The 57,490-nt window shown below is 30.4% G+C and overlaps 7 protein-coding genes across 9 annotated transcripts; 4 read left to right on the top strand and 3 right to left on the bottom strand.

Moving 5' to 3' along the window:
- The first annotated feature begins 4,730 nt into the window (after positions 1 to 4,730).
- Positions 4,731 to 13,678, top strand: LOC106777710 (respiratory burst oxidase homolog protein A). The gene is made up of 14 exons (XM_014665422.2): positions 4,731 to 5,808; positions 5,923 to 6,082; positions 6,516 to 6,564; positions 8,288 to 8,401; positions 9,726 to 10,148; positions 10,468 to 10,854; positions 10,956 to 11,051; positions 11,284 to 11,399; positions 11,649 to 11,816; positions 11,924 to 12,083; positions 12,218 to 12,415; positions 12,546 to 12,674; positions 12,812 to 12,890; positions 12,966 to 13,678. The coding sequence occupies exons 1-14, from the start codon at positions 5,214 to 5,216 to the stop codon at positions 13,073 to 13,075; spliced, it is 2,784 nt and encodes a 927-aa protein (XP_014520908.1). The 5' UTR covers positions 4,731 to 5,213; the 3' UTR covers positions 13,076 to 13,678.
- Positions 13,679 to 15,780: 2,102 nt separating this feature from the next.
- On the top strand, positions 15,781 to 16,344 carry LOC106776594. Its single transcript, XM_014664076.1, has one exon. The coding sequence runs from the start codon at positions 15,781 to 15,783 to the stop codon at positions 16,342 to 16,344; it is 564 nt and encodes a 187-aa protein (XP_014519562.1).
- An 8,702-nt stretch (positions 16,345 to 25,046) lies between these two features.
- LOC106776593 (late embryogenesis abundant protein At1g64065) lies at positions 25,047 to 25,925 on the top strand. The gene has a single exon (XM_014664075.2). It carries the CDS (start codon positions 25,277 to 25,279, stop codon positions 25,895 to 25,897), a length of 621 nt encoding a protein of 206 aa, XP_014519561.1. The 5' UTR covers positions 25,047 to 25,276; the 3' UTR covers positions 25,898 to 25,925.
- Positions 25,926 to 31,317: 5,392 nt separating this feature from the next.
- Positions 31,318 to 33,840, bottom strand: LOC106777208 (probable membrane-associated kinase regulator 2). Of its 2 annotated transcripts, none has more exons than XM_014664760.2 (2): positions 32,382 to 33,840; positions 31,318 to 32,295 (listed from the first exon to the last, which is right to left on the bottom strand). In XM_014664760.2, exons 1-2 carry the CDS (start codon positions 33,493 to 33,495, stop codon positions 32,237 to 32,239), a joined length of 1,173 nt encoding a protein of 390 aa, XP_014520246.1. In that variant the 5' UTR covers positions 33,496 to 33,840; the 3' UTR covers positions 31,318 to 32,236. The 2 variants fall into 2 exon arrangements, with proteins under 2 accessions (XP_014520246.1, XP_014520245.1); XM_014664759.2 differs by having other exon boundaries at positions 31,318 to 32,269; positions 32,382 to 33,837.
- Positions 33,841 to 39,446: 5,606 nt separating this feature from the next.
- Positions 39,447 to 45,371, bottom strand: LOC106776591 (ribosome biogenesis ATPase RIX7). The gene is made up of 16 exons (XM_022775607.1): positions 44,918 to 45,371; positions 44,707 to 44,828; positions 44,517 to 44,605; positions 44,400 to 44,435; positions 44,175 to 44,268; positions 43,695 to 43,737; positions 43,493 to 43,593; positions 42,847 to 42,917; positions 42,063 to 42,559; positions 41,906 to 41,993; positions 41,673 to 41,804; positions 40,803 to 41,371; positions 40,528 to 40,666; positions 40,328 to 40,396; positions 40,105 to 40,242; positions 39,447 to 39,940 (listed from the first exon to the last, which is right to left on the bottom strand). Exons 1-16 carry the CDS (start codon positions 45,136 to 45,138, stop codon positions 39,827 to 39,829), a joined length of 2,523 nt encoding a protein of 840 aa, XP_022631328.1. The 5' UTR covers positions 45,139 to 45,371; the 3' UTR covers positions 39,447 to 39,826.
- Positions 45,372 to 46,973: 1,602 nt separating this feature from the next.
- LOC106777871 (calcium-dependent protein kinase 3) lies at positions 46,974 to 53,681 on the bottom strand. 2 transcript variants are annotated; one of them, XM_022775708.1, is made up of 8 exons: positions 52,904 to 53,681; positions 52,683 to 52,826; positions 52,236 to 52,388; positions 50,221 to 50,288; positions 49,836 to 50,003; positions 47,779 to 47,906; positions 47,394 to 47,493; positions 46,974 to 47,300 (listed from the first exon to the last, which is right to left on the bottom strand). In XM_022775708.1, the coding sequence occupies exons 1-8, from the start codon at positions 53,529 to 53,531 to the stop codon at positions 47,220 to 47,222; spliced, it is 1,470 nt and encodes a 489-aa protein (XP_022631429.1). In that variant the 5' UTR covers positions 53,532 to 53,681; the 3' UTR covers positions 46,974 to 47,219. The 2 variants fall into 2 exon arrangements, with proteins under 2 accessions (XP_022631429.1, XP_014521168.1); XM_014665682.2 differs by having other exon boundaries at positions 50,221 to 50,333; positions 52,904 to 53,680.
- Positions 53,682 to 54,912: 1,231 nt separating this feature from the next.
- On the top strand, positions 54,913 to 55,353 carry LOC106776590. Its single transcript, XM_014664073.1, has one exon. It carries the CDS (start codon positions 54,913 to 54,915, stop codon positions 55,351 to 55,353), a length of 441 nt encoding a protein of 146 aa, XP_014519559.1.
- The last annotated feature ends 2,137 nt before the right edge of the window (positions 55,354 to 57,490 follow it).

The raw sequence follows: 57,490 nt of genomic DNA, 5'->3' as shown, positions 1-57,490 counted from the left end.
TTCAGAATTTACGGAACAAAATTTCTGAAACAAAAATTTCAAATCATAATTTTCATGATAAAATTTCCGAAACATATAAAATGTGTTCCAGAATAAATGTTAATTTTTCTGAATGAAATTTTTGAAAATTTTCTGAAACTGATAAAATATTTTCCGAAATTAGTTTTTTAGAATACTCATATATGAAATGTGTTCCGAGAAAAGCTCTTGAGAATATATGGAATATGTTTCGAAAAAATATTTTCAAAATGATTTTTTTTTTTCTGTGTTTTCTCTCATCTTCTTGGGAAGCATTCTTCCTTTCTTCTTCCTTTGTGGCAGCAGTGGTGTGATCTAATGATGAAGGGCGTTTAAGTCTTTTGCGAGTATTGTAGGAGTGTAGAAAGCAATAGTCTGATTCCTATTAAAGAAACAAACTTTTGGGTCTGCCGTCGCTTTTGCCTTTTTAATGTAGTTTTTGGTGACAATAAAAATTGATAATTAAATTTTGAGTTCTAAAAAATATTTAGCCTATGTTTCTCGTAAATATTTCCTATTGTAAGTTCGTATCATTTCTAAAAATAAATAATTAGAAACATTTCATAACTTATACTAATAAAGTTATTTAGAATATTTCGAAAATATGTTTAAAGCCAGAATTTTTTTATTGGTAAATATATTATTTAAATGTAAGTTTTATAATATAAATTTATTAAAATTGAAAATATTTTCGTGTAAATAACTTTTTTAATCTACATTTTTAAATTTTGTTAAAATAATATTTCAGAAGAAACTCTGAAAACATTGTTTGTCAAAAACGTGAATTGAATGAATCGTGTAAAGTACTTTTCAAATAAGTTGAAGCAAGGATGGAAGCAATAAAAATTTGTAATTATGAAACCAAAATGGAGAATTTTAAATTACAGGGAAATTAAAAATATATTAAAGCTTAAGAAATTAAACCTAAAATAAATTTCAAAAAGGTTTATTATTATTATTATTATCATTATTATTATTATTATCATCATCATCATCATCATCATCATCATTATTATTATTATTATTATTATATTTAAAATCTGAAAACGATATTTAGAAAATAATATTACTTAAGAATAAAAAGAAATAATAATATAGGTTGGTGTTGATTCAGACTTACGTTTACATATGCTAAGTAACTACCTAACCAAGATTTTATGAACTTTCAATTATCCAAGAAAATTCAACAACAATGAACATTTAAATATAATTATTTTACCGATATGGTTGTTTTACGTATGAGTTATTTTGTTTTCAACAATGCTAATTGAGTAATAATAGAACGATACATTTTTATATTTACTTTTACATATTATATAAGGACAAAATTATTATAAAAACTAAAATTTTTTATTTTTTTAAGGAAAAAAAAATATTATTAAATAAATATAAAAAATTGTGTGTGTAAAATATCATTTCTTATATTAATAAAATTTAATCACAAATATGATGTTTATGTGTATATGCAAGTTTGTTATCCAATATAGACATAATAATTTAAAAAAAAAACTTTTTTAACAATTTTTTTTGATAATTTTCTTATAAGTGATAGTTTATAATTAATTTGTTTCAAATATTTTTTAAAAATAAATTTAAGTAAATCAATGAAATAGTGATATATAATTAATCATTAAAAATTTGATAAAAATTTTGTTAAAATATATCGATAATCATTATATTGCATACTTATATTATACAGCGTGACACAGAATTTTTCTACCATACTCAATCATTTAAATTTATTTCAAAATATTCTCACCCAGATAACTCTTACAATGAAATTTTCTTCCAACTCCAACACAACAAATAAAATTATATTATTTGCTTTTCTTCGTTTTAAATCACTCTGGTTTAATTATTCCATGGTTCATTATAATTAAGATGATAACGATTCAGATTTGGAATACAAATAATATTAACTGATTAAAAAAATTAACTCATTGTATAAATAATAATTTAAAAAATATCTGTAAATATTTTAAAATCTATGCCACAAATACTAACAAATATTTAAAAAAAAATATATTTTATAAATTTTTAAGTTAAAATTTAAATAAAATTATAAAAATATATAAAGTATAATGTAAATAAAATTAACTGTAAATTAATTTTTTATTAATACAATCCTATAATATTTGTATTTGACCTCTTTATAACTCATTACCCACAAATAATAAAATATTCATAAATACTATCTATCTGAACTGAGTTTTATCGCAAACACTGATATTCTTACCATATCTAATTATGATGTATCTTAATTCGTTTTAAATTGTGATATAAAAGTTCACATTTACTTAAACAAATTTAAAAAATAGTAAAACTAACATTCATCCCTGTTGCATCTTTTTATTTATTTCTTATCCAATCAATCGAATTACAAATCTTTTAAAACATATTTTTTTTACTTCTTACATATTTCCATTCTACTAAACAATTAAATATCTTTCTTCTTGACTTACTCTTTCTATTATTTTTATTTCTTAAAATCAAAGAATGAATTGGTGTGATTGGCAACAACTGGCCACACTAATTATCATCAGCGATTTTCAATACCTAATAAAAAATGATTAACTACGTTTTTGTTCTGTGGATTTCAGTCGGTTTTAATATTCTTGTGCAAGACGTTTCTGAATACTAAATAAGAATAATCTTTACGAAGATGTGAATCACAAAAATTAAGAATGTTTAAGTATATAAAATAGTTTTTTTTTTTTTAATGCCTATAAGCAATTGTTGTTGAGGATAGGAGTTGGTGAGCAATTGACTTGAAACTTGGAAGTTAGCGATGGCTTCCTCATATCTTCCGCTAATATACGTAATGTTCTTCTAGAACAATCTCACCTTCTCTCTTTTCCATTTTCTTTTTCTTTTTCATAATTAAGAACTAACTCAAAATAATTAACATTATCTCAAACATTAAACATGTCTGATAAATGTGGAAGACATTTAGAAATATAAATATCAACAATGTAAGCAACTCTGTTATTCAATTTTTAGACTCAACGCATGAGAAGAGAAAATTCTAGAAGAAACCATAATTAGGTCAAATTTCATAAAGAATTATAAATAAAAATTAAAAGTATAATCATTCAATCATATTATATAATTGATCGAATGTGAATTAACTTTTTCATAATACTTTTAACATCTATTTATCTTCTCATGCTTAGTTAATAATTTATTCATAATAAAAAATAAGATTAAATATGTTTTTAGTCTTTTAAGTATTATTTTATTTTGGTTTTAGTCTTTATTCGAAATATCGATGATTTTTAATCTTTATTGTTTTAAAACTCATTTTTTTTTCCTTAAAATTGAAGGGCATCATCTTTTAAAACATGTAACAAACATGATGTTTGGTTCAATATGAGTTTTTTTTCTTCAATGTCTGTCACATTGGCTCTTTAAGTTTTAAAATTAGATTAATGTTAAGTGTAGATTTATCTTTTATAAATGATATAATCAATTTTTTCCAATTTTTTTAATTTTAAAAAAATTAAAAATTCACGTCAGACTCAACTATAAGTATTTAACAATTTGTTACGTAATTTAAAACAACACTGTTAATTTGTCTAATGCTGGTAGGATGTAATTAAAACAATTTTAATAAAATAAAGACATAATTGAAAAAAAAATAAAAAAATCTATTTAAGATTCAATCCAAAGACAGACCTCGCGAATGATTAAATAAAAAATAATAAAGGCATTTAGACATCTAAAAATCGCTGTGTTTAATTTAAAAATAAAAATAAATGTCTTTGTTTTCAGTATGAATGAAAAATAACTACTTCAGTCAAACACAAAGACAGAGATACTTTGAAAAGGTTTTTGTTTGGTTTTAATTCTACGGTCATAGCCATTTGTAGTTAGAATTAGGAAACTACGAATACTGCCAATTCGAAAGTGAGACTCACAATTAACCTCTATTTTAGTATTTTACTTGCTAAAAGAACAAAGAAAGAATCCTATCAAGTTTTCTACCTCTCCTTATCTTCTGCAATTCCTTATTTATCATACAATTTACTATTCTATGGAAAGTTCGCATTTTGTAGGTCTACGCGGCGTAATTAATTATTGAAAAACAGTAAAATATATGATTGTTTTGAAATTTATTTGAGACAATACTAAAATTACAATTAACATCTGAACTGAAAAACATTAAATGATGTATTAAAAAAAAACAGTTGTTTTTTTGTGTGTCACGTGATGTTTTAATCATTCTCACTTCTTTAAAAACAAACTATTTTCTTTAGAAGAAAAAAACAAGAGAGAAGGAAAATGAATAAAAACAAAAGGATTGATGGCGAAAACCTTGAGTGGAGTTTACACGGCCATCCGTCCCGTCGTCGACTTGGGAGACTCTGGTATGCTGGGTCCCACTACCATTAAAGTATTAAGCTTCGCTTTCCTTTCCCTGCCCCACCACTTTCTCTGTCCCTCTGTTTCCTCCACTTCCCCCGTTACCCCAGTTTTATGGAAAGAAGATGACATTTTAATACATTTTTTATACTGTACACGTGTCAAAATGTGATTAAACAATTTTAAATTAAAAAAGTTATGACAGGATATATTTGAAATAGAAAAATTAAAATTTGTTTTTTAATTTAAAATTGTCCAACCACATTTTAACACATATACAGTGTCAAAATGGTGTCATAATATCATTTTCCTTGTGCAAAATATACTAGAACAAGAAAACATCATCGTCTTTGGTTTTCGTGCTTTCATTCTTCGTTTCTTGTTGTCACTGATTATTCACCTGCACAATTACACTATAACACATTTCTGTATTTTCCTAAACCACGACCCCGTTTTATTGATATTATAGATTGCAACTATCACTATTCCACGTAATCTCTGTTCTTCCCAAGCCTGACTAGTGTAACAACAGTGCCTGCCTTCTTTTGGTTTATCCTGCAAAAGCAAAGCCATTGTCCTTTTCTTCGGTCAAACTAATTTGTTTCCTTCTCACAAGAGCTCTGTACACGTTATTGTCTTTTTCTTGCCAGATTCTCATTCTACTGCCTCTTTCCTAAACTCTACTCTCTTCTCTCCTTAACCAAACTCCTCCCAATAGCTTCCCCCGCACTTTATCCCATTATATAACAAACTAATACCACGTTAAATTAAAATATCTGTATATTAGAAAATTAGAACCTATACCTGTATACACTGTTCCGTCTTCAGTCATCATGAACGGTGCTCCAAAGCACGAACGCCGCTGGGCGTCTGATACGGTGCCGGATGTTGCATTCGTCAGCGGAGGGACGTCGCCGGGAACCGAGTCATACTCCGTCGCCGACGAGTACGTCGAGGTCACGCTCGACGTTCAAGACGATCACACCATCGTTCTCCGCGGCGTTGAGTCGGTGACTGTCGTTAACGTCGACGAAGGCTGTGCTGCAAGCGGAAACGAAACTCCGGTGTCTTCTGCCTGGTCGCCGTCGATCAGGAGGAGCTCTCCCAGCCGATGGCGGCAGTTCTCGCAGGAGCTTAAGAACGAGGCGGTTGCGAAGGCGAGGCAGTTCTCGCAGGAGCTCAAGGCGGAGCTGCGGCGGTTTTCGTGGAGCCAGGGAGGATCTGAAACGGCGTTTTTGCCGCGAGATCTTAGGAAGCAGCGCGCTCAGCTTGAGCGCAACAGCTCCGGTACGAAGAAAGCGCTCCGTGGACTGAAATTCATTAGCAGTAAATCCAACGGCGCTGATGCCTGGAATGAGGTGCAAAGCAATTTCGATAGTCTTGCTAAAGACGGCTTTCTCTACCGCACCGATTTTGCGCAATGCATAGGTTCGATTTATTTTCAAATTTCAGTTCAGATTATTCCGTTACACGTGTTCGCATTTTCACTCCTTTGTTTACGCTTTTGCTTCAAGAGTTTTTTTTTTTTTCTATTTGTTGAAGGAATGAAGGACTCTAAGGAGTTCGCACTGGAACTGTTCGATGCTCTGGGTCGTAGACGAAGAATCAGGGTTGAAAAGATCAGCAGAGACGAACTTACCGAATTCTGGTCGCAAATTACCGATCAAAGCTTTGATTCACGGCTCCAGATCTTCTTTGATATGTAAGCTTTGATTGACTAAATAATATTTTATGAAAAATAATAAAGTTAGTTAAAAGTAATTTCTCATTAATATTTTTCCTATCCTTTTATTTTAATAAACCCCCTCTTCTTAAATATTTTCGTTATTTTCTTTAGTAATTAAGGATTTCTCAATTTTATGAAAAGAACGGTGACATGAAAAAGTAGCGTTTTAGTCGTTTTTTTTTTCTTTTTAAGAAATTAAACGTAGAATTTTATACTAAAGCGAAAAGTTTGAGTTTTAAATAATTTAAACTTAAAGTGATATAAGTTTATGAAGATTTTATTTGCGATAGAGATAAATCTATATTTAAGTTTTTTTATTTTACGTATTTGTATCCGATAGAAATAGAAAAAGGCCTGCAAAACTTTATTTTTTCTCACTGCCTAATTAGAATCCTAATCACCTTCCTAGGGTGGACAAGAACGAAGATGGTAGAATAACCGAAGAAGAAGTGAAAGAGGTACATTATTATTTTTTTATCTTAGCCTTCTTTTCTGCTCTTCTTTTGCTAATAATTTCCTCAAGAGCAAAACACGTCCATTTTCTGCTTTCATTATAATGAAAATATTTAATTAACTAATTTATTTTTATTTAAAGGGCACTTGTACTATGTTTGTTCTATAGCCAATACACATGTAGTCAAGTTGAGTTTTAATAATTAACCATAACAATAACCAAAATCAGTTGAAGTTGAAGCAGGTTATCTACAAGCAGTAAAATTACATGTAATATCACGCATTACGACACCAAATAAAAATATATTGTAGATGAAGATTATATTTCTTAAATAAATTAAATAAAAAATTTAGTATATTGTTATCGTGTAAATATGTGTTTTGATAAATTGATCTTTATTCATCTGTCCATTTCGGATATTTTCTACTGTTCCAAAGCAATAAGCATACTGTTAGGTGCTATTCAATGAAAGTTAAGTCATATTTCGTATAATAATTAATAATTATATATATTATCATTTATATGTCACTTTTTCCCTTCTATCCTTTTCTAATGATTGTAAAAATGTGTAATTTAATTATACACAAATAATTTCCTTTTTTAGGGCCAATGAATTTCTGGCTTTTGCTTACAAAGATGCTACTCCCACTTTCTTGATTAAACAAATTTATTAGAATTTATAAAGTTGACGCTTTCAGTGCGGTTGGTGGGGGCATGATGGACATTTAGCTTAATTTTTTTTAGGTGGTCCAAACATGCCTGTCATGGAAATACTACCCTCCGTCAAACATTCAAATAGTTGTTTTCATCCCAATGATTCCGTGCTTGTTTTGTAAATTAAACCGATTGACTGTAATATTTTTTAATCTCACCAGTTTATAGGCTTCAGCACATACAACTTACTAGTTTAGTTAAATATCTGTAAATTTTAATAACTTAAATTAACATTCTCAAATTGGGTATCAAGAATATAATTTTACGTTAAATGTTAAACAAAATTTATCGCCCGTAGTTGTTTGATCCGATTTCAGTCAAAGTGATCAGTGTTGGTAAAATAATGGTAGAACTTTATTCTTTTGCCAAAATAAATCGTAGGTTATTTTGAAACTGAACCTACATGATGAATTGAGAAAGGATGAACTCAATGAGAAAATTGTTTGATTTATAAAAATAGGACCGAAACAATCACTAACACAGAAATTATATTCAGTGACTGTTTATTTATTACTGATGACACAATAAGCTAGACAGTGATAAAATAATAAATCATGTAGGATTTATTGTGTGATTTTTAATAATAAAAAATTACTGTTTATTTTATTTTTCTTCTTAAACATAATAAAATCAATTTTCTTGTAATTTGGAATCGAGGAACCTAACATTTTTATATTATAAATTAGTTATTTTATCCTTGCAAAATTTAACATGATCATCAGATCTTAAGGACAATACATTTAAAATAAGAATGATATATATATATATATATATATATATATATATATATATATATATATATATATATATATATATATATATATATATATATATATAACCTTTTTTTCAAGCAAAGAATCAAATCTTTGTTCCATTTTACTACTAAACCTCATGAATTTGCTACTCACAATAATTTATAATTTTTTGAAAAATGTATATCTTGAGAAATTAAATGATGCCTCTCTGTAAAGTTAAAATTTGCATTAAACAAATGGTTATACTTCATTTCTCAGATCATTATGCTAAGCGCTTCAGCAAATAAGTTATCCAGATTGAAAGAGCAAGCCGAAGAATACGCAGCTCTGATCATGGAAGAGTTAGACCCTGAAAGACTTGGCTACATTGAGGTTCGAGTTCTCTACAAACCATAACATCTGAATTTATCAAGAAAACATGCATATGTTTAATTCCAGGATATATTGAGTATGTCAAAGAAAATATTGGTACGTGGTTGAGATTTAGTCCATGGTTAATTTGGTTTCATTGTTAATTTTTAATTTATTTTTTTTGTTATATAGAAGTTATTATCTACTCTTTCACGTATTTTAATGAAAGCACTTCAGAATGTGTTCTATGCTGGTAATATTTTATGTCATAATTTATAGAGAAAACGACAACTCAAGTTGTTTCGTTTATTAATTAGGTTTATTCATAGTTGTTAATCAAGTCAATGCATGACCAGCTCTGCTCCTTTATATATAGTCCGAAGTTGGGTGAAATTTTTTAGCAAATTACACGCTATAATTAATTATAGGTGTCCTAGAGGACACGATTACATAAGGAATTGAATTGAAGTAACGATTCAATCTCTGTACGTGCATAATGGCGAATGCATCCTAGTTGACTCAATTACATATGTATATATTATGTACTTATTTAATACGCTTTTCGACTATTTTCGATAAACTATCATTTATTTGTTATAAAATAGGACCGATGATAGTATATAAAAACTGTAAATTTATATTTTTTTAGATTAGTCTTTATCCAAAGTTATAGAGATGAAATACGTAATTTTGTATTAAATTAAATATCTTAAAATGTCATCGTATTACTTAACGCTAGCGAGAGTTAAAATGAAATAAATAAAAAATTTATGCAGTCTAAAACAATTTTATATGGACATCCAATAAAAAAACATTTATTAAACGTTGGTTGAGTTTTATAATAACCAATTTAAAAGTCATAATAACGATACCTTCTATCAATTATTAATAAAAAAATTATTTTACTCGTAAATCAATTTAGAATTTAGAATGAAAATGCTTTTAAAACGTTTTTAAGAATTGTGTTGTGTGATGTTTATGTTTCTAATGTTCATGTATATTTTATCATAACTGATTTGCAAAATATGTTTTTGACATCAAATGCATTATTTCACAGTCTAGTTTTAGGAGTAACTTATTTAAAAAGTAAATTTTGTTTTTATAAAGAAAAAAAAGAAGATTGCTACAATAACACAGTGAATATAAAGTGGATGTAAAAATTTGTTGTCAGAAAAAGTAATATAATCTCATTGATTTGGCAAGAGCATATATATACCTTAAACTCTTTCGCGTGCAGCTTTTTCGTTGTATAGTAGGAAATAATGGAACATTTAATAATGAAGGTCGACAATTTGAAAAAGTGTTTGCTAGTTTTGCGAGATTTTAATGGTGGGTGTGTGTGCAGCTATGGCAATTGGAGACGCTTCTGTTACAAAAGGATACGTATCTGAACTACAGCCAAGCTCTAAGCTACACCAGTCAAGCTTTGAGTCAGAACCTACAAGGAATAAGGGGAAGAAGCCCGATACGTAGGATGAGCCGCAGGATGATCTACTATTTGCAAGAAAATTGGAAGAGGCTTTGGGTTTTAGCATTGTGGGTTTCAGTGATGATTGGGCTGTTTACGTGGAAGTTCATCGAGTACAAGCGAAAAAATGCTTATCATGTCATGGGTTACTGTCTCCTCGCGGCCAAAGGTGCTGCTGAAACACTCAAGTTCAACATGGCACTTATACTCTTTCCCGTCTGCAGAAATACCATAACGTGGCTCAGGTCCACCAAGTTGGCTTATATTGCACCTTTCGATGATAACATTAACTTTCATAAGGTACGCCCCACACAGCACTACCAGAAAACAAGTTCAATATATTAAAGTTAGTGGACGCTGTCCATGACAATCTTTTCAAACTGCTGTTTCTCTTATCCCTCATATATCGTAAGATTTTATTGTTATTAGTAAGGCTTTCTTATCTTATCATTAGAGATTTGACTTATATTGCATTATTTAATTTTTTATATGGATATACATATTTTAAAATCTTCAGAATTAGTTGTTTTATTGCATTTATTAGCAAAGCTCGTCTTATTATTAGCGTGATAAAATAAATTGTATTTAATTAATTACTGATAAAAATTCTAACGTGCAGACAATTGCTGCTGCAGTAGTGATTGGAGTGATACTTCATGCCGGGAATCACCTTGCTTGTGATTTTCCGAGACTTGTAAATTCGTCTGAAAAAATGTATGAGAAGTATTTGTACGGCGTATTTGGTGATCACAAACCCAGTTACGGAGACCTCATTAAGGGGGTTGAGGGCATGACTGGAATTCTCATGGTGATTTTGATGGCAATAGCGTTTACTCTTGCAACAAAATGGTTCAGAAGAAATCTTATTAAGCTTCCTAAACCGCTTAATAGGCTCACTGGTTTCAATGCATTCTGGTATTCACACCATCTATTTGTCATTGTCTATGTCCTGCTCATCATTCATGGTGTAAATCTTTACCTCGAGCGCAAATGGCACCTCCAGACGGTATGCAACTTTTAGTATAAAATTTCAGTTGTTTGGAAGCATCCTTAAAGCTTTTTTTCCATGCCTGCTTGGTTACTTAACGCATTGATCTCTCTTTTCAGACATGGATGTATCTTGCAGTTCCAATCGTCCTTTATGTGGGAGAAAGAACGCTAAGATACTTCCGTTCTGGTTTCTATACAGTCCGTCTTATAAAGGTGAGCAGATAAAAACAATAGTTAGGCGTTTTCTAAAAGAATAATCAAATTTGTTATGATCTTGGCTTTTTAGTTTTCTTTTTTTGCTTACAATCGCTCTTGGCTAATCTAGCACAGCAGTAATAAACAATGTTAAAAAATAAAACTTTAGCCACCTGAAACCATCACTGCTTTCAATAAGCTAAACAAAACGATGCAACTCGAACTTATTTTGTGAAAAACATCATTGTAGGTTGCCATTTATACTGGAAATGTTCTGACATTGCAAATGTCGAAGCCGCCTCAATTTCGTTACAAGAGTGGACAATACATGTTTGTACAATGTCCTGCTGTTTCTCCATTTGAGTGGTAGGCTGCTATTTTCTTTTTTCTACATTACTTTGCAGTAGCTGAATTTCTCATGCTTTATGTAAATTCTAACCACAAAATGGAGTAAACTGATTTAGTACTATAACGGGTTAACCCCTCTAGGATGTCGAAAAAGAAAATAATTGAAATGAGATCACCTTTTACATCTTACTGTTTCTATTTCACTTTTTTACGAATCTTTTTCTTGTTAAGTTGGTTGATATCTAACAATACACTTACGTACGACAGGCATCCGTTTTCTATTACCTCTGCTCCTGGCGATGACTACCTGAGTGTTCACATACGGCAACTGGGAGATTGGACACAGGAGCTCAAAAGGGTATTTTCTGCGGCCTGTGAGCCTCCCGTAGCTGGGAAGAGCGGCCTTCTCAGGGCTGATGAAACCACCAAGAAATGGTACGTGATGGACCTGCCATATTTGTTTGCCTTGTAACTTCGCCCTTAGAAAAGAATTCTTTATGCTCAGATTCCTGTCATCTTCTTGGTATCGATAATTGACACAGCTTACCAAAGCTAAGGATAGATGGACCTTACGGTGCGCCAGCGCAAGACTACAGAAACTATGATGTTCTACTACTTGTCGGTCTCGGGATTGGAGCAACACCTTTTATTAGCATTCTAAAAGATCTTCTCAACAATATTGTCAAAATGGAGGAGCTGGCGGTGAGTTTTAGTGCATTCATTAACAAAATATTTATTGGTGTTCTTCACATAAAAACGTGCAAATAAAAAATATGACCAATCTCCGAAGGTTTATATGTACTATAAAAGTAACGTCATGGTCGCTTACTATCCAGGACTCGGTCTCTGATTCCAGTAGAGGTTCAGACCTTAGCACTGCGACTGCAGATTCGCTGTCTTCTAATAAGATTTCTCCGAAACGGAAGAAGACACTTAAGACTACCAATTCTTATTTCTACTGGGTAACAAGGGAACAAGGTTCTTTCGATTGGTTTAAAGGGGTCATGAATGAAGTTGCTGAACTTGATCAAAGGGTATTAACTGCTATATGTATTTACATTTTTAGACTTTCTCTTGAAGAGTTCTATGTATTCATTTCCTCTGCTGCCAGCTGAGTAAGTTATATATGTATTTAGCTTATGTTCAATACCTTATGGACTTCAGGGTGTTATTGAGATGCACAACTACTTAACTAGCGTATACGAGGAAGGCGATGCCAGGTCCGCCCTCATTACTATGGTGCAAGCCCTCAACCATGCAAAAAATGGAGTTGATATTGTTTCTGGGACTAGGGTAAGCCTTTCATTTTTTCCGTTTATTATAACTTCATACGTTTTAGTTTAGGAAAAATAAAAGAATTTAGACTTTGTTTTTCAGTCTTGACTAAGTTGATTTTAAACCTTGATTTGCTTCTATAAATGTACTACCAGGTGAGAACTCATTTTGCTAGGCCAAACTGGAAGAAGGTTTTCTCTAAAATATGTTCCAAGCACTGCAATGGACGAATAGGTCAGGCAATCCTCATCAAGCATAAATTTACAGACATTGTTTTCATCTTGTACTGACATCCTCAATTCGCAACAGGGGTATTCTATTGTGGCGCACCAGTTTTGGCCAAAGAATTAAGCAGGCTTTGCTTCGAGTTCAACGAAAAAGGTCAAACGAAATTTGAGTTCCATAAGGAGCATTTCTGATGGAAATTGGACGTATCTTCGTAACTGTAACCAGTCAACACAAGTGCATTGCAACTTAAACCTTCATTTTAGCAACTTGTCATCGCCAGATTATAATTATTCAATAAGCTAAAAACTTAAGCACAGAATATGATGAGGCATTGTATATACCGGCCAGCAAGATGGCTGGGCATTTCATCATACATGTGGTGGTGGCTGCGCAAAGGAGATATTGCACGTACAAGACCTCAGCAACACTTAAGTTCTGACAGATCCCCTCATTCATTCTGGCCTATCGCTTAGACTATTGCATATACCGCATAGAAAAATATACAACAGTTTTGAAAGTGATAAAAGGAATAAGGTAGTTTTCCGGTTAAGGAGCAAGACACAGGTCCAACAGGGTGTCTGGATAATTTATTTTTGACAAAATCATAATCGTTTTGTAATATTTTTAAAAATTATATTTTGAAAACGATTATTTATCAAAAATTAAATGACCACATACATATACAAAATTTTCATTTTCTTCAAGTGAATTCAATTATCTTTATAGAATATGGAGGTTAAAGCAATGTTTCAAGCCTGCTGCTTCTGCTTGGATTTCTTATTCAGAAGAAATATTTATACACTGTACATGAAACTGTTAATAGTATCCTATTCTTTATCCAGTGAATAGTAGATGAAATTGTGATTAAGATTTTGGAATAAATACTATAATCAACAAAATATTTTAACATTTTTTAAACAAAAGAACAAAATTTGTGTGGTATAAATTTAGCTAAATTTATACCATTTGACTTCGGCTGATGGGTCAAAATAATAACTCGTGGTGCGAATAGTAGGGCCAGTACAGATGGAGTGACCTTACATCTAGGAAAAGTGGTGTAGAAAAAGTCATTCATTCCTTGATTTTGTAATTCAAAAATATTCTTTCACTGAATTTTTTATATTTATTTGACACTATCTTTATTTATTTTTTATTCTCTTTTTTTTTTTTTAAATTACAAAACTTTATATTTTTGAACCATTTTACCTTTGTATTTTCTATTAAATGAGTGTAAAAGTGTGTCATGGTATTATTACTCTAATTTATAAATTGAAATATACGTTATACATTAATTATGAGGCTTCCACGGATAAAAAAACATTATATTTGTATAACATTATAAATTTATGGGTTAAATATGTTTTTAGTCCCTGTACTTTGGGACGATTTTGGTTTTAATCCATTTTCAAACTAAGGTACAATTTAGTACTTCAACTTTAGAAAACTCTGGTTTTAATCTTTTTTACCAAATTTTTTTAACTTTACTTGTTGTTTCAAGCACTTTTCTCAGTTAACATTGAAGCAAAAATGTGTCAAACAGTGTAAACAATCAAACAGTGTAAACAATCAAAATGCTATAATGAAAAGTGCTTGAAACAACAAATAAAGTTAAAAAAATTTGGTAAAAAAGATTAAAACCAGAGTTTTCTAAAGTTTGAAGTACTAAATTGTACCTTAGTTTGAAAATGGACTAAAACCAAAATCGTTCCAAAATATAGGGACTAAAAACATATTTAACCCATAATTTATAATCTTATATTTCAACAACTTTTTAACGACTATCCATTAAAAGACTATAAAAGGATTTAAGGAACAAGTGTAGAAAAAGTCATACACTACTTGATTTTGTAATTGAAAAAAGTATTTTTAACGACTATTATTTTATAATTTTTTGACAATGTACACGTGGTAGTTTGTGATTGATACGTTTCAAATATCTTTTTAGAATAAATTCAAACAAATCAATAAAATAATAAGACGTATTAAGTTGTTAAAAAAGTTGTTAAAATAATATTATCGTTTTGTAATATGAACTTTTACCAGATTTTGTTAAGGTGAGATATACCTTGTACATTAATTATAAGGCTTCCACTGATAAAAAAAACATTATATTTGTATAACATTATAAATTTATAATATTATATTTCAAATAATTGTATATAAGTATTTTTAACTAGATTCTATTAAAATGTTTGTTATAATATGTATGAAAACTTTTTATATTTTGAATTAATGTGGTTTAGTTTTTTTTTTTTTTAATTGAGTGAAATAATTTTATTTACTTAAATTTATGAAAAGTTATATGATTAATATAAAATTGATATTGTACTCAATAAATGACCTCTAAATTTTATTGTTATTACGTTGAATTATCAAGAATTAATTTTAATACTATTAGTATCAAATAAAATATATATAATGATATATAATTAAAAATATATATGATAAAAGAATATAATAAAAACTCCAACCTTTAATATATATATATATATATATATATTTCTTCTTCTTCATGACTTTGAAAGCTTTCTGTCGCCGGCAAGGAACAGTTGGATTGGATAATCCTTACATTGCCATCACCACAAATGGCGTTTTCAGATCTCAAATCAAACTTAGCAAAAGCTCATTAATTAATAATTGACACTGCCTAATAACTTATACAACACAGATCAATCATTCAATACCAATCCTAAGGTAAAAGATTTAGAAATAAGATATCGAAGCCTTCCAAGATTTTTCCTTAAGAGTTGTTCTCTGTTACATCAAAAACAATAAATTCCTCACCTTCATTTCACATATAACTGAGAACTGAAACACCAATTTTCTATACCTAGCTATTCAGACAAACATTCTTATTCAACACATCAAACAATAGGCGGAGACATAATCGATAAGCATGTACGATAACAAGTCCCTGCACAAGCAACAACGAGGTAGCGCTAGATGTTTCGTATGCGTTCTTGCTTCCTTCGTCATCTTATGTGCACTTCTACTGGTTTTGGCATCTATAACACGTGTGAGGGAGCCACGTGTCAAAATAAGATCAGCTACTTCCAACCACATCACTCACCACACTTCACCATCATCTTCTTCCTTCAACGCTACCGTCTTCATCTCCATAAGCATCTACAACCCCAATTTCGATGTCTTCGCTTACAAGAATAGCAGTGTGAGCGTGCTTTATGCGGATGTGAAGATTGGCGAAAGACCAATCAGCAGTGACAAAGTGAGTATCAGGAGGATGAAAGAAATTAATGTTACCGTTGATTTGAGGTCACCCGATACTGCAAATCTTTCCGGTGACATAAATTCAGGGAGGTTGAATCTCACCAGCTACGCCAAATTTAGTGGCATAGTTCGTTTTCTCAAAATTATGAACGTCAAACAGACCATTCAAATGGCTTGCGCTATGAAGCTCAACTTCACCTCTCATGTACTTCAGGATATTCAATGCCAATAGTAACATTTTTTTTCCTTGTTTCTCACAGTTTGCACTTTTTTTTTTTTTTTTTTTTTCTATGCCTTCCTTTTCGTTTCATTGTCTTAATTAAGTGCATTTATTATCACTTCCTTTTAATATATTAATTGTATAAAGTATTTTAACATTTTTTCTTTGTAATATATTAGAAGTAGAGTAATTGTTTAAATTTATATTTTCTTGTGCAAAATCAATTAGCTTTAGGTCAAGTATTAGAATGATATTTTATGATATCTTAATTTAGTTTCCGTTATTTTTTTCATCTTTCTGAAATTTTTTTTACTCTTACTTTTTATATAAACAAATTGTAAGACTGACACCCTAATTAGTATTTTATTTTATTTTAAATATTTTTAATATATATATATATATATGGTTATTGAGGTTGATAGTTAGTTAACAATATTATTAAAATTATTCAGATAGTTTTTGATAGTATAATAATTATTTAAAATAAGTGAATATATTATGATTTCATTACATTAAATTATATATATGATTCAGTTTATTATGATTTAATATTATCAGGTGTGAAATCATTTGATATATTGAATGAGACTATTATGTGATTTAGTATAAAAAATATAGTAAGAAATGGAAAGATATTATCTTAGGGTTGTAGCTTTAGAAGAAAATTATCTGAAAATTTTTTTGCAAATTATACATTAATATTTTTTATTCTGTACTTTAGTTATTATTAGCAAATTTATCTTAAAAAATTATTTTTTTGACCTTAAATTTATTTTTTATATATTGATTTTGCTGTGAAAAAATATAATTTATTTTATTTAAATAATTTATTGATTGTATTTTATTATTGGCCCGGATGTAAATTATTGATAATATTAATACAAATTATTAGGCTATGCAATAGAAATGTTTTTTTCTTATATAAAAAAGAGTTATCCTATTCATTTCTATATTTTTTATATATTGGTCATGATATATATATATATATATATAATAATTATGATCATCCATTTCACACTATGTATTATTTCTGTCATGTCAATTGCCATTGAATTAATAAATCCGGAAATATTAAGATTCCACCATATATTTCTTTTAAAATATTAAGGTTCTACCAGCTATATTTCTTTTATAATAATCATCCTTAATTATATCAAAAATGTGCAATTCTTTCTAAAGTTATCTCAAAATATAAATAGTTTTAAATTGGATAAATTTTAAGTTTTGAATTAATAAAAAAAACAAATTCTACAGATAGACAAAAATAATTTATACAAATACTAGTACAAAAATCATATTTTATAACGTACAAAAACTAACTATGACGTATATAGTTTTATACGTTATAATAGGTCTACATATTTTATGACGTATATTTTATGACGTAATAACATGAATATATTTTCTAAATTTTGAATGTGACTAATCCTTGAAAATTATAGACAGTTTTAACAATGTGTCAATTTCAAGAAACATAAAGCTATTGACCCAAATTTAAGTTTTTAAGAGAGGACAAAGTCCCCTTAATGAAGTGACTTGATATATTTTAAAATATTTTAATCTTGTTTCTTCGTCACAATATATTTTAAACCTTCAGTCATTACATATTATATATATATATATATATATATATATATATATATATATATATATATATATATATATATATAATATCAAGCTTTAGAGCATCAGCAGTTATCGCATCCATTTTTCACACATCCTTTACTAATGGATCAGGAGGGCACAAGCGCAGGAGCAGGCTCTAGGAAAGGGGTAGGTAAAGTTTTTTTTGGACAATTTTTTGATTTTGATTCTGATGTAAAAGTTTTTGAAGTTCTTTTTTGAGTATAGGCAATTTATTCTTGGTAGGAATATTGGTAAATGTAACAATGTCTTCAAAGAATTTGATTCTTGAATCTTGTTTTCTTTAATATGCATCTTTTCAATTAAGTTATTATGTAACTTATAAAAAATATTTTATTATAATTTAGAAAAAAAAATTAAAATATATTTAAACTTAAATATTAATTTTTTTCATAAATTTTTAAAAGTATTTTTGAATTTTAAAGTAATAGATATTTTAATTGTTATGAAATTTTATTTATGTGTAATATTTTATATAATTTTTTTATTTTCATGCCTAATTATTATCTAATATTATAAAATTTATATATTATATTTCTTTTTAAATATTAAATATTAAAGATTTAATAATATTATATATATATATATATATATATTTAGAATTAATTAATTAATTTTTTAGAACATAGATAGTTTTATTTCATATCAATTTGAAACCGTTTTCTTCAATATTCATATAAAAATGGACTGATTTTAGAAACCGTGTCATAATATGTTCAGATAACGTAAATTTTTGTTACTTCATAAAATTTGTAAACCTATTTTAACGTATGATGGGTGTCGCCGCCCAATCAAATTTGATTGCAATTTAGAAATGCAGTATAATGCTAGGGAATGACCCCTAAGTCGTCTCTTAAGGACCAACTGCGGTTCAGAATCAGGTCTAACACATAGTAGGGGGATTTTGAAGGTGTTTTTGCAAGGTGAATTAAACTAAATTAAAAATAGAAATTAAACCGAACATAATTAAAAGCGTTAAAGTAAACAATACACTGAAAAAGACAAACAACATGAGGACAGTAAATTGAATATTCCTAAAACAAGACATGTAAACTAATTAAAATGCAGATGGATAATAAAGAAACACATTAACTAAAAATTAAATTCACATTGCGGCTTAAAAAAATATGCATCCTATAACTAATAAATAAAATACTATGACTAGAAAATATGTAAAAAAAAATATGTAAAAGCTAATTAAATGGAGGCATTGTGGTGACCCTCCCAATGAAAATATCACTTGCTTTAAAAATAAATGCCCAATGTGCATCACTTTTAGAAGAAAAGAAATCACCAGCATTCTTTCAAAGCCAAATGAATTCTAGTGGGCACCACTTAACCAAAATAAATCACCTGAATAGCTTCCAAAATGAGTGCTATATTTTAAAATAAAATCACACTTGGCAGCTTTGACCTTTGTTCAATGTTTTAACCATAACCTTTTTTACATAGCTCTAAATGAGATGAGGTTTTTTTTTCTGGAAAGTGGACTCAATTATCTTTCATTTGATATATAAAACGTAGCATTTGGACCTCTGGTGTGGTTGCAGTAATTTTTTTAAAATCGAGTCCAGAGAGTGAAAATGCTAAACCAAATACTAGACTAAACAAATATCTAAACACAGTTAAATTAAATTAAATGCAAAANTAAATTAAAGAAATTAAAAACAACTAATCCTACAATGCAAACTAATTTAAAGCTAAAGAAAATAAGCATCATATTTTTTTTAATTCAAATAACACATACATCTACTAAATAAAAATCAAATTGAAAATGACATAAAAGTTATTCCTGCTCGTTCCTGGGTTCCTTGAATTTCAGTTTGGAATGTGAAAGCATCTGTAGTGTATGTTGTCATCTAATAGGTTTCAGTAAGTGCCACAGACTACAACATAGATCAAAATATTTTCAACATAGATTATACATAGGCTTTCGTTTTCATTTCATTGTCTTAATTAAGTGCATTTATCTCTTCCTTTTAATTATCTTATTTGCAATATTCTCTTATAGACTTTTATTCTATCAATGTAGTTTATTTTTTATAACAGCGTATAAATTTGCCCTGCATTAAAAGTTTCAATTAAAATTCTCAATTTTTATAAGTCCTATACTGAGTTTGATAATTTTATGAATATAATATATTTAACAAATTTTACAATTAGATTTCACAAGAAAATCTAAGTTAAAAGTCATGAATTTTTTTTATAAGAAAAAGTTAATATATTATTAAAGACGCTAAGTAGTAATAATGAATACTGAAATTAAAGAAATAAATACAAGAAGACTTATAACCGTTCATATACATAATATTCATAATAAGCTTTATAATGTATAGAATACAATAAAAAATCATTTACTAAGAAAAAAAATATTTTCTCATGATTTATCGCAAGGTTTATCCTCGTTTATATAATAAATTATGATGTTGACATTGATTAATATAATATATTAATTGTATAAAGTATTTTAATACTTTTTCTTTGTAATCATCACTGTATACTAGAAGTAGAGTAATTGTTTAAATTTATATTTTCTTGAATCAATTAGCTTTAGGTCATGTATTAGAATGTTATTTTATGATATCTTAATTTAGTTTCCGTTATTTTATGATAGCTTTAGGTCTCGACTGACACTCTAATTAGTATTTTATTTTATTTTAAATATATATATATATATATATATATATATATATATATATATATATATATATATATATATATATATATATATATATATAGTTATTGAGGTTGATAGTTTGTTAACAATATTATTAAAATTATTCAGGTGGTTTTTGACGGTATAATAATTATTTAAAATAAGTGAATATATATATTATGATTTCATTACATTAAATTATATATATGATTCAGTTTATTATGATTTAATATTTTATGAAATAATTTGATATATTACACTGAATGAGACTATTATATGATTTAATATAAAACGTATAGTAAGAAATGGAAAGAAATTATCTTAGGGATGTAGATTTAGAAGAAAATCATCTGAAAAAAAATATTTGCAAATTATACATTAATATTTTTTATTCTGTACTTTAGTTATTATTAGCAAATTTATTTTAAGAAATTAATTTTGTTGACCTTAAATTTATTTTTTTTATATATTGATTTTGCTGTAATTTTTGCTCAAGCAAATACATGTCTTGTGAAAAATATAATTTATTTTATTTAAATAATTTATTGATTTTATTTCATTACTGGCCCTAAATTATTGATAATATTAATACAAATTATTAGACTATGCAATAGAAATGTTTTTTTCTTATATAAAAAAGAGTTATCCTATTCATTTATATATATATATATATATATATAATAATTATGATATATATCACAATATATATTATTTGTGTCATGTGAATTTCCATTTAATTAATAAATCCCGGAATATTAAGATTCCACAAGATATTTCTTTTAAAATATTAAGGTTCCACATGTTATATTTCTTTTATAATAATCATCTTTAATTATATCAAGAATGTGCAGTTCTTTATAAAGTTATCTCAAAATATAAATAGTTTTAAATTGGATAATTTTTAAGTTTTGAATTAATAAAGAAAACAAATTGTACAAATACACAAAAATAATTTATACAGAGAATTAACAAGTAAAAATAAATCTTTAAACATAAATAGAAAAAACTAAAAATAAAAAGCAAGACATTCTAGACTATTTAATACATTCTATGGAAGTTATAAACAACTTTGGAGGCAAAAACAAATATTAAATACTGTGTCTAAGTCACTCAGGAATTACCTATGAAAAATCAAGTAGTAGCTGATAAACTAAATAAAATAAACATATAAAAGATGTGCATATTCAAAAGAAAATATTTTTCTTTTCAAAAGCAATTTCTCTAATTTTAATTTTTAGTCACTACTTTTAAGTTTGGAATAAAAAGAAAATACATATAAAGCCAACGATTTTTATTTTTTCAAATATATTGATTTAGAAATGAGTCTGAACAGAATCACTTAAAAAGGGAAAAACAATGAGAAAATTTTATTCTAAAATAGGGTATTGAATTTAAAGTTCTTAAACAGTCTGCTCTAAGCTTACAAGTTAAAGAAACAATTTATATTATACAATCGAAAAATTATGGTGACCGAAAATTATAATGATAATTGTGAAATCAGAATTTACAAATGGACATAATTTATTCAATACTCCAACAAATAATACAGTAATTAGAAAAGAAAAAGAATAAATAATAAGAAATCATGAGTGTGTAAGAAAGGAAATTAAGAATTTAAATTTTGAAGACATCAGTGTGAAAAGTCTCTCCCTCTCTCTATATATAATTGGACATAGATTATTCAGAAAACAAAACCAGTTTATATTTCAGATTTTTCAGACATTGGCCATAACATAGAAATATAAAGTTGAAGATTGTGAAAAAGGAAAATGTCAGAAAGCATGGAAAGTTCTTCCACAAATTCAACATGCAGATATGCAAGCAGCACAACAGAGGAGCCATGTACATATGCAAGCAGCAAAACAGAGGAGTCGAGCACATATGCAAGCAGCGAAACAGAGGAGTCGTGCACATATGCAAGCAGCAAAACAGAGGAGTCGTGCACATATGCAAGCAGCACAACAGAGGAGTCATGCAGATATGCAAGCAGCACAACAGAGGAGCCATGCAGATATTCAAGCAGCACAACAGAGGAGCCATGCAGATATTCAAGCAGCACAACAGAGGAGCCATGCAGATTTTCAAGCAGCAACATCTCACCAGACAGCAACATCTCCCCAGAAGAACTAATCTTAGAGTTTCCAACACAAGAAGTAGAAGATAAAAAAGACAGCAATGCAATGTTCATGTTGCGTCTGGTCATTATTTTTATTTTTTTGGTCCTGATAATTGGCTTTGGTGGTGCATTTTTATATTGTTCAAAGTAAATTAATTTCTTAATAATTTTGATGCTAAATACAATTTTTCTTGTTTATTTTTGTTAATGGGAGATTATTTTTATATTATTTCAAAATTCATAAATAGATCATTGCATACACATGCACAAGGTTAACAGAAAATTAATTTATTGGGAAAAAATTTAAACTGCAAACTTTTAATGAGGACAGTGTATTATGAAAAAAAAATCAAATTATTAGTAAATAGATTGTAAAATTGTTTTCTTGAATACATGTTTGTTTTCATCCTCAATTATTAAATTTATAATTAATTTAACTGAAATATAAGCAAGCAAATACTTTAATACTAAAGTCATTTGCCATTGCTAGTTCATAACAACTTTTTATCGACTTTCCATTAAAAGACCATATAGAAGTTGAAGAAAATGTTAAAAGTTGTTTTTCAGCAAATCCCATGTGAAAGGAATTTTGTTTGTTTTTTTGCAGTATTATTTTTTCTTTATTTTTTATTCATGATTTTAGTTTTTCTATTTGATTTTCTAAACTTAGTTGTAAATTTGAAATAATTTCTTATTTTAAATTTTGATATATTTTTATATAATTATTCTAATATTATGAAATTAATTTATTTCAATTATTAAATGATATTTCAATTTAGGATGTAAATTTAACTTTTTTAAATGAAACAATTTTAAAATGGTAGTTTAAAATATTATTTAATTTTTAAAAAGAGTTAAATTTGTTGAATTAAAAAATATATAAAAATGAATTTTCATTTTATGTCTGAATTTAAAAATTAAAAACATACTTAATTTAAAATTTTTAAATTTTTAAATAAGCTAATTTTTAAGTTTTGAATAGTAAAAAAAAAAAAGCAAATTGCGTAAAAAGATAAAAATAACGTACATCAGATAAATCTTTTAAACATAAATAAAGAATTAAAAATAAAATGCAAGACATTTTAACCTCCATAGTTGGATACCATTTAATACATTTTATGAGTGGGCAAGTTATAAACAACTTTGGAAGCAAAAATAATAAATTCGTATAAAATGTTAAAATTAGTGGGTCATCTTTACTCTCCTCTGTGTAAATGACAATAAAGCAACCCATGTATTTGAATGAGCAAATATGGATCTTACACTTTTTGTGTCACCATGCATATAATATAAAAAGCTTCTCACTGCACTATATATAGTAGAAAGAGGAAAATCAAAAGATAAAGTGTAAAATATAAGTTACATTTAAAAAAATCAAAAGATATTTTTGCCAGCTTAATAACAATTTAGAGTTTTATCAAAATTGTAATTAATTTTCTAATTAGTAAGAGAATTGATGCTAAATACATAGTCACCTAGAACAATTATTATCAAGGTGTGTTGCTTTCACAAATAATCACTATTAATGATTGATTGGCTAAAAAATATATGCACTAATTTCGTTAAGCACGGGTTTAGATTCGGACTTGTGTATATAAAAAGAAACAGTGAGAGCTACTTTTAATATAATTTCCATTCTAATTTTTATTCTATACCCGAACAATCTTTTGAAAATGCAACTTTCCTAATTTTAAATTTCAACTGTCTTTAAGTTTAAAAAAATGTAAATAATGCTAACGGTTTTATTTTTTACAAATACATTCATTTAGAAATGACAGTCCTAAACAGAATCACTTAAAAATGGAAAAAATATTAAATAAAAATAGAGTATGGAAATTGAACTTCCTACACGTTATAAAAACAAGCTTAAATCCTTAATTGGTCCCGAGGAAATTTTCAGTTTAATAGCCACTTTTAAAAGTGTATACATTGAGTTTCAATGTTTTGCAATTTGTGTCAATTTAGTCCTTTTAAACCATCAATTTGGCTTGAAAATTGCAAGTGCACAAGTCATTTTGAGTTGCAGCATGTTTATTAAGTGTTTGAACGTTTAGACATCTTCTAATTGTATACACTTTTAAAAAAAGGTACTGAAAATTCCCTCCTAACATGGAGATCAATTAAAGATTTAAGCCTAAAAACAATTTATATTATAATATCGAAAAATTATAATAATACAACAGAATAACTGAATATCTCAAAGAGTAATAATTATAACAGTAAAAAGGGAAAAACACAATAGCGTGTGTGATTGCTCTTGTGAGGCATCCTTAATCATGTATTAATGCCATGTGAAACTAAATTTACAAATGAAAGGAATTTATTCTATAATCTATCCAATAATATTACATTTATTAGAGGGAGAAAGATAAGAAAAAAAAAAGAAAATGAAGATTTAAATTTAAAAAAGAAAAAAAGAGGCATAAGTGGGAAAAGTCTCTCCCTCTCTCTATATATAATTGGACAAAACAAAAGGAGTTTATATTTGAAGTTTCTCCACAGTTGGAGATTGTGAAAGAAGAAAGGAAATGTCAGAAGCACGCAGATATGTAAGAAATATCTCAACAGAAGAACTGATTGCAGAGTTTCCATCCCGAAAAAGAGAAAGAAAAATCAGCAAATGTTTCGTGTACAGTCTGGTAATCTTTGTGATGATAATGCTGATTTGCCTTATTCTTGCACTTTTGATGTCGCACGTGGGAGATCCCAAAATTGAATTCAAATCAGCAAGGTTGATGAACAATACTAATAATCATCGTAAAGTTTCTTCGACTTCTCCCTTCAATTTCACCATTGTTGTTCGTGTCAGCCTCAGCAGCCCTAAATTTGTCTCCTTCGATTACGAGGCGAGCACGGCGAGTGTGACGTATGAGAATTCCAGTGAACGTGTTGGTGTTTCCAAATTGAAAGCTGCCACAATGGAGGCCAATGAAACCAGAGATATGGACTTAACGGTTCACGTGAATTTAGGGAAGAAAGCAAATCTAACTGATCATTCCAACCCAGGCATGCTCAAACTCAGAAGCTACGCAAAATTAAGTGGTACACTGCACACATTCAAGCTGCTACAGAAGAGAAAGACCATTCGAGTGTCTTGCACCATCAATCTCGACTTCACCTCATTTTCCACTCAAAACTTCCAATGTTAAGGTTCTTATCATTCTTTCTTTTAACTCTGTTTTTTCTGCAGAATCGTTAGATCATTGTAGAATAAATACACTTTAACCATGCTATTGTTCACAAACTTTTTCCTTTTTTTTTTCATTTTTCTCTATGACATTATCTTAATAGGTATTGAATTATAAAATATACTATTATATGTGTATGTATATTACTAAAATTATGCTATTTTTTCGCACGTATTCCTTTCAAGATTTTCTACAATTAATTGTATGAACATTTTCTTACACATGGTAAACTTACCTACAAATTGTAAGTTTTTGGATTTTATGGATTAGGAGATTTCAAAATTATCTACGTAAAAAATTACCAGGTGCACTGCCAATGGATTAAATCTCCCTTCAAAGTCAGTAGATAAATTTTTATTGTTTATTTTAAAAGATTTTATAATGTAAAGTAAGTGGATTTGGTGATGAATTATTTGATTAATCTGATAGATAAAAAATTATTAAATTAAAAAGTGAAATTATTATTTTTTTCTCATAATTAAAATTGATATATTATTATTATTATTATTATTATTTTTATTTTAATACTAATTAAAGTTGATATATTTTTGTTTTCACCATTAATTATTAAATTTGCAATTAATTCAACCGAAATATAAGCAACCAATACCCCAATACTAAAAGTCATTTACGATTTCTTGGCTCACATGAAATTTGTAGGGTATGTCCAATAAACGATCATGAAAGAATTCAAGGAACAAGGTTGTCATCTTTTAATGGAGTACAAAAGTTGAAGAAAAAGGAGAGTCTTTAAGTGTTAAGTTATTTTTAAGCAAACCGCATATCAAAGGGAATTTCTCATTTTTTTTTCATTTCTGTTAGATTTGCAGTATTATTTTTTCTTAATTTCTTATTCATGATTTTAGTCTTTTTTTAAACTATATTTAATATATTTAAAATGTTTACAACTTACATTTATTTTTTTTGTACTTTTTTTTCTTAATTTTGATCCGATTGAATATGATAATTGAAATGATTAAAAATATATATTTGTTTAGTTTAATGCGTATTTCACTGTACCTAAATTAAAACAGAGGAATGAAATTTCACTTAATAGTGAAAAATTACAAAATAAAGATATTTAATATTTAATAAACTAAAACATAATTTTCACTAAATATAATAGATTAATACATTTATTCAAAGGTAGTATAACTATAAAAACACATTATATATACACACAAAAACTACAAAAGTCTATAGTTTTTTCCAAAATAAAAGAATACAAAGGATATAAGTTATTGTGTAAAATCAAACCACTCTTATAAATCTAGAGAGGGATCCACACATGCATTATCCTTTCCTTCTTACAATTCCTTCCTACAAGATGATTATTGATAAAAAAAAAAAAAAAAAAAAAAAAAAAAAAAAAAAAAAAAAAAAAAAAGCTACTTAAAAAAGAATTATAAATAACACAACATGATAAATTTATTTAATTTGCACACTAGATAGAAATTAAATCATAAAATAAGTTCACAAANCTACATAATAATTTTTTATCTAATCTTCTCGATTACTTTTTTTTAAGTTTCAATATTTTAATTTGATTTTTCAATAAATTAAATATTGTTTATGATATATATATATATATATATATATATATATATATTATTTATAATTAATTAAATCATTTATAATTGACTAATAAAATATAATAGTTTAACATATTTAATAATTTGTTATATATAAATAGTTGATTTTTATGATATTTGAGGTTTTGGGTTGATTTATATGATAAAACTTTTGTTTAATGAGTTATTGGGCGAAAGTATGTAGAGGAAAGATGAAAGTTGAGCCAAAGGTTGATTGCTTCTTAGATAAAAATATACACTTCCTTTTGTGTGTATACGCTGTTAAAAGCCTGAAAATTTTCTTGTGTATTAGTTTAGCTTATCCTTGAATTATTTTCTTTTATGTTTGTTTTGTTTTCATCTTATGCAATAATAGTATTGAAAGGTTTGATATTTATTAGGTTTAGTGGATGTTCAATTTAGTCCTGCTTTTAAAAATGTAAACTTTTGGTTTTTAAGTTATAAAAAATGTATCAAATGAGTCTTTTTTTTATGTTCATGGTCAAAGTACAAAGAACAATATAAAGTGCTGTTATTATTAAAAAACAAATCAGAACAATCTAAAGATGTAGTAGTTCTTAAGAAACAATCAAAAACAGTATTTCAAGTCAAAAAAGGACTCATTTGATATATTTTTTATAACTTAGAGACTAAAAATTTACATTTTTAAAATCGAAAACTAAACTGAACATTTACTTATAACTTAGGAAGAGGTTAAACTAAACTGGTTCATCCAACCGATGCACCTTAAATGCTTATTAAATTTCATCACAGCATGCTACATTTATTATTCCAAGATACCAACATTGAATTGTGTTACTTTTTATCTTTCCAATGCGTTATCTTTTTAATGATTTTTATTTTTATTTAATTGTCCTTTTTAAAATTTAAGATATAACATTAATAATTTTTAAAAATACTCAATGAATTGTCAAATATTGCAACATCTAAAGAATAAAACATCTTCAGTTAAACTTTAATTGCAACATTTTCTTTCATTTGTTTTTATAAAAAAAATATATCTCGTTAACAAATAATTATGTCATGTAAAAAAATTCATTACAAGTGCAATAATTAATGAGACTTAATATCAAAGCTAGTGTGCAATTAGAAAAAATTATAAAAATATATAAATATGTTGATCAATATAATTGAAAAGCTAAACAAAAATAAAAATCTAATGTAAAAATTGAACTGCTCGTTCTTAAAAAATATCAACATAATAAAGAGGAAGGTCTCCGCAGATGATGTGTTTCAGCCTGGGTGATACTCCCTCCACCTCCACCAATGCTTCCTCTACCCCCTCAAATTTCTTCAATTTTTTTTAATTACAAAAATATCCATTTTACTTTAATTATATTTATTTATTTTTTTTTCTGAAATCTACCTCCCCCCCCCAAATCCCCACACTTTCACTTTTCCAAATCCGTTCACCCCAACTCTTACTTCCAGATTTTTTCTTCATCTTCCAACTCTCACTTTCTATCCTTCTCCGTATCAGTTTCCACTTCTTCTTCCTTTTGGTTTTGGTTCGTGGCGCGGTGGTGTGACTGTTTGTGATGCGGTGGTACGGTAGTGTGTGCGGTGGTCATTCGGCAGCGGTGCGGCGGTCATGTGGTGCTTCGTTTCTGTGTTTCTGCATTTCTGCGTTTACTGTGCATCCACTCATCACAAAAGTTAAACCAGGTTTATTTGAATATATGTTCGTGATTTATGTAGTGGTAGTAGTATCTGGTTTTGGAAGGAAGAACGAGACATATGAAGAGGAAGCATTTAAGAGTAGAAATGGGTACAGGGAGTGGGTAGTTTATAATGATAATATGAAATTGGAATTCCAGTTAATGTTTAATGGAATTGTGTATTTTTGTTGAACATGAAAATAGCATTACAGTGTTTGATATGTGGAAGATGAGAAAGAAAGATGGATGGATTTTGGATTCTCCCTCGGTGCACGGATCTTGATACATAAGGTGGATTGTAAAAAATGTATTAATGTCTCCTTTCATTAGTCAAATCCATTAGCTTTGGAAAAATCAAAAAGTAAAAACCACCAGCAGGAAAACATCCACTTTTTTAAATTTGAATTTTTTAAACAAAATAACGATTTTCTTAAACGGATTTTAATAAGCGTGGACGGATGACCACATTTGCTTTTAAATATTAATAGAGGGTAAAAAAGATATGGAGAGGTAGAGGAAGCACTTGTAGAGGTGCAGGGAGTAACACCCCTATTATTTAATCATTGGATATCACATTTCAGCTGTCCAAGGAAGAAATACCATTTTCATTGTCTTTCAAAAACTAAATGGCTGATGTTATGTGCAAAAGACAAAAAAGAAATGGTATTCATAATGATAACATAGAATCTCGCCACATTTAAATTTATATTCCATTTGAGGTTTTGAAAAAAAAATCCATAATAAAATTATGTTAAAATGTAATTTTCTAATAGATTTCTTAAAAAACTTTTTATGATCAATATTTTATAATATATATGTCTTTTAAATTATAATATTTGAAATAATTTTACAGATTTTGAGAAACTTAGAAGACTTGAAACATTTTGTTTTAAAAAAAAAAAATTATAAGTTCTTTATACTTTTACATTTATACAGTGAAATACATTTTAAACTACATTATTTTATTTTGTAAAATAAAATGTGATGTAATTAGTGCTGATATTACTGTAAAACATTTCAGATTTTTTATTAATCACCATTTATCATTAAAAAATAAGTATTTTATTAAAAATAAAAAATGAATAAATAAATTGTTATTGTTTTAATCATTTATTTATTTTTTATTTTTAATAAAATATTTTAAAAAATTGTTCCAGTAAAAAAAAAATACCTACAAATACGATTTGAAAATTAGCGCTTAGTATTGTTATTATTATTATCATTTTAAAAATTAAGTTAATAAAGAAAATCTTCATTGGAGTAGATTATTTTTAAATGTTAATACAGGTAATTTCTTTGAAATAAGCTAAAGAAAAATAATAATAATAAATAAAAGTTGCCAAACATAGAAGAAATAGTTGTATTAAAGATCTATAGGTTAAATGTTTACCAAAACTGTGAAGTCGTGGAGTGTAAAAGACCTATTATGATTGTTATACACAAAAGAAATTACGAGGAATTTAGTTGATGAGAAAAATAGGTTAATTCAATGCAGAAATAGTGTATTTGATTATTTGGGTATCCATTATTTGATTAAGAATTAATGGACGAATATGACGAATCCCATGATTGATTGAATTTGTATGGAACTGGAAAACATCTTTGGTGACAATAAGGAAACATTTTATGGGAAGATTGAGGAAAATACAAGAGTTGTTAAATCAGGAGAAGTTATGGATCCTAGAAACGGGAGACAGAAGCAATTTAACTGTCAAACCCAAATTATACTTGCATACCTCTCATTTTCAAACTCCCAAGTACTCACTCATGGATTATATTATTAACTTGTCCCCTTCTAAAACCAAAATGACGACAAAGTTTAACATCATGACATATGCAAGCGGTGGGTTTTCGAGTGGGTCCAAATCACGGGCCCATGAGACCACCATCATGAAGCTGAGTAGGGCCCATTGGGCTCAAATGGTGGAGGGGGCTTCCCATCTAACTTTTAGGATGACGTGGCGGGAGCCCTTGGGAGGGGTATCTTGGGCTCCAAATGTGACACAAAGAGACAAATTGAATATACGACACCATATCCCGACACACACGAATCGGTGCACCAAATTTAATAAAATACACACAGTTTCATCAATTTCGATACCTGCTAACTGAGCCTCAGACACGTGATTGATTGCAGAGCCAAAGACCCAAACCAGTTTTATTTATTTTTATACAAACAAATGCAGCACAGAACGTGCCTCTTTCTCGCATTCACGCCCTTATTATGCTGTGTTAAATTCCATTTCCACCCTCCTCACTCTCTTTTCTCGTTCAAACACTCTTTTCCTATCTTCCCCAAAAGAAAATCGAACTTTCACTGCTCATGTCGCTCTCTTTCCCACTTCTCTGACCGCATTTTCCCTCTTCTCGAGTAACTATCATGCTTCATATTATTAAAAGTTTCAAACTTTATGAAATCAACAGCAATAATTATTAGCCGAACCATTCTTTCTACCCCCACCTTGACCACTACACCAGGTTTAAAAAATACCCAATTGTGTCCACACAGACATTAGATTCACGAATCACCTTTTAAAGTATCGATTATTCAGCCCCCAGTAAAAAGAAAGGAAAATAAGGAAGGAAGTCAATGGTACCCAGAAAGTAAAGGAAAACAATTTGTACAGGAGGAGTAGATTTAGGGTGGTATTTGATGTGGCCTGGCTAGAGCTACATTACATAGATACATAGAGATACGTCCAAGAGAAACATACACGGAAAAGCTCTGTTTCTTCTTTCGCTTTATCGGAAAGAGCTTTACAGTTTACACTACCAAGGAAGAAAAAAGAGAGCCACTACGCTAATGGGTGACGAGCTTCATTCATCTGAACAAATCATGCAGCCCCACCACTCTCCTTTTACCTTTTCTTTTCTTTTCTTTTTTTTCACTTCCTTGTAGTGTAAAATCTAATCTAATCTAAGTAATAACATTCTCCTTTTTACACTGACACCGCCGGTGGTGACACTCGAAAGGAACCAACATTTCTTTTATCATGTCGAAAGGCGCTTCTCATTGCCTTCATTCATGGATATCTCGTGCGATGGATGGCTCACCGAACGCGGAAGCTGAGAAGACTCGCACTCTGTTTCCACAAAGTACAAACAGACACTGCTTATAATTAATTATTTAACTATATTCCTTAAATGTCGCAAAAAAAAAACATAGAAAATGAATTACTGTTACTAATGTATTACCAGCTCTGGAGGCATTGAAGGATCTCTTGCAGTGTAAAATGGCACCCTGAATTCCATCCTGTTGCTGCAACAGCGAATCATCGCGCCGCTTCGAAGACACAAATGGCGGCGGAGCCGCCGCCACAGCCGAAGACGCCGAGCGGCTTTTCCCTAATTGTTTACACACGACGCTAAGCCCTGCAGATAGTTTTTGTGTTTGAGTTGTCTTGAGGTGAGTTTCGGCGGCGGCGGCGGCGACAACAGGTTCGGGTTCGGGCGTGGGCGTTGGAAGAGGTGATTTAGCGGCGGAGTTTAAGGTGAGCTTGTCGGCGTAGCGGCGGGAGACTCTGACGTAGAGAGGCTTAACCATTTTGAAATATTTTTGCACGACTTCTTTGGTGAAACGCTTCTCTTCGGACGGTGGTGGTTGTTCGTTGGAAGTGTGTTTTTGGGTTTTGTTGTTTCCTTTGGAGGTGAAGAGAGAGACGATGGGGACCTCTTCCACTTTGAATTTGACGGTGAAGTGCTTCTTGTCTTTGTGGGCCTCTGGATTTGCGGAATCGGAAACGTTGTTGTTGGTGGTGGCGTTGGAGTCCTTGTCTTTGTCAGTGGGCTTGGGCTTCTTGAGGCCCAACATGAAGACGCGGAATTTGGTGGCGGATTTTAGCAGGGAGGCGGTGAACTGAGGCTTGGAGTTAGGTTCGGAGGAGAAAGAGGAAGGGTCCACGTGCAGCAGCTTTCCCTTGAAAAACAGATCCTCCGACGGAGACAGCGAAAGGTTGGGATCACTACGGTCGTTGCTCGAAGGGGACAGAGTAAACTTAAACTCTCTCTCGCCGTCTGATTCTTCGATGTTAATATCTTCTTCTTCGTCTTCGTCTTCGTCTTCGCCGTCTTCTCGGGTGTTGTTGCCGTTTGTATTTTCGTTAGCTTCTTCGTCGGGAACGGTGAACTCTAAGTCGAAGAAGGGTCCGTCGTCGTCGTTGTCTTCGTCGCTTTCGGTTGCATTTTCGTTTTCGACGGCGGCGAGGATAGTGGTGGTGGGGGCGGCGCGTGAAGAGGGAGTGTCGGAGGAAGGCGGGATTCCGAGAGCGCCACCGCCTCTCCAGTATTTGAGCAAGGTGAAAGCTTCCATGGTCGGGAGAGCCAGTATACAGAGAGAGAGAGAGAAAGAAGGGTAGAGAAAAGAAAAGAGTGATTTTTTTTTCTTAATGGAGTTTACAATAGTGGAATAGTGAGGGAGAGAGTAAACAGAGAGAGAAACAGAGAGAAACAGAGAGAGAGGTTTGATTTATTTATTAAATATTTGAGATTCCTTTGGTTGGTGCATGGTGCAGGGTTTGTCATGTGAAATGAGTCAGATAAAAAATAAGGGTTGAATTGAAGTAAGAGTAAATCTGTGAGTGGGGCTGCTTTCTATAGCATTGAATTCATTATCCATTATTTAATTTTGCAGTGTACAAGTATCTTACCTAGCCTATGCTATCATCATACCAAAATGCTTCTGCAGTTAAGTATCACTCTTTATTACTCCAAACCATTAAATTAATTACATAATCAATTCAGACTAACCATTTATTTTATAATTATTTTGTTGAGGATGGTGGTGAATGCTGACCCATGAACATGCCTCACAATGAGGGTCCGGATTCGACTCCGATTGTACTGTACGATTCTGCCTTTTCCCCCAAAACATTGTCTTTCTGTGCTTTTCACCCCTGCTATTTTTCTTTAACCTTTTCAACACAAAATGTCAAATACTTATCTTCTGCCTTCCCAAAATTTTAAAAATAAATTATTTCTATAAAGCTTATTATCAATAATCATAAAAATAAAATTAACTTGTCCTGAGATAACGAACAAAAGTCAATCAAAACCGTTGCATGTGAGAAACCTATTTTTCTTATTCAAGTTATTTTAAAGAAAAAAAAAATATTGAAAGTCGCTTTGAATATCATTTAGGTTTAATTGCTTCTTTTGTCCCCAGTTTGGTTGAAATGTGTCAAATTCGTCCTCTTTTTAAAAAATTATCAATTTCGTTCTCATATAGAAAAAATTTGTGTCAATCAAGTCATCTCCGTTAAAAATTTGTGTCAATATCAGAGATCAGACCCATGAAGTGGTTATTATTCAAAACTCACTTTAAATTTTTAACATCATTAGTTTGTATTTAATGAAGATAACTTGATTAACACAATTTTTTCTATATAGAGACGAAATTGACATTTTACTAAAAGGGGACGAATTTGACTTTAACCAAACTGAAAAAAAAAAAAAACAATTAAACCTATCATTTATTGGGTGTTGAATGAAGAAACTGAAATTTAAAATTGGATTAAAGGTGGGCCTCCCATAATATGAAAAACAGATTCGTATCTCACGTGACTCGCTCACTCATGGGTGTGAGGAACCAAAGCCCAACTCCTTTGTTTTTTTTTTTTTTTAATTATCAGTTTGTGATAGAAGGACCTTGTTTTCTTTTTTATCTTTTCTTTTTTGTTTTGCATGAGTCTAGTTTGACATCTAGCCATGTAAAATATCACAGGGAGTTAGTCTTTTTATAAACTTTAGTGACATTCTAATAAATAACTGCTATCTAACACTTATATTATGTTTTTTGAATCTTACTTATTTAAAAAGATGTGGTATTTTTATTCTTTTTAATTTAATCTTAAATAGTTAAGTGTTTTAAATTTGAAAATAATATAACACAATTGAAAACTTGACAAAAATGTTTTTTATAACCTTATATTGTATTATAATACTTTTTATTAGTTATTAATTTCTTGTTATAATAATAATAATAATAAATTGTTAAAAAATAAACCATATTTTATATTGTCTTGATGTGTCCGCATTTTTATTATATTTTATTAAAATATTATATATGTGTATATACTTTTTTATTTTAAATATTTGTTTGTCACACGAAAATAAAATAGTTAAATATATTATTGTTGTATATTGTATTAACTTTATATTGTAAAAAATTATTTATATAAAATCAAATTTATCTGTATTTAAAATATGACCAGTTTTCTACTTATTTAAGCGGAATCATTTTATCACTATATTTTATTTTTTATGTTAGTCTTTTGTGTTATAATTTAAAAAATATTATTAAAAGTAAAATAAGAAAAAAATTATTAGAATAAAATGTCTTAAAAGAACATATCAGATAACTTTTTCGTGTCTGAAAAAGATTTTTGTATCCCAGAAAACTTTGTTCGCATAACTGTCCAACCAAATAATTCTCTATCTTCCAAATGTAGACTAAAGAGTAAGTTAGAACATGTTTATGGAAAATAACAAAATAAAAATGTTGTCAATGTTTGCAGATAATGATATGTTATTATCCAATCTAGTATTTCTATTTTTCATATTTTCTGCATCTTGAATCTTTTTATGCTATAGATTAAATCAGGCCGAAGAGTTATTAACATTTAATAATAGGATAATACACGTTTACATATTATAAAAATCATAAAAAGTAATTTTTTTATTTTAAATAAAAAAATATAATGTTAAATGAATATAATTTTTTGTGTGTGAAAAGTATCATTTTTATATAGTATATAATTCATATCTCAATCATATTCTTTATAATATAATTATTATTAATTACTTTTTAAGAATAAATTTTATTTTGAACTTTATTAAATAAAATTATCCTTTTTTTTATTATATTTATAAATTTATATTTAATTTTATTGACAAATAAAATTTCATTTTATATATTATTTTAATAATTTATAAATATCAATAATTTATATTATAATATAAATACTCAAAAAGCTGGGACACCATAAATAAATCTGTGTTTGACATTTGATTGTAGTTGAATGTAAAAAGAGTGGAAAGAAGTCCAAAATGCAAAGGAAAGAAAGGATTGATTGGATGGTTCTGGTTTTGGAGGAACCACTCAAAGCAAATCATCAAACGGGCTCCCCCAACAACATTTCATATGAATTTAGTTTTCATTAATTACCATCTATAATTTTTTTTTTCAGGATGGAAGAAAAAATTGCTACCTGCAAATATTATTATCTAAAATCTACAATAAATATTGTAGAATATTTTTGATGAAAATATGTGGGCAGTGATTATTGTATTTAATTGATGAATGATATAGATATCATGTATCTAATAAAATTTACGAATACTTCAGAATAAAATTATTAGTAACCGATTCCTCAACTACATAAACAATTACGGAAAGAAAGTAATTGATTCCAGAACGTGTATGATCGATTCCATAATGAAATCGATTCCCTGTAGCACGGAACCCATTCCATCAAGCTTAAAATGGTGTTTTTAGGACACTTGAAGGGTACTCTGCATTGTATAAGTCTATTATGAAGTTTTCGTCAATATCAATGTACAGGTGGGAGATGTCTGCAACCAAAGGTTGTTGTCAAAATTGAAAGTGAAAGAAGATATGCTTGCTTTGCACTCCATTGTTAATAAGTCCACACTTTTTCCAATGAAATGAACCACATGAAGTAGTTTGGCCATTACATGAAAAATTTGAAATGAAAATATAAGGCGATTTGGAATCGATTTTGGTTGAAGAAGGAACCGATTCTACAACCCATTCTTTTATTTCATACGCTGAATATATGTTTTTTTTTTTTCCGAGTTAAATTGGAAGTTTGTAGTTATTTTGAAACATTTCCATTTGTAATTAAACGTTTTTTTTTTAATTTCATCAACAACTTTTAAAAATTAATTTAAACTAATCCAAAAGTCATTTTTATTAATAATAGTATTATTACATATATAATAATAATAAATAATAATATTAATATTTGATAATTTTTATTTTTTAATCTATTATTTTTTTTTAATTTATCACATTTCTCACCAATTTTTACCAACTTATAAATTATTTTTCAATCATTTCAAAAAAATTTGAAAGGAAAAACACAGATATTTTATTTTCAAATACCTTCAAATTTATTTATTTATACTATCTCAAATCCTTTTTTTTATTCAAATGAACATAATCTTAAAGTTAATTTTTTATTTTAAATAATTTTGTTTAAAATAATTTATAAAAATATTCATGATATAAAATAAATTTATCGATATTTTCAATAAGATAAGTTGTTTTAAACCGAACAAATAGTAAATAAGCAAATTCTTTAAATAAAGAGAGATAAACAAATCCTAGTTCCTATTTATTACATACATTATTTTTGTTGTTTGTCTCTTGATGGCATGCTAATGATATCAATGAGAGAAAGTGGTATAATAGCAAAACTAAGAAAAGGGGGAATGCAACCTGAGCTTTGCTCCAATAATTAGCAATTATTAATTGGAGTAATTTGCATGGGGATCTGTTTCATTCTCGGGATTGCATTAATCTTTTTGTATTAGTAAGTTGACTTTGACCAAACATCGCTGTTCCCTGCTACCATCGCCGTTTTTATTTCCGGCGAGACTCCTGGAATCGCGACGAACTTCACCGGTGCAATGCTCTGTTTTGATTTTGGGGTTGAATCAATGTGATTCACACCGGCAAAGTGGCACCAGTTCTAGGGTTTGTGAGAAGAAGAATGAAGAAAGAGGGCAAAGCAGCGGAGAAGATGGTGGAGGGTCTGGAGCGATGATGGAGTTCAAATGTGAGTGCTGAATACACACTCTCTGTTCTGAGGCTGCTACAAACTCTGCCTTTCTTTATGACTCAAATGTTGGAACTTGGAAACGGTTTGACTCGGCGACAATCATCACCAAAAAGGTGTTTTTTTCAAAGGGGGATTGTATTTTGTAACCCCTGCACCGTTTTCTGTGGTGATATTTGATTGGGCAGTGCTAAGTTTGCCTGATCTTATGTGCAAGAAGTGTGTCTGTGTTACCATAACTATCACCATGTTTATTGCTTCTGGCATGAAGGGATGATCTGCATTTGCTGCCACACTTGGCCAGAGATCTTTTATTACTTGGTTTCAAGGAGAACTTGGCATTAATGGGACATGATCTTGTGTCTGTTCCTCTTCATTGGTATGTTAGGTTTTGATGGAAGTTGAATATAAATTAATTAATACTATTAAATGTTTCATTTCCTTTGCGAATGTAGGGCCTGTATCCTTTTTATGTATTACTTGAAAAAAATATCTCATTTCCTAAGTCAATTATAATTTGAACTTGAAAGCGAACTTAAAGAATGTTAGACATTGTTTCTAACTCTTAATTAAGTTTCTTACTTCTTATTGTGATTTAGTAAAGAATGTATCCTTTCATATTTTATCTCTCTGTACTGAAAGAAATGCCTTATCTTTGAGATTTTATTAACAGAAATATCTAAGAGGTGAGGTGACTGTGAATTAAAAAATTAATAATATAAAGCAACGAGTGTACATTACCAGATTTATACGTATAGCTTTTTCTTTCTATAACCCAATTCTCATTTAGTAGACTTTATGCTCAACTAGTAAGAAACTTATGACTAATCACAATCTTTAATTTGACATCTTTTTTGTCCACTAAGTTTATTTCGAATATAAAGTTTTCGGCCTCATCATACATTCTTTCCTTTTCCTTAATCTTCGCTATTTTCTCGAGATAGACGCTAAATAAATATCTCCAAAATGAATTACTGCAGTTCAATTCATAATCCTTCTTTTCTTTTAAAGTTTCAATAAATTTCAATCCAATTGATCTTTGTTCATGCTCTTTTGAACTTTTTAAGTTCCTGCACTCAGATGTTTATGACTTTACCATTACTTTGCATTTTTTTTTCATTGATATGATTAGATTGATAAATTACTCTCTAAAGAATGAATAAAAATGGTTTTATATATATTTATTGTGCAAGATCACGAGTATCATGAGTGCTGGTACTAATGTAATTCAAATTTCTGATAACCAAATTGAAATTAGTAATCGGTTATTGGTTGTTAGTTGATGCCCTTCATGCCAACCCTTAAGAAAATTTCGATCGAAGTTCCCAAACTTCTGTTTAAAATCAAAAGGTGAAGAATATGCAGTGAGACTTTGAATAGAAAACAATACAATGTTCAAATTAATAGAAAAATCTCATCGAAATTCACTATCAGCGAACTATAATATTGAATAAGTGACCGGTTTTTTATGTATGATACATAAAAGCATCTTCAACCATCGTTGTGATAATAATACCACTAAACAAAGCCTCATTTCTTTCATTTACCCAGAACAAAATGTGAGAGCACCATGCTATGGATCTAACATGAGCTTCACTATCATGCGAGAAAATGACGAAACTTGGGCAATACTTTTGCAGTTATAAACGAAGAGACTAGATTAGATACTACTGGAAATTATATACAAGTGGAGTGTTATCATTGGCAAAACTCCTAATTGCCTGATAGATATATATCTCCTTGATAAACATTGTTTTCCTCATACTTGAGTTCATAGAACACGAGACTTACAAGACCAACTAGAAGGGATGCAACTACGATTTGTTTCTTCCCTAAAAACTTTCACAGGAAGTAAGATAATTGCTCTCGCTTCCTTGAACCTCCTTCCCCATACATTTCGTTCCACTGCTTTAACTCACTCATTCCAGCCCCCTCAGCTGCGTAGCTTGCGGAAACCTGTGTTCCAAGATGATGGTCAAATGAAGCAATCTTATCATGTCGCTACATTCATTCAAATAAGCAATGAAGCCAGGCATATGTGACAACGAAATTCAAGGTATATGATGATAAAAGTGGATTGAATAAGCAAAAGAATCCTATATGGTGACAAAGAGTCTTACCTGACTCCTAGCCTCTTTGAAGTCTTGCATGTTCAAAGGTCTAAGGGAAATTACTCTTTCCTGTTTAACTTCCTCTTTTGCTTCCAAAGCATCTTGGACATTGTTATTCTGTTCTTCAACACCTTTCTGCCTTTTCTCCTGCAGGAAACGAATGTGAAATTGGCATAATAATCATATAAGGGCACTATTTTGCAGAGGCCTTTCAAAGATATTGCCTAGTTACCAGCATTTTTAGTCTCTCTTGTTGAATTAACTCTCTAACAGGTCTGTAAGCAGCAGTTGTACACAAGTTCTACATTTAACAATTAGTGAGTGAAAAATGTGTTAGGCAGCTTTGAGCATCAAAAGCTAAAAATAGTAAAAGCATTTTCAGGTTGTACGATAGTCACATATGTAGTGAAATAGTTAGAAAATTGCATAAACCTTGAGATCACTTCCGCTGTATCCTTCTGTCATAGTAGCGAGTTCCTTAAAATCAAATTTCTTGTCCACCTTTTCTCTTCGCAAAAGAGTCCTCAAAATTTTTTCCCTGTTCTCCACGCTTGGCATCCCCACCATTATTCTATTAACAAAAGATGAGCGTTCAGTAATTACAAATGATAAAGTATTACTGAATTTCAAAGTATTCAGATTGTCACAAACATATATATGCCGTCCGTGCCTAGAACAAAAAGCAAGTCAAGAACTAGTAGACATACCTCCTTTCAAATCTCCTAATTATTGCTTCATCCAGGTCAAACGGCCTATTGGTCGCAGCAAGAACAAGGATACGCTCCGCTGGATTTGTCATTAGTCCATCCCAAAGTGTCATAAATTCATTCTTTATTTTCCGCATGGCTTCATGCTCTCCAACTCTGGTACGTTGCCCCAGCATACTATCAACCTCATCAACAAATATAATAGTTGGGGAGACCTTGGCTGCCAGAGTGAACAAACCTCGAACATTCTTCTCATCTTCACCAAACCATTTAGAGGTGACGGTAGACATGGATACATTAATGAAACTTGCTCCAGCTTCGTTTGCAATGGCCTTTGCCAGCATTGTCTTCCCTGTGCCAGGAGGTCCAAAAAGCAATATTCCTTTACAAGGCTTTAGAAGGCCTCCGCGGAAAAGGTCTGGCCGTCGTAGAGGAAGCATAACTAGTTCTTGAAGCGATTCTTTGGTCTCATCTAAGGCACCAACATCAGAGAATTTTACACCAATTTCGTTTGCTGGTATTACTTCAGGCCTTATTCGCTTCTCAAACTCATTGTCAGGGGGAACTTCCTGCATGTGAATATATTAATGGATGTTTAAATTGAAGGTGGGTTTCAAATGATAATTTTCCTTTAAAATTATATAATTTACCTTTAAAATTATATAATTTACAGAAACAATAAAAACGGAGAGTCAATGCAACAGAATAGAAAAGATTCATAACCTAACTGCAATTACTACCTACCCTAGCGCTCCATTTTAACATTTGGAATTATGTTATAAAGGGAGAGGTTGCTATGCTTGTATGAACTACTTGTACGCGTGATTTGTAACAATTATATTTTTTATTAAAACAAAGGAGGAGGCTTACAACTTTTGATGCAGGAACTGCATTTTCACCGTCAGTTGTTCCCACTGAAATTGATGTATCTGCTTCAGCCTTTATTTCAGGAGCAGGTTTTTCTGACACTGTTTCTGGCATCACAACAGCTTCTTCTCTCGGCTTTATGCAAATGACACAAAGAGGGGAAAAAATATGCCTATGTTAGTACTTGTTAGGCATTATTCACAATTTAATGCACGTTCATGCCATGCAGAGCAAACCTCAGTCGTAACTGTCTGGGCTTCTAATTTTAATGTATCTCTTGTACTGAATTTCCCCTCCTGGAATATACCCCATGCATGGGACAAGCTGTTTCACAAACAATAAGTAAGCACATTAAAATTATATAGTATATGTAATCAAAGTTGCTACTCTGACCTGCTACAAGGAATAACTAGTTTGCCATTCCTGTATTCAGGATCTATGTTATTCATTAAGTGATGAGAAATTGCTGACACGACGATCTCTTCTATATGGTCACTGAAAGCCATTGTATCTGCCACACAGATGGAACCCAGGTCATCACAATAAAGATCATTGGCTGCAAGCACTTCCATGATATGGTTCCTATTATCCTGAGTCTGTATCGTCTTCATGTTCTCTTCAAATTGAGACTTCCAGCTGACATTATAACATTCATCTTCTGGGGGACTGATTTCTATGTTGTAGGGGAAGACGGAAGAAAGTCTTTCATCCACTTCTTTGTAGTCACTTCCAGAATCAAAAACTCGTGAACCAAGAATCAAAATTCGTCCATGCAGTTTATTCAACATTTTCTGGAATAGGTTATATATCCGTTGTGATCTATACAATAACTTGTCAACATCCCGCAAATATAGAACAATAGGATAGGTTTTTGATACATAAACTAGAACCTGCAAGTGAAAATTTTACCTAAGAAATCAATGATCGTATAAAGCCTCAAAATCCATAGATTAACCTTAAAGGTAATATATATATATATATAATATTCTATTCTCGCAACAATTTCCTACAATATTTTCTTACAACTCATTTTTTTTTTAATCTCTTCTCTACTCGTCTCTCTGATTTCAGGCTTTCAGGCTTCGTCTCTTTTCTCTTCTTAACCCTCTTCTAACTGTAGAAAAAAGTAATAGAATACACGGGCTGGAATATAATCTGTCATAAAAAGTAACATTACCTTATAAAGAGTTTGTACAAGAAGCTTTTCATCAAAAGGCCAGTTGGTTATGTTCTTCTGAGGGGCTGAAGCTAGATTGAGAGATAGAAGGAATCAGTAGAGAACATGATCAAGTGAAAATGGCAACAGTATGATTAAGAAGTATGACTTAAAATTTTCATTGTATTATGGCTAAGTTTAAATAAACTTCTTAGAAAGTACTTATAGGGAAAATAAGTAATGAATAGAAAAGGTAAAATGTGTCAAACTTTTTTTATAAATTAAAATCAGCCCATATACTTTAATATGTTTAGAAGATTACATATTTAAATTTCCCAATTATGAAAAAAAAAATTACTTTATTTTACCTTTCTTAATTCGTCCTCCTTTTTTTTACAAACATTTTTTGAAAAGTGTATCCAAACTGGCTCGAGTTTTCACTATAAAGATGGATCTAACTGTTGTACTAAGCCAGTCCTATAAATAAATTTTAACACTACATTATGTATGACATCGTATCCTTCTTTTTTTTTTTTGCCTCAAATTCATTCTGCTGGCATTCGTAAATCAGGTTCTCTATACAAAACTAGACTCCAGCGGATGGTACCAATTAATCATGTAAACCAATAGTTGTAACTAATGTATTTAAAGGTGTTCTTGAATCAACCTGAATTTGTAGGATTGCTTTGCAAAGCAAGGTTACTGATATTTGCAGAGGCAGACGAATTCCTACGAATCTTAGAAGGATTATACAATCTTTCAGATTCCCTGAAAAAAAAAGGGTAAAAATTCAGATATAGGATAAATAAACTAACAGGGAATTACATATATCTTTCCATGGTCAATTTATAAACATAAATTCTTCTTACGTTGACCGAAGGTCCACTCCACTGGGTTGCCTGTGGGTTGTCCCTTCAAATAAAAGCTCTTGGTTAGAAGTATAGTTTTTCTTAGTTTTTTAAACAAGTGCATCAGATGGAATACTGATGTCTAGAAGTTACCAGTATCTCTTAAACTTGACAACACATGAAAAAACCTCAACTAAAGCTACTTGTACCCTCTTCTAACTCATCTAAAGCTTGAAAAGTATCAAAGTTTACTTTTCTCCTCATAAAACGTTAAAAACTTATTCTTGAAACCAGAAAGGCTGAAAAATCGTGCATCGAAAACTAATCAAGCCTTTGGCTACTACATTAGAAAGTATCACTACGTTGAGCGTAACCAAATTGCAACACACATCTCTACTCTCTCTTCATCTACTCCAGAAGTAACAAGAAGTTAGACGTGTGTCCAAACACTCCAAAATTAAGTTCTCCACCCTAGATAAAAACATTTCCACCAGTCTATACCTTTAAGTTCTTCTTTTTGTGAAAAGATTGAAAATGATTCAAATAGGTCGGATATCCGCTCCAAAGTTGTCTCTGAGGTAGACCTTTTGAAAATCTAAATTCAGAAACAAAGGAAAATGAATTAAAGCCCAATTGCTAATTTTTTTTTTTTTTTTTTAAAAAGCATGATATCTTCATCTATAATAGTTAGAAGTAAAAGCAATAAAAGATAAACCAAGAACTTACCGATCGATTGTTGGCATAACCATATCTATTCTGAATCTGCACAGATGACAAACCAACCATTATGAGCATAATTATCTTTAGAAAGTATTAAATTACAGAAAGACTTCTCATTTTCACCTTCAATGAAAAGTCAGTAAGATCTAACAGAAGCAACTTCGCCTCAAAGTAGTGGGCTAAAGCTTTGGCAAGCACTTGTTGATAAAGCTCTGTAAGACATCAAGGGAGAAAGTTTTAATTGACTTGACGGTGACAGTATAAACATCAAACGTATAAATCCATCATTAAGAAACAAAATATTCCAACAAACCCGCTGGCCCTGAAAGCATGATAGTCCGGCTTGCAGGAGCAAGATTCCGTGTATGTCTGGAAACCTCCGCATTCTTCAAATGGACATAAGCAGCACTTGTTAGCGTCACCCTTGTCTGCTCCCTGTCATCACGTAAAGAATAGGAATGTAAATAAGAATACAAAAATACATAAACAAGTTCAAGACGAAGGTTTGTAATGAGAAGGAATACCTAAGATAAAAAGGGAATTGATCAAAAGTGACATTGGTTTCTCTGCCATCCACGACCATTCGTAGCATTTCCTGTTCAAGATTCTCCGGAGTAACACCGTCTGAGGAAGAATTACCATTAACACCCCATTTGGAAAGGCCTTGTCCGGAGGACAACCCAATCCCCACTCCTACACCCACCCCAACACTCAGCGCCGATAACAAAATGTTCCTATTGTCCATCTCCTTTTCTTCCTTCTACACAATTATTAATATATCTTATATTTCTATCGTATAATAGAATCAAACAAACATGATGAATGGTTTCATGCTTTTTTATTTTTTGAATCTGTTTCGAAAAATGTAACCGCAAAACTCAATAGGCGAATCCCCAACATGGGGAAAAAGAGGATGAAGAAGAACCAGAAAGAAGGAAAGTTGTTTTTAAGGAAAAGAGAGTGCGAAATGCACGGATCGGGAAAGAGAGGAAAAGTTTGGCTGATGGCAGATACAAGAGTTCCCGCTCTTCTTTCTGTTGCGTGTAACTGTTTTATCGCTTTTTCACACTTTTCTTCCTATTTTCTTTTGCCTCTCTTCTCACTTCTATATTTCAAAATAAAGTACACACTATTTCTGCATTCTTACATTGCTATTGTTAAAATTAGGAATGTTGGAATAATCTTTTTTTTTTTACCATTTGATTCATATCATAATTTTTAATCTGTGTATAAAAAATAAATTTCATTAAAATTTTAAAAAATAAAAAAGAAAGACATTGAAAATAATTTAAATTTAAATATTTGTTTTCTTTTAGTAACTTTTTAATTTTGTCAACTATTTTGACATTTGTAAAATTATAAAATGTTTTGGTTGTTGTTATGAATTTGGTATTCTAATTTAAAACGATTATGTTTATAATATTTTTTCTAAATATTTTATATTGAATAAACTAGAATATGTAAATGTTATCAATACATCATAATATTATATTTTCTTTATTTGATTTTTTTATTTTTTATTTATAAAAATTAATTAATTAATAATAAAATAGTAAAATATTAAGTAACTTACACATAACCATTATCCGATGGAAATGAGAATGAAATAAAAATTTTATATCAATTAAATATGAAAGTGGAGAAGAGAATAAATTTTTTTCTTAAAAATAAATATGATATACTGAAATTAGTATCGTCCCGTCCTCTTCTTACACCTGGTTGAAATTAATACATTGATCCAAATTATCTTACTATATATTGATGTATAGATTATTTTTAATTTAATATTTATCTTACAAAAATAAATAGGAAGTTAAAATTTGATTGTTAATGACATCACTTAAATAAGAGTCTTTGTTTATTAAGATGGATTTGAAAAGAAAAGAAGATAGAAGTTATAATAGCACAAAATTTTAAGTCATTTTTTCTTCCTTTTACATCTCATTTCTGAGATAGATGAAGCACAAAGTAAAGAAAAATTGTAATAAAGTTGAGGGAAAACATAAAAGATCTCATATTAGTAAGAAAACTAACCGTTGATAATCCAGCATCTATAAGCTAGCAATTGCATACATAGTCCTGTATGCAAGAGTTGGAGTCTCAAACACAAATGTTACTTTAAGCTTAAAAGTGTAGTGATTTAGATAAGAAAAATATTTTTTAACACTCTTAAATTTTTTACATTTATTTGACACTATCCTTATTTACTTATTACTCTCTTCTTTCTTAAAAAACTACAAAACTTTATACTTTTTGAACCATTTTACTTTTGTATTCCGTGTCAAACAAGTGTAAAAGTGTATCATGGTATTATTACTTTAGATAAAAATAAAATATAAGTAGAAAGTTGTAGAGAAATAAATAAAATACTTAAAAGAATCTATAACTAGTTTAATCGATTTACTAAATTTAAAAAAATATATATAAAGTGGTATATTTATAATATGATTAATAAATCTAAAAGTGTACAGAAATTATAAAATATTCCATTAAAAAAATGAACATTTTTTAAGAATTTGGTCTGATAAAAGAGCAAGATCAAAGAGAATTCGAAATGAAAGAAATGAAAAAAGAATAAGATTTACTATAGAATCATGCTAAAATATATACGCCCAAGTTAAGAAAGTACAAACAGAGTAAATTGTCCCATGAGACAGACAAGATGGTAAAAAGGCATAAATACATTGTTAGAGTAACAGCTCTAGAATACAATGGGAGTGGAGAGTGTTGAATGCGACGTAGTCCATATCAGAAAAACTTACAGACTGTGTAACCTGAGCCTCCAGTGTAATCCTGTAAAAACAGGGAGTTTATAATCAAACTTAATTATTTGCGACGTTTGGTTACCAAATCTGGATTGCCTTTCCTCATCATGGCTACAAACTCCTCATAGTTAATTCTTCCATCCTGCATGAAATTAGGGAATGGATGATTCAAATAACTGAAAAGAGAGTATACAAACATCTAAAATTTCACCCTAGGATGAAGAGAGCTGCGTACATTGTCTGTATCAACTTCGGAAATGATTTCCTTTATTGTTTCCTCATCACCCATATTATATTTTTTAAGGGCAGATTCCAACTCTTCCATAGTGATGTACCTAAGAAAACAGAGGCAAGTACATGAAATCAAATTAAAATTTAACAACAAACTAAGATTGTAAGATTGGCATGGTAAAATTTATGAATGAAAAAGTATACAAGATCAGGGTCCTCTTATCTCATGTTACAAACATGCGAAGGTCGTGGTCCTCTAACGAGGGGCACACAACCATAGTTAGATACCCATTTTGATTATTGCACGACTCATTAATTTGAATTTTAACATGACCCTGACAACTTAGTAAATAATATGAGATGATTTTAATAAAAAAGAGAGAGATTACCCGCTTCTATCCTTGTCAAAATATTCAAAAGCTTTATATAAGTGGTCCTCTCTTTCCATTCTATTCATATGCATGGTAGCTGTTATAAATTCAATGTAATCAATGGTCCCATTTCCGTCTACATCAGCCTGAGAACCAAACAATTCATCATTATAGTGGAAGAAAAGTCATCAATCAAATGAAGAAAATGATATACTTATTATCACAATATAAAGCGACTCAAAAAATCCGATCTTAAAGTATAAGTATTTGACCGTCGTTGTCACACCAATATAATCATAAAATTTCACTGGACAATAAGGGTATTCTGTAACTACACAGCATATTCATGCACTAACCGTCCTCTTCATCACAATTCACAAGCAAAATCTAGGTTTGGATACAGATAATCATCAAGAGGTGAAATTGCAGAGAATGAGTTTATCCACATATCGGGGGTGTCATCATGCGAGCATAAAAGCTGAGAAGAGATAATGTTTAGCCTAGCTTTTCTCGAAAAAGAAAAGAATAAAACAAACAATCTAAAATGCTCTTAAAAATTAAGTAGCTTAATTTTTATAGAAGCAACAAAAGTAACTTAAAGAAAAGCTGGATGTAGGAGTTTTAGAAAAAGTTGGTTTCTCTCGTCTCCCTCAACTCGCTTTGTCCTTGGTCATCCATCACCTTTATCTTTGGTTGAAATGGATTTAAGCTAGAAAAAAGGCAAGTAGTATCTTATAATTAAAACTACGTGGATGGCTAATGTTGGTTTTACTTAAATTTGATCTCAAATATTCATAATGAACAATCAGCATTCTGATGTAAAAGGTAAAAATGTTTTCTCTCTCATTCTGTCTCATGCTAAAAAGTTAATAATAAAGGGTCTAGAAATACAAGTCTGACTTATAGCAGAGAAATGCTGTGAGAAGACATTCCAGGAGAAATTGCAGAAGTTTATGATCAGAAGTCGTCTTCCATTTGCCTCAGTGAATGAATCAAAATATTGGTAAACTAGTCTGTTAGAAGATAGAATTTGGATTTAAATTATTGTTGCACTTAGTTAGGAATAAGTTTTAAATATTTAAAGTTGTCTTCTGTTTTAAGTTGTTTCCTATTTCCTATTTTTAAGTAAAAACTTTTAATATTACTTATATAAATGTATTTCATCTGAGAAGGAAAATATGAATAAATAAATGAGTGAGTGAATTATCTTCCATAATTGTTTCAACATAGTCAAATGTGTTTAACTGAAAAGAAAAGATGAAAAAAGAATAAAAGATGAAAAAAAAAATGAATAACTGAAATAAAAGATGAAAAGAGGAGCAAAACAGATTTTTTTTTTTTTCTCGAGCACTAAACCAATAGAAAAGAAAAGAAAGATTTGAGTGGGTCTCTGTTAAGGAAAAATTATGCTCCTTTTATAACATGAAAAGTAAACACCAAACTAAATTCCAGCTGAAAGCCCAATCCAAAAGACTAGTCCATTAAATGAGAAAATCTCAAAGTTTAAGTATCATATCAAGAAGTTTATCCTACTTAATGTGGAACTCCTAACAAAGTCTAATATCCCATTTAATTATTTTAGGTAAAATTTTAGATATAATAAGAAATCTTATTTACCCATCAAACACCATTGCCAACCATTGTTATTAGCATCTTATAATTTAATATTTGAATCACGTGATTTGATACAATTTTACAAGTCAACAATTCGCATCATGCGATGACTTAGATTTAATACAATTTGACTAATTTTATTCATATCATGTGATGAATCATAGATAACTATGAACCTTATGATACATGGATGAATTAGTACAATGGTGTATCACCAATATGAATTGCAAGATTCATTAATTCATAGTTTTTCCTTTTGACTTTACTTCAACTCTTTCCCTAAACTGGCAATACCGACAGCCTTTGTGTGGCAATTTTTTTTTTCCAAATTTAACGTTCTTTTAAAATTAAAATTAAGAAAAGTTACAAAATGAAGAAATTAACTGCAGCGAGTAGGCACTAAGTAAACAAACATTTACACCAGCAAGATAGGGTACAATCAAAGAAAAAAATAATCTTACCGCTTCCATTAACTGCTTTACTTCAGACTCGGAAATCTTAGTACCCAGTTTTGGCAGACCAGTTTTCAACTCTTCAAAAGTGATTATTCCATTGTTATCTGTGTCCATGGATTTAAACATTTCCTTCAAGCCAATGATTTCTTCTTCAGAAAGATTTTCAGCAATAACCTGTAATAAAATAGAAAATTTCAAATATAAATCTTTGGATCAAATTCAGAAATAATTCTCTCTCTCAATTTATTTACTATATTGGCATTTTGGTAGATACATTCCATTTTCAGTCCTTGAGGTTTTTGATATAATGGTTACTTTAGATATTCTATTAAAAGTTTGATTAAGAAAATACTGATAAGTACAAGAAAAATAGTGATCAAAGATCGTTTACCTTCAGAGCTACTTTCTTTAGCTTGTTCATTGCCCTGAATTGCTTCATTCTGGTTAAAACAGCAATATCTAGAGGTTTATCAGATGCTCCATCTTCTCTCATCCAAGGATGATCTGGAGTATATATATATATATATATATATATATATATATATATATATATATAATATTTTATTATGACTGGTTGACTCAAATAAGCAAATTGCCAAGAAAGTTAAGGCTCAAATGCTCCATAACAGAACAAGAGAAAGCATCAATTTTTCATGCTGCTTGAGCAAGTCAACTAACAAATCATGTGAATAAATTTTTTGAAAAAAAAGCAAATGAAGCTGACAATCAAATGTTACAGGTATTGCCAAACAATATTTAAAACCAATGCATGTATTTAGAAAAAAAAAAATTCTTCTGATATAACTTAACACTTTCAATGGGGTGTGATTTTTTTGGTTTCACTTATAATAATTTTTTATAATATATATACAATATTATAACTCACTGAAACTTTAAAGCTTCTCAAAATTAATTCAATATTGTTTTACATTCATTCTCATCCAAAGTTTTCAATTTTTAAGATTCAAATTGACTTCGAATATAAATAAATTCATTATGTACAAAATAGCCAATATGAAAAGAATCTTTATTTAAATGTATGATCTTACAGCAAACATTTTTGTTAAAACATCTTTTTATAGATCATACATTTAATCTTGAAATCTAAGTTCTGTAATAAATTGAATACTCTCCTCATGAGATGAGAAGCTAAAATCCAAAATAGATACAAAATTATTTTTCCTGATTTTTAAATAGCACTTAAGTAATTAAGTATCTTAAAACTGAATAATATTACTCATGAAAATAATATAACAAATAATCTATCATCGAATTACCTGTCCCACGCAAACTTGCACAAGTTAAGCCACAGTAATGAATTTTAACATAATTATTATTCTTTCAATCATCTCTCTTCTGTTTATTAAGGTCCCATCTCCATATATATTTTTTATCTGCTCCAAAAAATTACCATTAATCAATTTTCAAACACTTATTATTCTTTGAACCATCTCTCCTCTGTTTACTGTGGTCTGACCTCCATATATATTTTTTATCTGCTACAAAAAATTCAATTAATTATTTCACACTATTTTAGGAGTGAATTCATAAAATAAAGTGAAAAAAAAATTATTATTCTCATAAAGAATCATGATATGTTCATTCATTTCATAAAATTTAGTAAACAAATTTTGGATAAATTCTATATATAATAATTAATCAAATTGCAGTATCAAGGAAATTTGCAAATTTTATCACTTGATTATATATAGTATGAAAAATATTTAATGGAGAGCTTGAGACAACTGCCTCAATTAGTTGGGGACTAAGGCTGCATTCATTTATAATATCCATACACCCCACCCCGGAGAAAGATATTCATGGACTGGGTCAACCTCTTTTAAGGAGAGACGAGGTGGCAAACACTTTCAAAGCAAGAAGTTAACCAAAGATACAAATCATGTAGGCCATTTTTCTGATCAAATTGAGAATGCGAAGTTGAAAAGTTATCCTGACACAGAATTGCGATGAGAGATAAAAGAGCACATCATACATGAGGCAGAGAAGATGATATAAAGTTTGATGACTTGGAGGAACAATGCTTTTGTTCAGGAAACACTAACATACCTTCCGTGATTTCTATAATGAAGAAAAAAATTGCAGACAGTAGTATGTTCTACCCAACGATGTCTAAGTTCATATCCATAACATTATCATGTATATATCAAATGAGTAGTGGTGGCTCGTGACAGCTTCTTCCAAATTAAATATTTAAATCTCTACCATTGTTCTCAACCTCTCTGTCACTTAGTTATCCATCTCACATCTCACATCTCACAGATTAGAACTCTCAAGCTATGGTTAGAGATCTATTTCGTAAAAAACGCTTAGCTGGTCCTCGGAGTCAACAAATTTAGACACACAAAATAAAAAACTAATCTACGACTATACGAAAGTTGAACTTACTAAGGACTTCAACTGCCGAGGGCCTGCTTTTGGGATCAACTCGTAACATGTTCTTGACTAAATCTTTCGCACTGCTTGAAATGGAAGGCCAAGGATCTGATTCAAAATCAATACGTCCACGAAGAATAGCATTAAAGATACCCTGTTCATTTTCTTGAAACAAAAGACAGGAAGATAGCGTGAGAAAGATAGGAAAGGCACACACACTATTATGTCATAAGGAAGCAGCAAATAAAGGACAAGGAAAGGAAACTTCCATAGTAAAAGCACACATGAGCTAAAATCATAGCTCATAAAATCATAGCTCATAAAATCATATGCATCATTGTTCATTCAATCAAATCGAAACTCAATCTAAAATTGTGATGCAGGACTCTCTGAATTACAAAAAATGAAAATCCTAATAAAATATGAAATTGGTTACACTTACACAAGAAGAGGGTTTACCTGCCCAGAAGGGAGGGACACCAGAGAGCAAAATGAACAATATAACCCCAGCACTCCAAATATCAGCTTCGGGTCCATAACTTCTACGCAGCACTTCAGGAGCAACATAATACGCACTCCCAACAAGGTCCTTAAACACATCGCCTGTTCTAATAAATGGTTCAGAACCCACACCACACACTACCACCAACTAACAACGCAAATTAACGAACGGAACTAACCAGGCTTGAAGAACACGGAGAGACCGAAGTCCGTGGCCTTAAGCGGCGAGTTTTCCTCCTTACCGAGGAACAAGAAGTTCTCCGGCTTCAGATCCCTGTGCATCACTCCCATGGTGTGGCAGTCGTGCACCACCGTGGCGATCTGGCGGCAGAGGTCGGCAGCTGCGCGCTCGGAGTAATGGCCCTTGGCGATGATCCGGTCGAAGAGCTCGCCACCGGCGCAGAGCTCCATGACAAGATTGACAGAATGTCGATCCTCGTAGGCTCCCTTGAGCTCGACAATGTTGCGGTGCCCGGTGAGGTGGTGCATGATCTGCACCTCGCGGCGGACGTCATCCAAGTCGTCTCGGTGGACGAGTTTGCGCGTGGCAATGGATTTGCACGCTAATTGTTCGTTAGTGTGCTTGTGGATCACTAAGTAGGTGACGCCGAATTGCCCGCGGCCCAGTTCACGCCCGAATATATAGGTGGAACGGACGTCCTCCATGGGCCGGTTCAGGACCCGACCCACGGAGGGCTTGGAATTCGGAGGTAGAACGCTGATGCCGTTGGAAGGTTGAGGGTGATCATGGTGATGGTCGGAATATGGCTGCATTTGGGAAGAGGCTTCGCTGTTACAGTTTCCCATTGAACCGGCGTCGTGTGGTTAGTGAGGTTTTGAGGTTCTGCAACTGCTTCTCTTCTCCGTTATTACACGGTCAGAACGTCTGAAACATGAAACCGTATGGACTCCGATGACTTTGAAATTGAACGTTAGTTTTGCTAGAAAAGGATTTTAATATACTTTTATCGTCTGCCCCTGTGCTAACTCTGCATCACTTATCTCAACCGTTGGTGTAATATCCAATGGTTATTCAAGCCAAAAGTATAAAAAAAATTGATATACAAATAATTATGAAAGATTAATGTGTTTCTGAGTGAGCTGGGCTGTAGAGTATCTTTACCCCGATTATTGATGGATAGCGTGTCGTGTAAGATTAATTAGCACTGTAAAGCATATAATGAACATATTTATTATAGTATAAAAAAGATATACCAATAAATTTATTTTATTAATTATTTTCATCCTTGAGAAGTGTTTCAAAAATTAAATTTTTTAGTTTTTTGATATTTTAAATTTTTTTATAAACATTAGTTTTTTATGAAGTTTTTTATTTTTTTTATTTTGAAATCATATGTATATAAAACTTATTTTACATTTTTATCTATTTGTTTTATTTTTAAATTAATTTATCAATAATATTTTTTTAACTATGTTTATAATTTTTAATTAATTAGTCATATAATAAATATTAAAGAATTACTTATATTTAAAGTATAAATATTTTTAGTTGCATGAATTTTCTCAGGTTTGAACTGCAGCCTGATGATGATGTGCTTATAGAGTTTATTCCTATGTACAATATAAAGTTTTAAATTATTCCTTTATTTAGTTTGTGAAATTTAAGAAACAAATTTATGAGTGATGGTTTTTTTTTTATGCAGTCTGATGCGACACAGATTTGTGGATTTAAGAAGCGGGATTTTATTGATCTTGATAGCATGTAAGATGTGTTAATGCACCATTTCATAATCACATATAACATTCTTGTATACAAGTTTATACTAAGGTTAAAACCACTTTGGCGTCCCTGTTTTCGTTATGTTTTCCCAATTGGGTCCCCGTCTTTTAAAAACTCCCAATTAAGTCCCTTTAAGTGTTAATTTGAAACCAATTAACCCTTCCCGTTAAATATCGTTAACGGTGTTAAACTATTGCAGATGTGTTTGCTGACGTGGTAAACGTTGTACTGATTTGCGACATTTGGCACTGTTGAATGAAACGTGTCATCTTTTCCATTCATTAAGATTTGTAATTATATTTATAATTTAGTAATTTGGAGAATCATGAAATCGTGATTGAGCTTAAGTTCTGAAGTGGAGAACCCAGATCGAGGTATTTAGGGTTCTTTTGAGTTGAAGNTTGGGCTGCACTTGAAGAGGGAAGTTCCAAACTACAAGACGCAACGATGTCCATGGCNCATTCTTGTTCCTCTTCAACTTGCAATGACTGTGGAAGGAAGCATATGCGTTCTGTTAGCTCTCGTGGAGATGCATCGCTGATCTGCCATTGTGGAGAGAAGACTGTGTTGAGGACTGCAAGAACCACCAAGAATCGAGGGAAACAGTTCTGGGGTTGCCCTAGGTATAAGCTGGGGAGTGAAAATGGATGCAACTTCTTCAGATGGTTAAGTGATTGGGGAGTTGAAGATAGTATTAGCTGTGAGCTTTTGGAAGCAAATGACGTGAGGTGGGGAAAGACTTTTGAAAAGCAAGGTGTTAAGCAGATGTCTGAAGTGGAGAAAGCTGTGGTGGGTCTTCAAAGAGGGATGAAATATGTGGTTGTGGTTGTTAGTGTTCTATTTGTAATGAACACGATTTTAATTGCAATGATGATGGGAAGGGCTTGATGATGTATGTAGTTGTAGGTTGTTGTCATGTTGATGTAGTTAGGATTGGTTTGTTTTGTTATGAGTTGCAGGATTTGGTCATGTTATTGTAGTTAGGTGGTCTGTGAGGGTGGTCATGTTATCCTAGTTAGGTGGTCTGTTATGTTATTGTAGTGGACCAGATGTTTAATGTATGGTTGTTATCTTTAATGAAAATGGTTATTTTGGAAAGCATGTGTTGGCAACATTTCCATATATTCAATTATCAAAGTAAAATGTATTTTGGTATGTTTTAAAACTGCACCAGAAAAATGAAAACTGCACCAAAATGGCTAGAAGTCAAAGCTGCACCAGAAAAATGGCTTTAAAAGTGTGCTTTCAGACCCAAAAATGAGTGACAGTGTTTGGAAAGTTTAATTAATGGTCCAAGCAAGTTTATATCATCAACTTGAAGGTGTATAAACACTGAAACAGCAAAGGAACGGACCACAACAAAAATTCACTGGTGTACTTGGTAAATTCTAGCAATGTTAATGGCTGAAAACTGATTTTGTAATTTTGGTGAGAAATTGACCAAATGACAGTAAGTACCAATTTGAAAAGGTTAAAAACACTTGTTCAAATGTTACAGAAGTGCTGAAATGGTCAAAGACTACCAATCATAGTTGCTGTAATCAATTATGCAGAAATTCCACTTAAAAATTTGACCAAAACATGGCTCAAATGGAACTGCAGTAGCTAAAATTGAGTGCAGTGTATTAACAGCTTAAAAGACACTTCAAACAGGTTTACATAATCATATGGAACGTGTGGAAGTCATCAAACAACCAAGATAATGTCCAGATCAAAATATCACTGGTGCACTTCCTAAAAGGCATCCAAAATTGGTGGTTTAGTAGGTGTGTTTCTGTTTAGGCTCAAAAATTACCATATGAACAGTGGAAACACATTGCAATTCACCAAATAGAAGTGCACAATCAATCAAACAGAACTAACATACTCAGAATCTACAAATGATTGGTCCAGTTGTGATTTTCAAGCAAAAGGTAACCATCAACAAAGGTATCAATTCAAGTGACATATTACATCTTTCATCATTCAAGTGGCCTATTACATATATAGTACCACTAAGGTATCAAAGTCTGGAAAACTTAAACATTTGATAATGAAGTCAAACTGGTTATAGCAAAAAATGGCCTATTACATGTGCTACCATCTAAATTTGGCCTATTACAAAATCTGGCAAAATTCAAGTTCAAGGATGGGTTTCTGCTCCATGTGGTTCACCCTGGGTATCTGGTCCATGTGCTTCACCCTGAGGCAATGTACTAGGTTGTCCCTCTTCCTGCACTTGGCTTCTGTTGGGGCAATTTCTTTTATTGTGTCCCACTTCCCTACACATGGTACATCTTTTGAGTAAGCCCCCCTTTGACATTTTNGTGGTACTTTTCTTCAACTCCCATTGCTCTAATCTCCTTTTCTTCTTAGGACGACCAGGCATTTGTCTTTTTGGTGGAGGCAAGACATCTTGATATTCAGTGACCTCCCATAGATGTTTTCCATTAATGGGGTATATAATGGAGGAATACATCTCTTCATAGGTTGACTTTTTGAAGCATAGTGGTACATAGTCCTCTACATTTAGGTTCAGAAACCTCATTGCTGTCAATGCATGCACACAAGGAAGTCCACTGATGCTCCACTTCCTGCAAGAACATGTATCTTTATCTATATCCACCACAAAGTTGTCTCCACTTTGGGACACATGTCTGATTTCGAAAATTTTGTGTGCAGACCAGCTGTCAAGAAAAAAAAACATTATTTATATGTATTTGGTAAACATAAACAAGTATATACAGATGTAATAGTTGTGCATACCTGGGAATCCAATACTTTGTTTGTTGTGCCTCCTTGTTTAGTCTACTCTGAATTTTAGGACAAATTGATGACTTAAAAGAAGTAACCCGTGACCTATTAGTGGCCCATCTCTTCATCATATACAATCTGATGTCCTCCAACAATGAAATAATGGGTTTTGTCCTTGTATTTACCAGAACGCTATTAAAAGCTTNTGACATGTTATTCACTAAGGTATCACTTTGAGCTGTGGATGTGAACCTTGATCTTGACCAAAACCTTCAAAGAAAACTAGTGTTAA

This window comes from Vigna radiata, chromosome 11, assembly GCF_000741045.1.
Source record: "Vigna radiata var. radiata cultivar VC1973A chromosome 11, Vradiata_ver6, whole genome shotgun sequence".
In the NCBI taxonomy this organism is placed as follows: domain Eukaryota; kingdom Viridiplantae; phylum Streptophyta; class Magnoliopsida; order Fabales; family Fabaceae; genus Vigna; species Vigna radiata.
The sequence above is the reverse complement of the archived record's forward strand: the minus strand, read 5'-3'. Positions and strand labels throughout refer to the sequence as shown.

Bases quoted from the DNA above. Each gene is read 5' to 3' on its own strand.
- LOC106777710 (XM_014665422.2), top strand. From the start codon at position 5,214: ATGAACGGTGCTCCAAAGCACGAACGCCGCTGGGCGTCTGATACGGTG. The intron at 6,083-6,515 runs GTAAGCTTTGAT...TCACCTTCCTAG, and splicing joins CTCCAGATCTTCTTTGATAT to GGTGGACAAGAACGAAGATG. The intron at 12,416-12,545 runs GTATTAACTGCT...TATGGACTTCAG, and splicing joins TTGCTGAACTTGATCAAAGG to GGTGTTATTGAGATGCACAA.
- LOC106776594 (XM_014664076.1), top strand. From the start codon at position 15,781: ATGTACGATAACAAGTCCCTGCACAAGCAACAACGAGGTAGCGCTAGA.
- LOC106776593 (XM_014664075.2), top strand. From the start codon at position 25,277: ATGTCAGAAGCACGCAGATATGTAAGAAATATCTCAACAGAAGAACTG.
- LOC106777208 (XM_014664759.2), bottom strand. From the start codon at position 33,495: ATGGAAGCTTTCACCTTGCTCAAATACTGGAGAGGCGGTGGCGCTCTC. The intron at 32,270-32,381 runs GTAATACATTAG...TTGTGGAAACAG, and splicing joins CTTCAATGCCTCCAGAGCTG to AGTGCGAGTCTTCTCAGCTT.
- LOC106776591 (XM_022775607.1), bottom strand. From the start codon at position 45,138: ATGGACAATAGGAACATTTTGTTATCGGCGCTGAGTGTTGGGGTGGGT. The intron at 43,738-44,174 runs GTATAGACTGGT...TTTTATTTGAAG, and splicing joins ACAAAAAGAAGAACTTAAAG to GGACAACCCACAGGCAACCC. The intron at 41,372-41,672 runs GTAAGCCTCCTC...ATTCACATGCAG, and splicing joins CAGTTCCTGCATCAAAAGTT to GAAGTTCCCCCTGACAATGA.
- LOC106777871 (XM_014665682.2), bottom strand. From the start codon at position 53,531: ATGGGAAACTGTAACAGCGAAGCCTCTTCCCAAATGCAGCCATATTCC. The intron at 52,827-52,903 runs GTTAGTTCCGTT...TTATTAGAACAG, and splicing joins CTCCGTGTTCTTCAAGCCTG to GCGATGTGTTTAAGGACCTT. The intron at 47,907-49,835 runs GTAAGATTATTT...TTTGGTTCTCAG, and splicing joins TAAAGCAGTTAATGGAAGCG to GCTGATGTAGACGGAAATGG.